Source organism: Pseudophryne corroboree, chromosome 11 (assembly GCF_028390025.1).
Source record: "Pseudophryne corroboree isolate aPseCor3 chromosome 11, aPseCor3.hap2, whole genome shotgun sequence".
NCBI classification, from domain to species: domain Eukaryota; kingdom Metazoa; phylum Chordata; class Amphibia; order Anura; family Myobatrachidae; genus Pseudophryne; species Pseudophryne corroboree.
In genome coordinates this window covers 14,785,067-14,851,774 of record NC_086454.1, presented here as the reverse complement: position 1 = coordinate 14,851,774, position 66,708 = coordinate 14,785,067, and the positions used below count along the sequence as shown (strand labels likewise).

Here is a 66,708-nt window from a genome sequence, read left to right as displayed (position 1 = left end):
TCCGCTCATGAGCCCTACTGTGACTTGTATGGATGACGGAAGTCGTGTCCTGCCTCGTACTTCCACATCTAATATATGTATATTATTCTGTATGTGCGGAGCCTCGGATCTGTTCATGCACTTCTACCTCCCTGCAACATCTCTGCTCTGTCCTGATCCCTTCCGCGCCCTGGCATGGTGACGCCTCCAGCTACGCTTTCATTGCACGGCCTTCGCGCAGTCCCCCTGGACGGGCGCTCTCCTATTATGTAAAACACACAAATGGAGACCTCTTTCAGATCACAGTCCGTTTTCTCAGCTCCCAACAGTCCACAGAGACCGCGCTGGCTCAGGCCGTCAATGATTGGACCATTGCTAAATCTAAACAATCACCTTTCATTCTCTGCGATGTATCTGATAAATTGATGACCACTACGTTCTCATAATTGTTTTATTCCCCAGGTCTTCAGAACAATGGGGGCCATTCCGAGTTGATCGCTAGCTGCATTTGTTCGCAGCGCAGCGATCAGGCTAAAAAAAAAATAAGAATTTACTTACCGATAATTCTATTTCTCATAGTCCGTAGTGGATGCTGGGGACTCCGTCAGGACCATGGGGAATAGCGGGCTCCGCAGGAGACAGGGCACATCTAAAAAAGCTTTTAGGTCACATGGTGCGTACTGGCTCCTCCCCCTATGACCCTCCTCCAAGCCTCAGTTAGGTACTGTGCCCGGACGAGCGTACACAATAAGGAAGGATCTTGAATCCCGGGTAAGACTCATACCAGCCACACCAATCACACCATACAACTTGTGATCTGAACCCAGTTAACAGCATGATAACAAAACGAAGTAGCCTCTAAAAAGATGGCTCACAACAATAATAACCCGATTTTTGTAACAATAACTATGTACAAGTATTGCAGACAATCCGCACTTGGGATGGGCGCCCAGCATCCACTACGGACTATGAGAAATAGAATTATCGGTAAGTAAATTCTTATTTTCTCTAACGTCCTAGTGGATGCTGGGGACTCCGTCAGGACCATGGGGATTATACCAAAGCTCCCAAACGGGCGGGAGAGTGCGGATGACTCTGCAGCACCGAATGAGAAAACTCCAGGTCCTCTGTAGCCAGAGTATCAAATTTGTAAAATTTTACAAACGTGTTCTCCCCTGACCACGTAGCTGCTCGGCAAAGTTGTAATGCCGAGACTCCTCGGGCAGCCGCCCAAGATGAGCCCACCTTCCTTGTGGAGTGGGCCTTTACAGATTTAGGCTGTGGCACGCCTGCCACAGAATGTGCAAGTTGGATTGTGCTACAGATCCAACGTGCAATCGTCTGTTTAGACGCAGGAGCACCCATCTTGTTGGGTGCATACAATGTAAACAACGAGTCAGTTTTTCTGACTCCAGCTGTCCTTGAAATATATATTTTTAATGCTCTGACAACGTCCAGCAACTTGGAGTCCTCCAAGTCGCTAGTAGCCGCAGGCACCACAATAGGCTGGTTTAAGTGAAATGCCGAAACCACCTTAGGGAGAAATTGAGGACGCGTCCTCAATTCTGCCCTGTCCGAATGGAATATCAGATATGGGCTCTTGTATGACAAAGCTGCCAACTCTGAAACTCTCCTGGCAGAAGCCAGGGCCAACAGCATGGTTACCTTCCCTGTAAGGTATTTTAATTCTACCGATTTTAACGGCTCAAACCAATGAGATTTGAGAAAATTTAGAACCACGTTCAAATCCCACGGTGCCACTGGAGGCACTATTGGGGGTTGTATATGTAGTACACCTTTGACAAAAGTTTGTACTTCAGGCACTGACGCCAATTCCTTCTGGAAGAAAATTGATAAGGCCGAAATTTGAACTTTAATAGACCCCAATTTTAGGCCCATAGACAATCCTGCTTGCAGGAAATGTAAGAATCGACCCAATTGAAATTCTTCCGTTGGAGCCTTCTTGGCCTCACACCACGCAACATATTTTCGCCAAATGCGGTGATAATGTTGTACAGTCACTTCCTTCCTAGCCTTAATCAAGGTAGGAATAACTTCCTCTGGAATGCCCTTTTCTTTTAGAATCCGGCGTTCAACCGCCATGCCGTCAAACGCAGACGCGGTAAGTCTTGGAACATACAAGGTCCCTGCTGAAGCAGATCCCTTCTCAGAGGTAGAGGCCACGGATCCTCCGTGAGCATCTCTTGAAGTTCCGGATACCAAGTTCTCCTTGGCCAGTCCGGAGCCACCAGTATCGTTCTTACTCCTCTTTTCCGTATAATTCTCAGCACCTTTGGTATGAGAGGCAGAGGAGGGAACACATACACTGATTGGTACACCCACGGTGTTACCAGAGCGTCCACAGCTATTGCCTGAGGGTCTCTTGACCTGGCGCAATACCTGTCCAATTTTTTGTTGAGGCGAGACGCCATCATGTCTACCTTTGGTTTTTCCCAACGGTTCACAATCATGTGGAAAACTTCTGGATGAAGTCCCCACTCTCCCGGGTGAAGGTCGTGTCTGCTGAGGAAATCTGCTTCCCAGTTGTCCACTCCCGGGATGAACACTGCTGACAGTGCTATGACATGATTCTCCGCCCAGCGCAGAATCCTTGCCGCTTCTGCCATTGCACTCCTGCTTCTCGTGCCGCCTTGTCGGTTTACGTGGGCGACTGCCGTGATGTTGTCGGACTGGATCAACACCGGCTGACCCTGAAGCAGCGGTTTTGCCAGACTTAGAGCATTGTAGATCGCTCTTAGCTCCAGTATATTTATGTGAAGAGACGTCTCCAGGCTTGACCACACGCCCTGGAAATTTCTTCCCTTTGTGACTGCTCCCCAACCTCGTAGGCTGGCATCCGTAGTCACCAGGACCCAGTCCTGTATGCCGAATCTGCGGCCCACTAACAGATGGGCAGTCTGCAGCCACCACAGGAGAGACAACCTTGTTCTTGGTGACAGTGCTATCCGCTGATGCATGTGCAGATGCGATCCGGACCATTTGTCCAGCAGATCCCACTGAAATGTCCGTGCATGGAATCTGCCGAATGGAATCGCTTCGTACGAAGCCACCATCTTTCCCAGGACTCTTGTGCATTGATGTACTGACACCGTTCCTGGTTTTAGGAGGTTCCTGACAAGTTCGGATAACTCCCTTGCTTTTTCCTCCGGGAGAAACACCTTTTTCTGAACCGTGTCCAGAATCATTCCCAGGAACAGCAGACGAGTTGTCGGGGTCAATTGAGATTTTGGAAGATTCAGAATCCACCCGTGTTGCTGGAGCACTACCTGGGTTAGTGCTACACCGACTTCCAGCTGTTCTCTGGACTTTGCCCTTATCAGGAGATCGTCCAAGTAAGGGATAATTAATACGCCTTTTCTTCGTAGAAGAACCATCATTTCGGTCATTACCTTGGTAAAGACCCGAGGGGCCGTAGACAAACCAAACGGCATCGTTTGAAACTGATAATGACAGTCTTGTATCACGAACCTGAGATACCCTTGGTGTGAGGGGTAAATTGGGACATGCAGATAAGCATCCTTTATGTCCAGGGACACCATGAAGTCCCCGTCTTCCAGATTCGCTATCACTGCTCTGAGTGACTCCATTTTGAACTTGAATTTCTGTATGTACAGGTTCAAGGATTTCAGATTTAGAATAGGTCTTACCGAACCGTCCGGCTTCGGTACCACAAATAGTGTGGAATAATACCCCTTTCCCTGTTGTAGGAGGGGTACCTTGACTATCACCTGCTGAGAATACAGCTTGTGAATGGCTTCCAAAACCGACGTCCTTTCTGAGGGAGACGTTGGTAAAGCAGACTTTAGGAACCGGCGAGGGGGAAACCTTTCGAACTCCAGCATGTAACCCTGAGATATTATCTGCAGGACCCACGGGTCCACTTGTGAGTGAGCCCATTGATTGCTGAAAATCTTGAGTCGACCCCCCACCGTTCCTGGGTCCGCTTGTAAAGCCCCAGCGTCATGCTGATGGCTTTGTAGAAGCCGGGGCGGGCTTCTGTTCCTGGGCAGGGGCTGCGTGCTGCCCTTTCTTACCCTTTCCTCTGCCTCTCGGCAGATAAGACTGTCCTTTTGGTCGCTTTTTATAGGAGCGAAAGGACTGCGGCTGAAAAGACGGTGTCTTTTTCTGTTGTGAAGGGGTCTGAGGTAAAAAGGTGGATTTGCCGGCAGTTGCCGTGGTCACCAGGTCCGAAAGACCGACCCCAAACAATTCCTCTCCTTTATATGGCAATACTTCCATATGCCTCTTGGAATCCGCATCACCTGACCACTGTCGCGTCCATAAACTTCTTCTAGCAGATATGGACATCGCGCTTACTCTTGATGCTAGAGTACAAACATCCCTCTGAGCATCTCGCATATAAAGAAAAGCATCCTTTAATTGCTCTAGAGTCAATAAAATACTGTCCCTATCCAGGGTCTCAATATTTTCAGTCAGAGAATCCAACCACACTACCCCAGCACTGCACATCCAGGCTGAGGCTATTGCCGGTCGCAGTATAACACCCGTATGTGTGTATATACTCTTCAGTGTAGTTTCCAGCCTCCTATCTGCTGGATCCTTGAGGGCGGCCGTATCAGGAGACGGCAACGCCACTTGCTTTGATAAACGTGTGAGCGCCTTATCCACCTTAGGGGGTGATTCCCAGCGCGCCCTAACCTCTGGTGGGAAAGGGTATAATGCCAACAACTTCTTTGAAATTAGCATTTTTCTATCGGGGGTAACCCACGCTTCATCACACACATCATTCAATTCCTCTGATTCTGGGAAAAATACAGGTAGTTTTTTCACCCCCCACATAATACCCCTTTTTGAGGTACCAGTAGTATCAGAGAGCTGCAAAGCCTCCTTCATTGCCGTGATCATATAACGTGTGGCCCTATTGGAAAATAAGAATTTACTTACCGATAATTCTATTTCTCGGAGTCCGTAGTGGATGCTGGGGTTCCTGAAAGGACCATGGGGAATAGCGGCTCCGCAGGAGACAGGGCACAAAAAAGTAAAGCTTTACTAGGTCAGGTGGTGTGCACTGGCTCCTCCCCCTATGACCCTCCTCCAGACTCCAGTTAGGTACTGTGCCCGGACGAGCATACACAATAAGGGAGGCATTTTGAATCCCGGGTAAGACTCATACCAGCCACACCAATCACACCGTACAACTTGTGATCTAAACCCAGTTAACAGTATGACAACAGAAAGGGCCTCTTAAAGATGGCTCCTTAACAATAACCCGAATTAGTTAACAATAACTATGTACAAGTATTGCAGATAATCCGCACTTGGGATGGGCGCCCAGCATCCACTACGGACTCCGAGAAATAGAATTATCGGTAAGTAAATTCTTATTTTCTCTATCGTCCTAAGTGGATGCTGGGGTTCCTGAAAGGACCATGGGGATTATACCAAAGCTCCCAAACGGGCGGGAGAGTGCGGATGACTCTGCAGCACCGAATGAGAGAACTCCAGGTCCTCCTTTGCCAGGGTATCAAATTTGTAAAATTTTACAAACGTGTTCTCCCCCGACCACGTAGCTGCTCGGCAGAGTTGTAATGCCGAGACCCCTCGGGCAGCCGCCCAAGATGAGCCCACCTTCCTTGTGGAGTGGGCTTTTACAGTTTTAGGCTGTGGCAGGCCTGCCACAGAATGTGCAAGTTGAATTGTGTTACAAATCCAACGAGCAATCGACTGCTTAGAAGCAGGTGCGCCCAACTTGTTGGGTGCATACAATATAAACAGCGAGTCAGATTTTCTGACTCCAGCCGTCCTTGCAATGTATTTTTAAGGCTCTGACAACGTCCAACAACTTGGAGTCCTCCAAGTCGCTAGTGGCCGCAGGCACCACAATAGGTTGGTTCAGATGAAATGCTGATACCACTTTAGGGAGAAAATGCGGACGAGTCCGCAGTTCTGCCCTATCCGAATGGAAGATTAGATAAGGACTTTTATAAGATAAAGCCGCCAATTCAGATACTCTCCTGGCAGAGGCCAGGGCTAGTAACATAGTCACTTTCAATGTGAGATATTTCAAATCCACCTTTTTCAATGGTTCAAACCAATGGGATTTGAGGAAATCTAAAACTACATTTAGATCCCACGGTGCCACCGGAGGCACCACAGGAGGCTGTATATGCAGTACTCCCTTGACAAAAGTCTGGACCTCAGGGACAGAGGCCAATTCTTTTTGGAAGAATATTGACAGGGCCGAAATTTGAACCTTAATGGATCCCAATTTGAGACCCATAGATAATCCTGATTGCAGGAAATGTAGGAAACGACCCAGTTGGAATTCCTCCGTCGGAACCCTCCGATCCTCGCACCACGCTACATATTTTCGCCAAATGCGGTGATAATGTTTCACGGTGACTTCCTTCCGTGCCTTAATCAAGGTAGGAATGACTTCTTCTGGAATGCCTTTCCCTTTTAGGATCTGGCGTTCAACCGCCATGCCGTCAAACGCAGCCGCGGTAAGTCTTGAAAAAGACAGGGACCCTGCTGTAGCAGGTCCCTTCTCAGAGGTAGAGGCCACGGTTCGTCCGTGAGCATCTCTTGGAGTTCCGGATACCAAGTCCTTCTCGGCCAATCCGGAACCACTAGTATTGTTCTTACTCTTCTTTGCCGTATGATCTTCAATACCTTTGGTATGAGCGGCAGAGGAGGAAACACATACACTGACTGGTACACCCAAGGAGTTACCAGTGCGTCCACAGCTATTGCCTGTGGATCTCTTGACCTGGCGCAATATTTGTCCAGTTTCTTGTTGAGGCGAGACGCCATCATGTCTACAATTGGTCTTTCCCAACGGTCTATTAACATGTTGAAGACTTCTGGATGTAGACCCCACTCTCCCGGATGAAGATCGTGTCTGCTGAGGAAGTCTGCTTCCCAGTTGTCCACGCCCGGGATGAACACTGCTGACAGTGCTATCACGTGATTCTCCGCCCAGCGAAGAATCTTGGCAGCTTCTGCCATTGCACTCCTGCTTCTTGTGCCGCCCTGCCTGTTTACATGGGCGACCGCCGTGATGTTGTCCGACTGAATCAACACCGGCTTTCCTTGCAGGAGAAGTTCCGCCTGGCTTAGAGCATTGTAGATTGCTCTTAGTTCCAGAATGTTTATGTGAAGAGACTTTTCCAGACTCGTCCATACTCCCTGGAAGTTTCTTCCTTGTGTGACTGCTCCCCAGCCTCTCAGGCTGGCGTCCGTGGTCACCAGGATCCAATCCTGAATGCCGAATCTGCGGCCTTCTAATAGGTGAGCCTTCTGCAACCACCACAGAAGTGACACCCTTGTCTTTGGTGACAGGGTTATTCGCAGGTGCATCTGCAGATGCGACCCTGACCATTTGTCCAACAGATCCCTTTGGAATATTCTTGCATGGAATCTGCCGAATGGAATTGCTTCGTAAGAAGCCACCATTTTTCCCAGGACTCTTGTGCATTGATGTACTGACACTTTTCCTGGTTTTAGGAGGTTCCTGACCAGATCGGATAACTCCTTGGCTTTTTCCTCTGGAAGGAAAACCTTTTTCTGAACCGTGTCCAGAATCATTCCTAGGAACAGCAGACGAGTTGTCGGGATTAAATGGGATTTTGGAATATTCAGAATCCACCCGTGTTGTCTTAGCACCTCTTGAGATAGTGCTAAAGCTGTCTCCAGCTGTTCTCTGGACCTTGCCCTTATTAGGAGATCGTCCAAGTATGGGATAACTAATACGCCTTTTCTTCGAAGAAGAATCATCATCTCGGCCATTACCTTGGTAAAGACCCGAGGCGCCGTGGACAATCCGAACGGCAGCGTCTGAAACTGATAGTGACAGTTTTGAACAATGAACCTGAGGTACCCCTGGTGTGCGGGGTAAATCGGAACGTGTAGATACGCATCCTTGATGTCCAAGGATACCATAAAGTCCCCTTCTTCCAGGTTCGCTATCACTGCTCTGAGTGACTCCATCTTGAACTTGAACTTTTTTATGTAGAGGTTCAAGGACTTCAGATTTAGAATAGGCCTTACCGAGCCATCCGGCTTCGGTACCACAAATAGAGTGGAATAATACCCCTTTCCTTGTTGTAATAGGGGTACTTTGACTATCACCTGCTGAGCGTACAGCTTGTGAATGGCTTCCAACACCCTCTCCCTTTCGGAAGAGACGGTTGGTAAGGCAGACTTCAGGAAACGATGAGGAGGATCCGTCTCTAATTCCAACCTGTACCCCTGAGATATTATCTGCAGGATCCAGGGGTCTACCTGCGAGTGAGCCCACTGCGCGCTGTAATTTTTGAGACGGCCCCCCACTGTCCCCGAGTCCGCTTGAGAGGCCCCAGCGTCATGCTGAGGTTTTTGCAGGAGCCGGGGAGGGCTTCTGTTCCTGGGAAGGAGCTGCCTGTTGGTGTCTCTTCCCTCTTCCTCTGCCTCGTGGCAGGTACGACAAACCCTTTGCTCTCTTATTTTTGTAGGAGCGAAAAGGCTGCGGTTGAAAGGTCGGTGCCTTTCTCTGTTGGGGAGTGACTTGAGGTAAAAAAGTGGATTTCCCGGCAGTAGCCGTGGCCACCAAGTCTGATAGACCAACTCCAAATAACTCCTCCCCTTTATACGGCAAAACCTCCATGTGACGTTTTGAATCCGCATCGCCTGTCCACTGTCGTGTCCATAAGGCTCTTCTGGCTGAAATGGACATAGCACTCACCCGAGATGCCAGTGTGCAAATATCCCTCTGTGCATCACGCATATAGATAAATGCATCCTTTATTTGTTCTAACGACAGTAAAACATTGTCCCTATCTAGGGTATCAATATTTTCAATCAGGGATTCTGACCAAACTACTCCAGCACTGCACATCCAGGCAGTTGCTATAGCTGGTCGTAGTATAACACCTGCATGTGTGTATATATTCTTTTGAATAACTTCCATCTTTCTATCTGATGGATCCTTAAGTGCGGCCGTCTCAGGAGAGGGTAACGCCACTTGTTTGGATAAGCGTGTGAGCGCCTTGTCCACCTTAGGGGGTGTTTCCCAGCGCGCCCTAACCTCTGGCGGGAAAGGGTATAATGCCAATAACTTTTTTGAAATTATCAACTTTTTATCAGGAGCAACCCACGCTTCATCACACACGTCATTTAATTCTTCTGATTCAGGAAAAACTGTTTGTAGTTTTTTCACACCATACATAATACCCTGTTTTACGGTATCTGTAGTATCAGCTAAATGTAACGTCTCCTTCATTGCCAAAATCATATAACGTGTGGCCCTACTGGAAAATACGTTTGAATTTCTACCGTCGTCACTGGAATCAGTGCCCGTGTCTGGGTCTGTGTCGACCGACTGAGGCAAAGGGCGTTTTACAGCCCCTGACGGTGTTTGAGGCGCCTGGACAGGCATTAATTGATTGTCCGGCCGCCTCATGTCCTCAACTGACTGTTTAAGGGAAGATAAACCATCACGTAATTCCACAAATAAAGGCATCCATTCTGGTGTCGACCCCCTGGGGGGTGACATCTGCATATTTGGCAATTGCTCCGCCTCCACACCAATATCGTCCTCATACATGTCGACACCACGTACCGACACACACCGCAAACTCACAGGGAATGCTCTAATGAAGACAGGACCCACTAGCCCTTTTGGGGAGACAGAGGGAGAGTCTGCCAGCACACACCACAAAGCGCTATATATACAAGGGATATCCTTATATTAAGTGCTCCCTTATAGCTGCTTTAATATATATATATATAGCCATTAATGTGCCCCCCCTCTCTGTTTTACCCTGTTTCTGTAGTGCAGTGCAGGGGAGAGACCTGGGAGCCGTTCTGACCAGCGGAGCTGTGACAGAAAATGGCGCCGTGTGCTGAGGAGATAGGCCCCGCCCCTTTTTCGGCGGGTTCTTCTCCCGCTATTTTTCCAGTCAGGCAGGGGTTAAATATCTCCATATAGCCCCTATGGGCTATATGTGAGGTATTTTTAGCCTTGTATAAGGTTTATATTTGCCTCTCAGAGCGCCCCCCCCCAGCGCTCTGCACCCTCAGTGACTGCCCAGTGAAGTGTGCTGAGAGGAAAATGGCGCACAGCTGCAGTGCTGTGCGCTACCTTATGAAGACTGAGGAGTCTTCAGCCGCCGGTTTCCGGACCTCTTCACGCTTCAGCATCTGCAAGGGGGTCGGCGGCGCGGCTCCGGGACCGGACTCCACGGCTGGGCCTGTGTTCGATCCCTCTGGAGCTAATGGTGTCCAGTAGCCAAGCAGCAAATCCACTCTGCATGCAGGTGAGTTTACTACTTTCCCCCTAAGTCCCACGTTGCAGTGATCCTGTTGCCAGCAGGACTCACTGTAAAGAAAAAAACCTAAACTAAACTTTCTCTAAGCAGCTCTTTAGGAGAGCCACCTAGATTGCACCCTTCTCGTTCGGGCACAAAATCTAACTGGAGTCTGGAGGAGGGTCATAGGGGGAGGAGCCAGTGCACACCACCTGACCTAGTAAAGCTTTACTTTTTTGTGCCCTGTCTCCTGCGGAGCCGCTATTCCCCATGGTCCTTTCAGGAACCCCAGCATCCACTTAGGACGATAGAGAAAATACGTTTACTTCCTCACCGTCGACACTAGATTCATCTGTGTCGGTACCCGTGTCGACTGACTGAGGTAAGGGACGTTTTACAGCCCCTGACGGTGTCTGAGATGCCTGAACCGGTACTAACTGGTTTGCCGGGCGTCTCATTTCGTCAACTGACTTTTGTAATGTGCTGACATTATCACGTAATTCCATAACCAAAGCCATCCATTCCGGTGTCGACTCCCTAGGGGGTGACATTACCATCATCGGCGATTGCTCTGCCTCCACACCAACTTCGTCCTCATACATGTCGACACACACGTACCGACACACACAGCAGCCACACAGTGAATGCTCTATTGAAGACAGGACCCTCCTAGCCCTTTGGGGAGACAGAGGGAGAGTTTGCCAGCACACACCAAAAGCGCTATACAGTATATAACAACCCTAGAAGGTGTTGTTTTTATATATGCGCTCTCAATATATATTTATATCGCCAATTTATGCCCCCCCTCTCTTTGTTACCCTGTTTCTGTAGTGCAGTGCAGGGGAGAGTCGTGGGAGCCTTCCTCACCAGCGGAGCCGTGCAGGAAAATGGCGCCGAGTGCTGAGGAGAATAAGCTCAGCCCCTTTTCCGGCGGGCTTTTCTCCCGGTTTTTCTAATAAACTGGCCTGGGTTAAATACATACATATAGCCTTAATGGCTATATGTGATGTATTTATTTGCCTCTAAGGTACTCTATATTGCTGCCCAGGGCGCCCCCAGCAGCGCCCTGCACCCTCCGTGACCGAGATCCGTGAGCCGTGTAGCAACAATGGCGCACAGCTGCAGTGCTGTGCGCTACCTCTATGAAGACTGAAGTCTTCTGCCGCCTGTTTCCGGACCTCCGTTCTGCCGTTCTTCAGCGTCTGTAAGGGGGATCGGCGGCGCGGCTCCGGGACGAACCCCAGGCTGACCTGTGTTCCGACTCCCTCTGGAGCTCAGTGTCCAGTAGCCTAAGACTTCAATCCTCCTGCAGGCAGGTGAGTTGCAAGTCTCTCCCCTAAGTCCCTCGTTGCAGTGCTCCTGTCGCCAGCAGGAGACACTGATTAGAAACCTAAAAAAAAACTTTTCTAACTAGCTCTTTAAGAGAGCCACCTAGATTGCACCCTCTCGGACGGGCACAAAAACCTAACTGAGGCTTGGAGGAGGGTCATAGGGGGAGGAGCCAGTACGCACCATGTGACCTAAAAGCTTTTTTAGATGTGCCCTGTCTCCTGCGGAGCCCGCTATTCCCCATGGTCCTGACGGAGTCCCCAGCATCCACTAGGACGTTAGAGAAAACCCAGCAGTTCTGCACATGCGTTTGCGGCGCGATGTACGGGCACAACGAATTATGTAGTTTTGCACAGGGTCTAGCGATGCATTTCAGTCGCACTGGTTGCCGCAGAGTGATTGACATGAAAAGGGCGTTTCTGGGTGGCAACTGACCGTTTTCAGGGAGTGTTTGGGAAAATGCAGGCGTGGCTGGGTGAACGCTGGGCGGGTGTGTGACGTCAAATCCGGAACTGAATAGTCTGAAGTGATCGCAAGCGCTGAGTAGGTTTTGAGCTACTCTGAAACTACACAAATGTTTTTTGCATGCGCTCTGCGATACAACCGTTCGCACTTCTGCAAGCTAAAATACACTCCCAGTGGGCGGCGGCATAGCGTTTGCACGGCTGCTAAAAACTGCTAGCGAGCGATCAACTCGGAATGACCCCCAATATCCTACAGATGTGTCCTCTTACATCCTTGCTGCAATCACGCTAAACAGCCCTTCAAGTTATGCCATGCTGTGGCGAGACTCGGTAGCACCGAGCTGCTTTTTTTGCCGGTTTTCCGCGAAAATGCATCTTAGTCACAAAGTAATGTAGTAGGAGGCACGGGCAGCTTCTGCTGATTAAAATGACACGTGCCAAGCCTATATTGTGTGTGTAATTGCGGCTCTATCTGTATCCGAAATGTCATGGTACAGTGATTTCCAGGAAAACACTGTAGCATAGCATTTTGTATGCAGATACAGTTGCAGTCACACAGAATATAGGCATGGTGCGTGTCATTTTAGATCAGCAGAAGCTGCTTGTGCGTCCTGTTACATTAATTTACGTCTAAAAAGCACAAAAAAGATGCTAGGCGCTACAGAGTCACACGGCGCTCGCGCGGTGTGTGTAATGCGACTTGTAGTGCAAGGAGCACAGATCTAAGAGAACACATCTGTATGCCGGATCTCATCCTACTTCGCAAACTGCTCCTTCAGTGTTTGCTTCCCTGGATCTACGTCCTCGTTTCCTCCATCTATACCATAATCTCCTTAGAACGCCGATAATGCCTTAGTGGCAGATTAAATTATCCACGGGGCATACTGCGCGGCTGCAGCTCTGCCCTGAGCTGTTCATTTATTGCCGCTACCCCATGCGGTAAGCCCCAGAGGGTGCACTTAATGCAGAAGGATCCACGTTAAAGTGCACCCATATGCAAACTGTCAAGTAATTGAATAGCTCCGGGCATTAAACTCTGGAGCTGCAGCCGAGCGGTAAGTCCTGCAACTAATTGAATCTGCCCCTTAGTGGATGACACCGAAATGGAACTAGCCACTCTGGATCTTTCACCCTATGTCCAGTCCTGGCCTCTCTTGACCTCAAACTGAACCTTTCAAATATGGAGCTAATAATATTACCCCTAGTCAGAAGCTACATCACCTCTGTCGTACTTTCCTCCGTTTACACAATACAGCTTTAACGCATACACGGCCATACCCAAGCGCCGTGTCAGATAGACATCACAGAACATCGCTCTGACACCTTAAGGTGAAGCACATCTACATACGCACAACACAGGTTAAAGCAATAATCCCTTGAAAAACTGAAGTGCTTGTTTTATTGGCATAACTCTCAGTGGCAGGATGTAAATATTCTTTATGCTATTATTAATATAGAGTTCTGTACAATGACATGAGTTATCATGGCAACCACAGTCACATGGCACATGATATAATGAACAGAGCAGCTTTAGCACGCCCCTTCTGAGCTCTGTCTGCACTGACACGTCCTCCCTCTCCTCCCCCCCCCCTCTGCCATCAAATGACATGCTGAGATATGTGACCATGTGGCAGCCACACTTGTTTGCCCTCCAGAATAAGTTTGAAAAGGAGATAATGACTTACACAACAACAGCTAAGAAAAATATCAAGCATACTTAAAAAGGTTGCTTAACTCTTAAAGAAATTAAAACCTACATGGGATGGCTGCTATAACGCCTTCCGACCTCTGCGTCTGTTATTACCCAGTTTTGTTCTATTACTGTTGTTCCAATTGTAAAGCGCAACAGAATATGCTGCGCTATATAAGAAACTGCTAATAAATATATAATGTTTAAGTTCTTTGTCAAAAACGAACAGCCACGTATTCTAAGGAATAATGAGCCCTGTATAGTGAACGGTAATGATATTCGAAAACCCCTCGGAGGTGGGTGTACTCGACCCATAGAATCAGTAGGGCGCTGTCAATAGAATAGCGGAAGCAGGACCAATGGTAGCCTATCAGATATTAGCTATAATGCAGTCAGATGAAGAAGCTGCTGAAAGCCGACGTTTGGTTGGATGTTTGCAACATGATATTGAATAAAGTTATAATAGGTCCGTTTTTTTGGGGGGGGGGGAGAAAGCCGATCACTCACTAGTACAGGTTGAGTCTCCCTTATCCAAAATGCTTGGGACCAGAGGTATTTTGGATATGGGAATTTTCCGTATTTCGGAATAACTGCATACCATAATGAGATATCAAGGTGATGGGACCCAAGTCTAAGCACAGAATGCATTTATGTCTCATATACACCTTATACACACAGCCTGAAGGTCATTTAATACAATATTTATAATAATTTTGTGTTTTAAACAAAGTTTGAGTACATTGAGCCACAGAAAACAAAGGTTTCACTATGTCACTCTCACTCAAAAAAGTCCGTATTTCGGAATATTTGGATATGGGATACTCAACCTGTGTGTCCCCTGGGGTAACAATATCTGAGTATTCCTTATTCCTTATAAAAAACCAAACACATGTTGTATAAAACGCAGTTCTCACTTGCAGCATGAAATTACCGGCGCCGTGATGTAGCTCATTAGTATTATGTGACAATAACAAGCATCAGTCCTCGTTATGTTGATTGCATTCAATGTCAGTATTTACTTACAATACTTTGCTTGTACTATTCATGCATTTATACACGGTGGAATCACATTATTATAACCACCAGCTGATAGCAGAGTAACCGCCGTGCGCAGCGCGGACAGCAGCGAGACGGGCGGATCTGTCATGTTAGATACACATCTGGTAGCCCCCAGGTTCATTATAACGGTGAGCTGCTCCGCTATACTGTGTCAGTCGCCCCTCACGCCACCTTCATAGCCAACATTTACGTTGGTTATCCGCAATGGTGCCATTTGTCCAGTCACGATAGACCTTCACCGCAGCAGCACGCGAACAGTTCACAAACTGCGCTGTGTCAGTAATACTGCCGCCATTGGCCCAAAAGCCGATAATCAGCTCTTTTTGCAACTCAGATAAATTGCCCCTTTTACCCATAACAGCAACGAGTGATATGGGTGCAGATGGCCTGTCGCACACCTTATACGCCCACCAAGTCAGCGCACGACACGTACTGCATGGGCTACGCGCTGCCGACATCACATGTAGGAGGAGGTCATAATAATGTGACTCAACCGGCGGATTTTACAAACTTAATCACACACAACACGAACTAACGTAAATGTCGGTATTTGGGGGGATTGCGAGGAGGGTCTGAAGTTCTGCATCATATTTCAGCACCTTGTTTTGTTTTATATTTGTACACTTTTATGAGCAGCCGTTCAGTCTGAGAGCACCGCCCGGCCTTTCCATAGTAAATACAGCCGACCACTGCTCATTGCCGGAGTGTCAGGGAAGGGTTACAGTCCTATCTTCCCAGCATTGTTCAGAAAATTCCTGTTCTAAAACCAAGATGCGGGCAGGTCTCAGACGCCAGCTGCGCCTCTGAAATACCCGCACGGAAAACACAGACAGGGATAAAGGGGAGAATATGTGAGCAGCTGACACCTCTCCAACCCCTCAGGACGGGAAACCCTATCCACCAACAAGCCTGGACGGATTCTGCAGCAGAAAGCCATTCTTCCACCCCCCCCCCCCTCCCCCACCCTCCTCCGGGCGCATTCCACGGTGTTTGCGACACCTTTATAAACCAGCAACCACTCGCAATAATCCGCTGCCACAGACTACAAAGCTCCTAATTTTTCCAGAGAGCAAGATTTGCATTTTTAACACTGAAATCCAAATCAGAGGAAGAGGGGGAAAAAAACAATAAGAAAACCAGACAACTATTAATAGAACGGCTTTGAAGTTTGGAGTTCTACTGCGGTAATTCCGATGGCATTGGAGGTTCCTGACAAACACAACAATTATAAGATCTCTTTTGATTATCATGCATCTCAAGCACAGACTTAAAGGGCCGTACACACCGGGAGATTTCTCCCAGAGATGTGCGCTGCGTGATGTAGCGCAGAACGCTCAGCACACAGCAAGATGTGTGCTGCGCGAGGGGTGGGGGGACGGGGGAGGCTTATTTTACCCAGCGGTGAAATGGGCGATCTAACTAGACTTGGCCTGCATGCACTGGCAATAGCGACGCATGGGGCTGCGCATCGCTATCGGTACGGGGCCTACACACGGAGAGATCCGTGCTTCATTTCTAAGCAATCTGGTCAGAACGCTTAGAAATTAAGCACTGATCTCTCCGTGTGTACACCGCTTAAAGGCCCATATAGACGGGCCGATGTGCGAACCGCTCAGCACACATCTCTCCCGCCGCTCAGCACAGCGTGATCTGTTCTGAGCGTGCGGGGGGAGACGGGGCGGCCGCTCATTTCACCCAGCGGGTGAAATGAGCGACCAGCTAGATTGGCTTGCACGGCAGGCCAATCTAGCACCAGCGATAGCGATGCGTGGGGCTGCGCATCGCTATCGCTGTAAGGTGTACACACGGAGCGATCCTGCTTAAATTCTAAGCAATCTAGTGAGATTGCTTAGAATATCGCTCCATGAGTACCCCCCTTAAGAGCACCACATTCAAATTTCTTAAAGGGATTAACCTTAAATGTATGTGGTTCTATTGCGCCCAGCAGATGGGGGCTTTTAAACTTTGATAACTACACAAAGGGTAAAGGGAGAGATTAAGCAGTCAGAGGAAAATGTGGGAAAAACAAAGTCCACTCCAACTGTGGCCCCACAGAGGGCTATGAAGAAAGAGAATTTTTGAGACGGGATGAAAGGCGTTGAAGGAAAAGTTCACAGCTGGGAGGATTTTTCTACAGCTACATAAAAGCAGCGGCCTGACCTCGCAGGCGCCCGCCACGACCAATGCATCCTCAGAGCTGGGGACCTGCGCTTCAGGAACTCGGCTTGCCAAAAAAGGTGAACAGCACCACCTGCAGGATAAGCAGAAGAATGACACGTTCTCTTGCACAATGCTTTGAATATATTTGCAAAAATGTTCCAAAAAACAACAATGCATTAATTACACAGGTCAGTGTTCGGACGTTACAGAAATGTTTTTGCCATATTGCAATTGAAACAAAATAGTACAAAACGAATGAAGCTGCAAAGTCCAAGACAAAGAGTAAAGGAACAAATGGTGTCGCTGAGGCACGAGGCACACCCTGGTGACAGTATCAATACTGCTTCAGCTGATACCATGGCTGCCCCCACTGTGTGCCAGCCACAGGTACAAGCGGGTTCCCAAATACTGCTGGTCAGACCTCCTTCATGTGACTCAGGACAGTGATCTATGGTCTCTCATCGCCCCGAGCGCACTTGGACTAACCGACGATTACTTGTTAGCAACTGCAGAGAGCTGGTCTCTGATCCGGCCCAGTCCGTCCAGCATAGTGTCCAAGGTTTCTTTGCCAAGTTCCATGTTCAGGGTGGACATCGTTGGGTTCAGTCTACACAGATCAGGATCCTCCTGGATCTGGGGAACAAGCAACACGTTGTCACGTCAGTGGATTTCCTCTTCTACCTTAGCAAATAAGCCCCTTTTATCCTAAAGCCCTGCCCTCCCTTACAGTTCCACACAGTGGGGGCAACCACGTTATGGACTGAATTAATATTCACGAGAATGCAGCCAATCAGAGAGCTATGTGATGGCGGTGATAGGCTGCATGCACGGGAGTGCCGGGTTACCCCACACAATGTACGCCGCCTCTTTACGCAGCCAAACTTATGAAAAGTTCTGTGACGTATCCACTACAATATTTATTTATTTATTTATTATCCTTTATTTATATGGCGCCACAAGGGTTCCGCAGCGCCCAATTACAGAATACATAAACAAATAATCAAACAGGAAAACAGCAACTTACAGTTGATGACAGTATAGGACAAGTACAGGGTAAATACACATAGTTACATCAGCAGATGACACTGGAATAAGTATCAGGTGGCAGAAGACTACAATAATACTGGGGTTGTCGGTCCGGCAAATTGTTGTCTAGGGGTCACCACTATGGGAGCGTGAGATCATCTGCATTTAGGAGCGTGACAATAGGAGAGTCAGCGGTAAAGGCTGTTCTGACATTACGTCTGCATTTCTGCAATGAGCGTCTCCATCTCCGTCACACAATTATGAAACTGCTTATTTAAGTACCCGGTACCAAGAGCAATAATGCGCCATTACCAAGAGTTTAGTGTGCTAAAAGCTGATAATGGTTACAGTACAGCATTGCTATATAATTCCTATTATTACACAAGTCCCATTGTGCGACTCACATCTAGGGAACAGGGCGACAAGCCCCTCAGTGCATTATTCATGTACGTCATTAGTTATTCTCAGAGAACCACTAAGCAACAAAACTGGAACTTGTACGCCTATATCATGGCGGTGTGCGTTACGGTGACACAGTACAGCTGCTCTTATATAAAGGCTTAAAGCTGATGCCCCGCCCACACCTTCAGGATGGCAACCTGACAGGCTAGTCCATGAAATCTGAGAGCGCTCACGCCCTACCAATAAGCCAATCCAGGCAGTGCATTGCCGCAGAGCAAAGCTGTCAGTCACTCTGCCGAGATAGATAAGCCTCAACCGCAGCGCAAGGGAACCGTACGATAAACATATATAACTAGGAGATTCATCGCGCCCTACGGGCGCTCTTCACACCGTCGAAAGGGGCTACGCCCCCTTAACTCCTGCACGCCTTGCTGGGGTTCAATATTTGTATTATATGGAGTATTACCTGCATTCCTAGGTTTGTTAGTGGTTAAATATTGCAAGACGGCGTGAACAGTGCCTGCAGAGCACGATGCACAGAATGTAGCGGGTGCGGGGGGGGGGGGGGCGGGGAGTATGTAGATGCTGCGGGTGGAGGGGGGGTGGATGCAGGTGGGGGGGGGGGGGGTGCGGGACCTATAACTATGTAATGTTATGTGTAACAATATATAGGACACGGATAAGGATGTATGTGATATAGACATACCCGCATGAAGAGGTATATGGTGTCATTAGACACAGAGGGGAGTGCTGGTACAATGCGGAGCAGGAGCAGCTGTGTCCTCTCTACACCGTACCATCCTTCAGGTGTAGCAACGCGGACATGTTGCGCACGCAATGTCTCCACGCGGCCGCAGGTGCACCAGTCCCCTCTGCATGCGCTATATGCGCGCCCCCCTCAGGTGCTGTGTGAGGGATAGGGAGGAGGCGGCACAGCGAAGCATCACCAATATACCGGTAGCTACGGGGGGCACCACAGGGGGTTATGGCTCCTGTCCTCCTGGTGAGGGTTTGTCAGGGAGTTATCCAGGAGCCGGTGGTATGGACCCTGTATGGGACACAGGGGGGTAGGGAGGGGACACAGACGCGGGGCGGTAGGGAGGGGATAGAGAGACGCGGGGCGGTAGGGAGGCGATGCAGAGACGCGGGGCGGTAGGGAGGGGATAGAGAGATGCGGGGCGGTAGGGAGGGGATAGAGACGCGGGGCGGTAGGGAGGGGATAGAGACGCGGGCGGTAGGGAGGGGCTAGAGAGGCGGGGCGGTAGGGAGGGGATACAGAGATGCAGGGCGGTAGGGAGGGGATAGAGAGACGCGGGTCGGTAGGGAGGGGATACAGAGATGCAGGGCGGTAGGGAGGGGATAGAGAGACGCGGGTCGGTAGGGAGGGGATACAGAGATGCAGGGCGGTAGGGAGGGGATAGAGAGACGCGGGTCAGTAGGGAGGGGATGCAGAGACGCAGGGCGGTAGGGAAGGGATAGAGAGACGCGGGTCGGTAGGGAGGGGATAGAGAGACGCGGGTCGGTAGGGAGGGGATGCAGAGACGCAGGGCGGTAGGGAGGGGATAGAGAGACGCGGGTCGGTAGGGAGGGGATAGAGAGACGCGGGTCGGTAGGGAGGGGATGCAGAGACGCAGGGCGGTAGGGAGGGGATAGAGAGACGCGGGTCGGTAGGGAGGGGATAGAGAGACGCGGGTCGGTAGGGAGGGGATAGAGAGAAGCGGGCGGTAGGGTGGGGATAGAGGCATAGGGAGGAGGGGATACAGAGACGTGGGGCAGTAGGGAGGGGACGCAGAGACGCGGGCGGTAGGGAGGGGATAGAGAGACGTAGGGTGGTAGGGAGGGGATACAGCGGCACAGGGCGGTAGAGAGGGGATACAGAGAGGCAGGGCGGTAGGGAGGGGATACAGAGACGCGGGTCGGTAGCGAGGGGATAGAGAGAAGCGGGGCGGTAGGGTGGGGATACAGAGGCGTAGGGAGGAGGGGATACAGAGACGTGGGGCGGTAGGGAGGGGACACAGAAAGACGCGGGGTGGTAGGGAGGGGATAGAGAGACGTGGGGCGGTAGGGAGGGGATAGAGAGACGTGGGGCGGTAGGGAGGGGATAGAGAGACGTGAAGCGGTAGGGAGGGGATAGAGAGAAGCAGGGCGGTAGGGTGGGGATACAGAGGCGTAGGGAGGAGGGGATACAGAGAGACTTGCTACACATGTGGTGGGCGGGCTCTGTGACTCCGCCCACCGCCGTGACTCCACCCAGCGTTTGAAATGCAGGCACAGAGTCACAGGGCTAATATATAGGAGATACATAGCAGAAAAAACAGCCGAATAGAACACAGAAAGATATGTGATGTCTGTATACAAGCTTACCCTGCTAACCCACCGGACATTGTATATACTCACTCTCATCTGCAGCAGGCACGTGGGCACCGCCATGCTAGTGACAGAGTCTGACGAGGTCTTGATGTCCACTCTCCAGTCCAGATCTACCAGGCGTGGTAAGGAGACTAAGGGGGGAGACAGAATTCAGTGCAAAGGCCTAACGCTCCATCCATATAATGATCATAACTCGCGCCAGTCTCATGACCGTTACATATGCGGATGAAATTTTACACAAAAAAAAAGTCTACATGTTGCCTGTTTAATGGCAGGACAAATGCTGCTACACTGCGGTACTACAAATGTTATCTCTGCCGTATTTCTCACTCCGCCTCCCCATTCCTCGCCGCTGTGATGCAACCCGATAGAGTAGCCGGATTATTCGTAACGCCATCTATAAAATGGGGGAGTTTTAAACTTTAAAAAAAAAAAAAAAAAAGTGCCTACCTGGCTAGTCATAGAAACCCCCGTGGGGGTCACCGCAGTGTTACCGGGGCAAGTAACAGGGTTTCCTTCACGGAGGAGTCTAGAGAAAGGTTGTAATGCTAGTTACACGCCTGAACAATTTTACTCATGCACCAGCTAGCTTCATCATTTCTCAGCAATGGGAGGAGCCTCAGATCTGTAGTGATTTACCGTTCCGATCAGGTTACTAAAGCTCGTCACACATATGATGTTTTTACGCGCATTATGGGCAGAAATGTCAGAGGATCGGCAATGCACACAAACTGCAAAATGCGCATTATATCGGCTCATCGGCTCCCACAGACGCCATACAGCAGGTCAGATCCAATCCTCCGATCCGACTGGTTTCGACACAATAATCCGCCCTGGGTGCTGCATACACGCCATGAGATTAGCTACAAATATCAGCTGGTCGCCCCAGTTACGGCATAAGGAGTACGTCGTTCTGGTGTAACCGAGCGAGAAAGGTGATACTGCTGATGGCGGCCACTAGAGGCAGCCAAGGACACAGATGAGAGCGCACTTACTGCTGGAGTTCTGGGCGTCACTTCTCCACGTGGATCTAATGGGACAGAAAAAAAACAAAAAACATTTCAGGAGACACGTAACCTCCTCATAACAGGTTCAGACCACCGCAGTGTACGATCCCCGGAGTACTAATCTCCAATACACTGTGGGGGCAGCCATTTTGTGGGTAGAACCAATATATGAGACACCAGAGGCCTACGTCCTATTTCCAGCATTTGGACATGAAATGGGGTGCAACATGGGTAGAGCCCGCGTGGCTTTGGTTGCCAAGGGTGGAGCCAAATGTCTTAACATTTTCCAGTCAGAAACATCATTGTCTACTGAATTAATCCGATTACTTCCCTAGGAGCTAGTGCTCTCATTGAGGCATGAGGCACGAAGGGTGTCAAACAGTTCCTGTTGACTAGACAGGCCGCATTGCTGTGAATATTTATGTAGCCCTCAAAGCGGCAGCCTCCACTACGTACAGGCCGCGGACGCTCTTCAAGGCTTATGTACTGGATGTGACTGTTAGTATGCTTAGAAATACATATAATAATGACTTACTAGACCATATTTATGATCACCGTAATATTCCAATGGGCTCTATTAAGCCACTGGCGACCGGAGAATCATGGGAGTAGTAGTATGATGGTAAGTGGAACCTGTAACGAAACTACAACTCCCATGATTCCTAAGCGGCGAGCAACTGAGCACATGACTGCCCCTCCCCCACCACCACTCACACATTCTCCAGGATTATTTTGGTCAGGAGATTTTTCAGGTTCTGATGGAAGCCCTCTGGGAAGACGGAGAGGATTTGCTCTGCGGTCATGAGGCCTCTGTACACCACATGGCGGGTCAGTGCGTGTAGACCGTGTACCACCTACGCGGGAGGAAAGTTTAGACAGCTGAAAACATTGGTCTATATTAGAGAATTTCATCCAATGTAACGCAAAGACTGACAGACAAGATTTTAATAGATTGTTACCATGATTTCTAGAGATCTGCAGACCATTGCTCTGTTACGGCGGATCCTCAGCAAAAACACTTAGCAGAGCATCTCACACTCACATACCGGGAACTGTCTAAAGCCAGATAATTTTTTCCCCCACTCCCTTACTTCTAATCACCAGATGGGAATGGCCATCTTCAGATGAATTAAGTTTAATGCTTGCACAAGACCCCTGCGAATTGCTTGATATTTTTTCCTCACCCGATTTACTCTCGGTGCCTTTCAGCCATGTTTTAGTATCATCAGGGTGCATTGGTTGTGATACAGTTGCACATGGACTGGAGGAGAAGTGCCAGATGTAGCAGGCTGACGTGTTGTAATTACCCCAGGGCAAGGAAAATATACATAGATATGCCTAATCATATAAATACATGGCTAGATGGCACAGAAAGAAATACCAGAGTGAAACAGGTAGGTAATACATGATGTACAAGCTTGTGCTAGCCCAATCTATATATCCGGGAACATGGATTGCCTCTCACCTGAGCGGCTTCCTCCGGAGTGACGGAAAGGTTGGACGACACACTGTCAATCAGCTGTACTGAGTCAATGGCTGATCTCGGAAAGGCGTCTTTACAAAGTTTTTGCACCACGTCCTTTGATGAAGCCTTGAATATAGGGGGATAGAGTTACACAGGGTGGATGTGATAGGCTAGACAACGTATGCAGATTCAATGTCCAACTGCTGTCTGTGCTTTTCAGTCATACAATTCTATCAGCAGGCAGTTATTTACTATTGTTGCTGTGGGATATGAAACCACACTATCTACACTGGATTTCAATCTGTGTGCTGTCTCCATGAGTAACACAAATACACACTACCTGCTCATATACAGACATGACTGAAAAGCACAGAAAGGATTCAGAAACATAAGTCTGAAACATGCATTTAGTAAAAGTTAGACAAAGGCATATGCAAACCAATATAGGTCAGTAGTGAGATGGCAGAAAGTCTCCTTTAAATGAGATTGCGGCGCAGACGGCGTAATGGGACAGCTACAAATATCAGCATGTATTGTGTGTCCTCCAGCATGTCGGTTATAATGATATTTTAATACTTAATGTCAAACCTATCGTTCCGCAGTGAACTCCAAACCCTATTGATTGCGTGTTAAATATTCATGGAACAATTTGTGTCGCCAGATTAACAGGCAAAAATGTATTCATAAGCAACTGCAGGCTATAACAAACACAAGGCGGCATTTACAGCGCAACTGCACAATCCACGGGGAACGGACACCGAGGCAAAGGAGGCCGCAGATTTCCACCTAGCCAGCTCACACAACCGACCTTCCCATCACCTGCGCGGAGAGAGTGACCGCTCCTGGGGCCTACTGATGATTTACTCTGCGCTGTGCTAGAAGTTATATAGTGGTGACCGGCAGAAGAGAATAGGAAGGAGAGACAATAAGTAACTCAGCCAAGCTAGCATTTGTCCCCTTCTCTCCTAATCCTTACCTAGGTGGACATGCCTGCCTGGGGGTTCTGCACTTCTGGATGGACCACGGGCACAATAAACATGGGAGAGAGGTAGTATGGCTCCAGAAGGGGGTCGTCTTCTTTAGGCATCACTGTACAAATCATGGGGAAGTGTTGGAAGTGAAAATAAGAATTTACTCACCGGTAATTCTATTTCTCGTAGTCCGTAGTGGATGCTGGGGACTCCGTAAGGACCATGGGGAATAGACGGCTCCGCAGGAGACTGGGCACATCTAAGAAAGATTTAGGACTATCTGGTGTGCACTGGCTCCTCCCCCTATGACCCTCCTCCAAGCCTCAGTTAGGAACTGTGCCCGGAAGATCGGACACAATAAGGAAGGATTTTTGAATCCCGGGTAAGACTCATACCAGCCACACCAATCACACCATATAACACGTGATAGGAACCCCGGTTAACAGTATGATAACAAATGGAGCCTCTGAAGAGATGGCTCACAACAAAACCCAATTTTTGTAACAATAACTATGTACAGGTATTGCAGACAATCCGCACTTGGGATGGGCGCCCAGCATCCACTACGGACTACGAGAAATAGAATTACCGGTGAGTAAATTCTTATTTTCTCTGACGTCCTAGTGGATGCTGGGGACTCCGTAAGGACCATGGGGATTATACCAAAGCTCCCAAACGGGCGGGAGAGTGCGGATGACTCTGCAGCACCGAATGAGAGAACTCCAGGTCCTCCTCAGCCAGGGTATCAAATTTGTAGAATTTTGCAAACGTGTTTGCCCCCGACCAAGTAGCTGCTCGGCAAAGTTGTAAAGCTGAGACCCCTCGGGCAGCCGCCCAAGATGAGCCCACCTTCCGTGTGGAATGGGCTTTTACAGATTTAGGCTGCGGTAAGCCTACCGCAGAATGCGCCAGCTGAATAGTGCTACAAATCCAGCGCGCAATAGACTGCTTAGAAGCAGGAGCACCCAGCTTAGCGGGTGCATACAGGATAAACAGCGAGTCAGTCTTTCTGACTCCAGCCGTCCTGGAAATATAAATTTTTAGGGCCCTGACTACGTCCAGCAACTTGGAATCCTCCAAGTCCCTAGTAGCCGCAGGCACCACAATAGGTTGGTTCAAGTAAAAAGCTGAGACCACCTTTGGGAGAAACTGAGGACGAGTCCTCAATTCTGCCCTATCCATATGGAAAATCAGATAAGGGCTTTTACAAGACAAAGCCGCCAATTCTGAAAACCCGCCTGGCCGACGCCAAGGCCAACAGCATGACCACTTTCCACGTGAGATATTTTAAATCCACAGTCTTAAGTGGTTCGAACCAATGTGATTTCAGGAATGCCAAAACCACATTGAGATCCCAAGGTGCCACTGGGGGCACAAAAGGAGGCTGAATATGCAGTACTCCTTTGACAAAAGTCTGAACTTCGGGTAGTGAAGCCAGTTCTTTTTGGAAGAAAATCGACAGAGCCGAAATCTGGACCTTTATGGACCCCAATTTGAGGCCCAACGTCACCCCTGCTTGCAGGAAGTGCAGGAATCGACCCAGTTGAAATTCCTCCGTCAGGGCCTTCATGGCCTCACACCAAGCAACATATTTTCGCCAAATGCGGTGATAATGTCTTGCGGTGACATCCTTCCTGGCTTTGATCAGGGTAGGGATGACTTCCTCCGGAATACCCTTTCCTTCAGGATCCGGTGTTCAACCGCCATGCCGTCAAACGCAGCCGCGGTAAGTCTTGGAACAGACAGGGTCCCTGCTGCAGCAGGTCTTGTCTGAGCGGCAGAGGCCAAGGGTCCTCTGTAAGCATCTCTTGAAGTTCCGGGTACCAAGCTCTTCTTGGCCAATCCGGAACCACGAGTATGGTTTTCACTCCTCGCCTTCTTATTATTCTCAGTACCTTGGGTATGAGAGGTAGAGGAGGAAACACATAAACCGACTGGTACACCCATGGTGTCACTAGAGCGTCCACCGCTATCGCCTGAGGGTCTCTTGACCAGGCGCAATATCTTTTCAACTTCTTGTTGAGGCGGGACGCCATCATGTCTACCTGTGGTTTTTCCCACCGGTTGACCAGCATTTGGAAGACTTCTGGATGAAGTCCCCATTCTCCCGGGTGGAGGTCGTGCCTGCTGAGGAAGTCTGCTTCCCAGTTGTCCACTCCCGGAATGAACACTGCCGTCAGTGCTAACACATGATTCTCTGCCCATCTGAGAATCCTTGTGGCTTCTGCCATCGCCATCCTGCTTCTCGTGCCGCCCTGTCTGTTTACATGGGCGACCGCCGTGATGTTGTCTGACTGGATCAGTACCGGCTGGTTTTGAAGCAGGGGTCTTGCCTGGCTTAGGGCATTGTAAATGGCCCTTAGCTCCAGGATATTTATGTGAAGAGAAATCTCCTGATTTGACCACAGTCCTTGGAAATTTCTTCCCTTTGTGACTGCCCCCCAGCCCCGAAGGCTGGCATCCGTGGTCACCAGGACCCAGTCCTGTATTCCGAATCTGCGGCCCTCTAGTAGATGAGCCCTCTGCAGCCACCACAGCAGCGACACCCTGGTTCTGGCCGATAGGGTTATCCGCTGTTGCATCTGGAGATGGGACCCGGACCATTTGTCCAACAGGTCCCACTGGAACGTCCTTGCATGGAACCTTCCGAATGGAATTGCTTCGTACGAAGCTACCATTTTTCCCAGGACTCGTGTGCATTGATGTACCGACACTTTTCCTGGTTTTAGGATGTCTCTGACCAGAGATGACAATTCCTCGGCTTTTTCCAGTGGAAGAAACACTCTTTTCTGGTCTGTGTCCAGAATCATTCCCAGGAACAGAAGACTTGTCAACGGGACCAGCTGTGACTTTGGAATGTTTAGAATCCAGCCGTGCTGTTGTAGCACTTCCTGAGAAAGTGCCACCCCCACTATCAACTGTTCTTTGGACCTCGCCTTTATCAGGAGATCGTCCAAGTACGGGATAATTAAAACTCCCTTCTTGCGAAGGAGTATCATCATTTCGGCCATTACCTTGGTAAAGACCCTCGGTGCCGTGGATAACCCGAACGGCAGCGTCTGGAACTGATAGTGACAGTCCTGTACCACAAATCTGAGGTACTCCTGGTGCGGAGGGTAAATGGGGACATGCAGGTACGCATCCTTGATGTCCAGGGATACCATGTAATCCCCCTCCTCCAGGCTCGCAATAACCGCCCTGAGCGATTCCATCTTGAACTTGAACCTTTTGATATAAGTGTTCAAGGTTTTTAAATTTAAGATGGGTCTCACCGAACCGTCCGGTTTCGGTACCACAAACATTGTGGAGTAGTAACCCTTTCCTTGCTGAAGGAGGGGTACCTTGACGATCACTTTCTGTGAATACAGTTTTTGAATAGCCACCAACACTGCCTCCCTGGCAGAGGGAGTTGCCGGCAAGGCAGATTTTAGGAAACGGCGGGGGGGAGACGTCTCGAATTCAAGCCTGTACCCCTGAGATACTACTTGAAGGACCCAGGGATCCACTTGTGAGAGAGCCCACTGTGCGCTGAAAAACCTGAGACGTGCCCCCACCGTTCCCGATTCCGCCTGAGCAGCCCCAGCGTCATGCTGTGGACTTACCGGACGCAGGGGAGGACTTCTGCTCCTGGGAACTAGCTGTGTGCTGCAGCTTTTTCCCCCTTCCTCTGCCCCGCGGCAGAAAGGATGAGCCTCTAGCCCGCTTATTTTTCTGGGGCCGAAAGGACTGTACCTGATAATACGGTGCTTTCTTTTGCTGTGGGGTAGCCTGTGGCAAAAAAGTCGATTTCCCAGCAGTAGCTGTGGAAACGAGGTCTGAAAGACCTACCCCAAAAAGTTCCACCCCTTTATAGGGTAAAACTTCCATGTGCCGCTTGGAGTCGGCATCACCTGACCATTGCCTAGTCCATAACCCCCGTCTGGCGGCAATGGACATAGCGCTTATTTTTGATGCCAGCCGGCAAATATCCCTCTGTGCATCACGCATGTATAAGACCGCGTCTTTTATATGGTCAATCGTAAGCAAAATATTGTCCCTATCCATGGTATCAATGTTTTCCGACAGGGAGTCTGACCACGCAGCAGCAGCACTGCACATCCAAGCTGATGCAATAGCGGGTCTCAATATAATGCCAGTGTGTGTGTATATAGCTTTTAGGGTACTTTCCAGCTTTCTATCAGCAGGTTCATTTAGGGCGGCCGTATCCGGAGACGGTAGTGCCACCTTCTTTGATAAGCGTGTCAATGCTTTATCTACCCTAGGGGGTGTTTCCCAGCGTGACCTATCCTCTGGCGGGAAAGGGTACGCAGCCATTAACCGTTTAGAAATGATCAATTTCTTATCTGGGGAAGTCCACGCTTCCTCACACACCTCATTTAGTTCGTCAGATGCAGGAAAAACTACTGGTAGTTTTTTCTCACCAAACATAATACCCTTTTTTGTGGTACCTGGGGTATCATCAGAAATGTGTAAAACATTTTTCATAGCCTCAATCATATAACGGGTGGATCTATTGGAGGGTACACTCGTCTCATCATCGTCGACACTGGAGTCGGTATCCGTGTCGACATCTGTATCTGTCATCTGAGGTAGCGGGCGTTTTATAGCCCCTGATGACATTTGAGACGCTTGGACAGGCACAAGCTGAATAGCCGGCTGTCCTATGTCGTCAAACCTTTTATGTAAGGAGCTGACACTGTCACGTAATTCCTTCCATAAGTCCATCCACACTGGTGTCGACCCCGCAGGGGGTGACATCACATTCACAGGCATTTGCTCCGCCTCCACATCATTATCCTCATCATACATGTCGACACAGCAGTACCGACACACAGCAGACACACAGGGAATGCTCTTACAGAGGACAGGACCCCACAAAGCCCTTTGGGGAGACAGAGGGAGAGTATGCCAGCACACGCCAGGGCGCTATACAGGGATATCACTATACAGAGTGTTTTCCCCTATAGCTGCCTATAATATATATATACTGCGCCTAAATTGTGCCCCCCCTCTCTTTTTTACCCTTTCTGTAGTGCAGGACTGCAGGGGAGAGCCAGGGAGCTTCCTTCCAGCGGAGCTGTGAGGGAATAATGGCGCCAGTGTGCTGAGGGAGTTGGCTCCGCCCCTTTTTCGGCGGGCTTTCTCCCGCTATTTTATCATTTCTGGCAGGGGTTAATATACACCTATATAGCCTCTGGGGCTATATATGGTGTTAGTTTTGCCAGCCAAGGTGTTATTATTGCTGCTCAGGGCGCCCCCCCCCAGCACCCATCAGTGACCGCAGTGTGTGGTGTGCATGAGGAGCAATGGCGCACAGCTGCAGTGCTGTGCGCTACCTTGGAGAAGACAGAAGTCTTCAGCCGCCGATTTTCCGGACCACCTTCTTGTTTCTGGCTCTGTAAGGGGGACGGCGGCGCGGCTCCGGGAACGGACGACGAGGTCGGGTCCTGTGTTCGATCCCTCTGGAGCTAATGGTGTCCAGTAGCCTAAGAAGCCCAAGCTACCACCACTTAGGTAGGTTCGCTTCTTCTCCCCTTAGTCCCTCGTTGCAGTGAGCCTGTTGCCAGCAGGTCTCACTGAAAATAAAAAACCTAAACTAAACTTTCTTCTAGGAGCTCAGGAGAGCCCCTAGTGTGCATCCAGCTCAGCCGGGCACAGAAATCTAACTGAGGCTTGGAGGAGGGTCATAGGGGGAGGACAGTGCACACCAGATAGTCCTAAATCTTTCTTTAGATGTGCCCAGTCTCCTGCGGAGCCGTCTATTCCCCATGGTCCTTACGGAGTCCCCAGCATCCACTAGGACGTCAGAGAAATGAGCGTATGCTGATCCAAGGAACGTGTATGAAATAAATGTGTAATGCACCTATATAGAGAGATGTGCGCAGCACGAGATGCGGTCTCCCCTATGTGTGCGCCTGGTTTACAGAGAGTCACCACAATCAGCGCACACTTGCTCCTGCCTTGTATTACGTGCAAATGATCCGCCTCCAAACACGCCCTGCTCTGCCCACATTACAGCGAGCACGCCTGCGCTGGACATTACTGACGTGAGAATGACCAGTTACCGCACAGTTCCGCCTCTTTGGTCGGAAGTGTAGATGCCAGCGAAATCTGTTCCGTGTCGCCCGGCTGCTGATTACGAGCCGACATTTCACTTGGTGTTAATCAGCCACAGAACCTGCACAATCCATGAGTGACCCGGATTAAAGCGATGGTATGGTAAACCTATAATTAATGTTAGTTGGTCCCTCTCACTGTTATGGACAGCAATGCGGGGGTTAAGGTGAGCAGTAAGGGGGCACAGCATCAAACGCAGTAGATTTAGGGCAGACTAAAAGGGCCGAGTGGTTCTTATCTGCTGACACATTCTATGCTGCTATCCTGCCAACCCATGACAACGTAAGGGAACCCCATCCGGCTAAGGCTCGGATAGGGGGTGATTTGTCTTTTTATTGTAAAGGTATTTAAATTAGGTGTTATTAAGCCCTGGATACTGAGATTACGGTGTGTAAAAGATTGTACATTGTTTAGAGTCAGAGCGGACTCGGCTACAGGAAATCTCAGATATATCAATGTTTACGTTAAGTCCTGACAGCTTCCCAACCTCTTCCTGCTGACAACAATGACCGGGAGAGGCGATAGGGGGCTCAGGAAATGAGAGGAGTCTGTCATCCATAAAGAGACAAACCTTATATTCCCATATATCCAGCCATAGGGGGTAATTCCAAGTTGATCGCAGCAGGAATTTTTTTAGCAGTTGGGCAAAGCCATGTGCACTGCAGGGGGAGCAGATGTAACATGTGCAGAGAGAGTTAGATTTTGGTGGGTTATTTTGTTTCTGTGCAGGGTAAATACTGGCTGCTTTATTTTTACACTACAATTTAGATTGCAGATTGAACACACCCCACCCAAATCTATCTCTCTCTGCACATGTTACATCTGCCTCCCCTGCAGTGCACATGGTTTTGCCCAACTGCTAAAAAATGTCCTGCTGCGATCAACTTGGAATTACCCCCCATAGTCTCCAGTCCTAAGGCACGAGGGACTCCCCGTCTTTTACCACAATCTGTCTGTCTTATAGGCCCTACACACTGGGCAATATCACTCAAAGATATGAACGATCTCGTTCATTAATGAACGAGATAACGTTCATATCTTTGAGTGTGGAGGCTCCAGCGATGAACGATGCGCAGCCCCGCGCTCGTTCATCGCTGGTGCCCCGTCGGCTGTACATGCAGGCCAATATGGACGATCTCGTCCATATTTGCCTGCACTTCTATGGAGCTGTGCGACGGGGGGAGTGAAAAATCTTCACTCCCCCCGCCACTGCCCCCCCCCCCGCCACCGGGTCGCCCGTCGGACGTATCCGCCGTCGGGCAGCTTGGCGGCGGATCGTTAAATGTGTAGGGCCCTTTAGTGTACAACAGAGTCCAAGCCTGGCAGCTGCAGACCAGTAGTAGGTGCTCACTGTATCAACAAATAATCCAGTGGTTCCCAAATGCAGACCTCAATGCACCCGAACCGTTCAGGTTTAAATATCCCTGCTTGTGCTCAGGTGGTACAGTAAAAGTGACTAATTAAGTCACCTGTGCATAGCTAACTTTAGCCAAAATCGCAAGGAAAGTTAGTGCAGATTGCGATCCCGATGCGCGGTCCCGCGAGGTCGGTATCGCAAGCCTAGATAGACAGTGCAGGCAAGTCAATTTTGACTATCTAGTATAAAAGTATAGTCAAAATTGACACTTAGCCAAAATCGCACATAATCAGTATCGCAAGCACATCGCATACGTAGAATCGGGCACAGCTGAAATCTCACCGTGTGTACACACCTTAAGACTAGGGGGTAAATTTACTAACATTAGTAATTTTCCGTTTGAGGTCAAAGTTCAATCACGAATGACATCGAAAGTGTAAATATGCAACTTTTTGAATTTATTACGACTAATTTACTAAGCTGCCGTATTCTGCATTTTCGGTTTTTCCGATGTCGATGTCATTCAGTTTTTTAGGCAGTGTTTTACGTGAGTGACTTGTAAAACACTGCCGACTTTAATACAATGAATCTCGGCCGGATCTGAGAGATCCGTGCTGGGCTTCATTGCGCACCTTGTAAAAAAAAAAATGTTTAAACTTAAAAAAAAAAATTGCGTGGGGTCCCCCCTCCTAAGCCAAACCAGCCTCGGGCTCTTTGAGCCGGTCCTGGTTGCAAAAATATGGGGGAAAAATTGACAGGGGTTCCCCCATATTTAAACAACCAGCACCGGGCTCTGCGCCTGGTCCTGGTTCCAAAAATACGGGGGACAAAAAGCGTAGGGGTCCCCCGTATTTTTGAAACCAGCATCGGGCTCCACTAGCTGGACAGATAATGCCACAGCCGGGGGTCACTTTTATACAGCGCCCTGCGGCCGTGGCATTAAATACCCAACTAGTCACCCCTGGCCGGGGTACCCTGGAGGAGTGGGAACCCCTTCAATCAAGGGGTCCCCCCCCTCCAGCCACCCAAGGGCCAGGGGTGAAGCCCGAGGCTGCCCCCCCCCATCCATGGGCTGCGGATGGGAGGCTGATAGCCATTGTGTAAAAAAATGAATATTGTTTTTAGTAGCAGTACTACAAGTCCCAGCAAGCCTCCCCGCAAGCTGGTACTTGGAGAACCACAAGTACCAGCATGCGGCGGAAAACCGGGCCCGCTGGTACCTGTAGTAGTACTACTACTAAAAAAAATACCCTAATAAAAACATAAGACACACACCTTGAAAGTATAACTTTAATACATACATACACACCTCCATATACACATACTTACCTATGTTCACACGAGGGTCGGTCCTCTTCTCCATGTAGAATCCATGGTGTACCTGTTGAAAAAATTATACTCACAAAATCCAGGGTAGAAGCCTCTTCTTCTTGTAATCCATTTGTAATCCACGTACTTGTCAAAATAAAAAAACGGACACCCGACCTCGAACTGAAAGGGGCCCCATGTTTTCACATGGGACCCCTTTCCCCGAATGCCAGAAACCCCCACTGACTTATGTCTAAGTGGGTTTCTTAAGCCAATCAGGGAGCGCCACGTTGTGGCACCCTCCTGATCGGCTGTGTGCTCCTGTACTGTATGACAGGCAGCACCCGGCAGTGTTACAATGTAGCGCCTATGCGCTCCATTGTAACCAATGGTGGGAACTTTGTGGTCAGCGGTGAGGTTACTTTCGGTCAATCTACTTTTGGCATTATCTGTCCAGCTAGTGGAGCCCGGTGCTGGTTTCAAAAATACGGGGGACCCCTACGCTTTTTGTCCCCCGTATTTTTGGAACCAGGACCAGGCGCAGAGCCCGGTGCTAGTTGTTTAAATATGGGGGAACCCCTGTCAATTTCCCCCCCCATATTTTTGCAACCAGGACCGGCTCAAAGAGCCCGAGGCTGGTTTGGCTTAGGAGGGGGGGCCCCACGCAATTTTTTTCCTAAAAATGAACACTTTCCCACCCCTTCCCACTGATAAACATGCACGGATCTCATGGATCCCTGCATGCCTATCCAAACACGGGATAAAAAAGCAGGTCTGTTTTTTTTTAGCACTTTTTTACGAATTGTATTTCTGCACGGCAGTGTTTGGCTATTGTCGGCAGTGTTTGTGATTTGCACTTTTTAGTAAATTCCCGATTTCTACCAAATTGCAGGCGTATTTGACCGATGGTGTATTGATTCGTGATTTTTTCCTAGGACTTCCAAAATATTACGAATGCCCTCATCACTGCCGTGATTTTTGCTTAGTAAATTACCGAGATGACACTTTGAAGCAAAAACGGCATCTCGGTCAAAATCGGGACCTTAGTAAATATACCCCTAGGACTGTTACGGAAGCCTGGATGGCAGCTTTCAGGAACCACTGAATTAGTCCCTTAAATTTCCCAACCTGAGGAACTTAGTGGAAGCCCGGGAGCACAGTGGGGACCCCTGTGTGACTATATTACTGAGTCTCTACAGGGCATCCTAATCCTGCATGTTTGGGATTAAGGAAAATAAAATTAAATGACCAGGATTATCTATAACCCTTCAGTCACGGTAATGGGAAACACACTGCTTCTGAGGCCTTCCCCATGTGACGGTCAGTCTGAATGCTTGGAAAACCCCCACAAGCCGTTATCCTTCTACCTCACTGACAACTATTTATGAAGCTTGTTTCTTATTTGGTGAGTGATAGACTAGCGCGACGAATGTCCGCTCTAGAGATGCGCAGACCTAACCACATATCACCGATAACATCACATGAAAAATACTAAGTAGATAACAGGATCTTTTTATCTTTTTCACAGCCCATCACAGCGGCGTTCTGCACGCTGCGGATTTCTCTCCCCCTGTACCACCAAATGTGCGGGCACCACTATGTCACACGTACACGTCAGCAGAGCACCCCCGAATTTCTGTAAGTGAATACCAAGTAATACCTTTGTGTCTGCAGATGTGTAGCCACCCCGTCCCCTCTGCATATTATACTTATGGCTAATAATGAATTATTAAGGTAATTATGTAGTATTATAGCTGAAAACAATCCAGTACCACAGTGTGACAGACCGATTAACACTGTTCCTGGTGCACACAGGAGCTGTAGTGCTGTAAAAATCAGAATCCGAGCTACTTAATAAATACAAATAATAACAACAACAACAACAACAACAACAACAACAACAACAATACTGAATTTTGGTACCTGTCCAACACCCAACTGGGCAGCAAATAGTGGTAACATTATATAATAAGATTTTACTTACCGATAAATCTATTTCTCATAGTCCGTAGTGGATGCTGGGACTCCGTCAGGACCATGGGGAATAGCGGCTCCGCAGGAGACAGGGCACAAAATTTAAAAGTTTGACCACTAGGTGGTGTGTACTGGCTCCTCCCCCTATGACCCTCCTCCAAGCCTCAGTTAGGATACTGTGCCCGGACGAGCGTACACAATAAGGAAGGATTTTGAATCCCGGGTAAGACTCATACCAGCCACACCAATCACACCGTACAACCTGTGATCTGAACCCAGTTAACAGTATGATAACAGAGGAGCCTCTAGAAAAGATGGCTCACAACAATAAACAACCCGATTTTTTTGTAACAATAACTATGTACAAGTATTGCAGACAATCCGCACTTGGGATGGGCGCCCAGCATCCACTACGGACTATGAGAAATAGATTTATCGGTAAGTAAAAATAAGAATTTACTTACCGATAATTCTATTTCTCGGAGTCCGTAGTGGATGCTGGGGTTCCTGAAAGGACCATGGGGAATAGCGGCTCCGCAGGAGACAGGGCACAAAAAGTAAAGCTTTTCCAGATCAGGTGGTGTGTACTGGCTCCTCCCCCTATGACCCTCCTCCAGACTCCAGTTAGGTACTGTGCCCGGACGAGCGTACACAATAAGGGAGGATTTTGAATCCCGGGTAAGACTCATACCAGCCACACCAATCACACCGTACAACTTGTGATCTAAACCCAGTTAACAGTATGATAACAGAAAAGCCTCTGAAAGATGGCTCCCTAAACAATAACCCGAATTAGTTAACAATAACTATGTACAAGTATTGCAGATAATCCGCACTTGGGATGGGCGCCCAGCATCCACTACGGACTCCGAGAAATAGAATTATCGGTAAGTAAATTCTTATTTTCTCTATCGTCCTAGTGGATGCTGGGGTTCCTGAAAGGACCATGGGGATTATACCAAAGCTCCCAAACGGGCGGGAGAGTGCGGATGACTCTGCAGCACCGAATGAGAGAACTCCAGGTCCTCCTTTGCCAGGGTATCAAATTTGTAGAATTTTACAAACGTGTTCTCCCCTGACCACGTAGCTGCTCGGCAGAGTTGTAATGCCGAGACCCCTCGGGCAGCCGCCCAAGATGAGCCCACCTTCCTTGTGGAATGGGCCTTAACAGATTTAGGCTGTGGCAGGCCTGCCACAGAATGTGCAAGTTGAATTGTGTTACAAATCCAACGAGCAATCGACTGCTTAGAAGCAGGCGCACCCAACTTGTTGGGTGCATACAGTATAAACAGCGAGTCAGATTTTCTGACTCCAGCCGTCCTTGAAATGTATATTTTTAAAGCTCTGACAACGTCCAACAACTTGGAGTCCTCCAAGTCGCTTGTAGCCGCAGGCACTACAATAGGCTGGTTCAGGTGAAACGCTGATACCACCATAGGGAGAAAATGCGGACGCGTCCGCAGCTCTGCCCTATCCGAATGGAAAATTAAATAAGGGCTTTTATAAGATAAAGCCGCCAGTTCAGATACTCTCCTGGCGGACGCCAGGGCCAGTAACATAGTCACTTTCCATGTGAGATATTTCAAATCCACATTTTTTAGTGGTTCAAACCAATGGGATTTGAGGAAATCTAAAACTACATTTAGATCCCACGGTGCCACCGGAGGCACCACAGGAGGCTGTATATGCAGTACTCCTTTGACAAAAGTCTGGACCTCAGGAACTGAGGCCAATTCTTTTTGGAAGAATATTGACAGGGCCGAAATTTGAACCTTAATAGATCCCAATTTTAGACCCATAGACAATCCTGATTGCAGGAAATGTAGGAAACGACCCAGTTGAAATTCCTCCGTCGGAGCACTCCGATCCTCGCACCACGCAACATATTTCCGCCAAATGCGGTGATAATGCTTCGCGGTGACTTCCTTTCTTGCCTTAATCAAGGTAGGAATGACTTCTTCTGGAATGCCTTTTCCTTTTAGGATCTGGCGTTCAACCGCCATGCCGTCAAACGCAGCCGCGGTAAGTCTTGGAATAGACACGGTCCCTGCTGAAGCAGGTCCTGTCTTAGAGGTAGAGGCCACGGATCGTCCGTGACCATCTCTTGAAGTTCCGGGTACCAAGACCTTCTTGGCCAATCCGGAGCCACTAGTATCGTTCTTACTCCGCTTTGCCGTATGATTCTCAATACCTTTGGTATGAGAGGCAGAGGAGGAAACACATACACCGACTGGTACACCCAAGGTGTTACCAGCGCGTCCACAGCTATTGCCTGCGGATCTCTTGACCTGGCGCAATACCTGTCCAGTTTTTTGTTGAGGCGAGACGCCATCATGTCCACCATTGGTCTTTCCCAACGGTTTATTAGCATGTGGAAAACTTCTGGATGAAGTCCCCACTCTCCCGGGTGAAGATCGTGTCTGCTGAGGAAGTCTGCTTCCCAGTTGTCCACTCCCGGGATGAACACTGCTGACAGTGCTATCACGTGATTCTCCGCCCAGCGAAGGATCCTGGCAGCTTCTGCCATTGCACTCCTGCTTCTTGTGCCGCCCTGTCTGTTTACATGGGCGACTGCCGTGATGTTGTCCGACTGGATCAACACCGGTCTTCCTTGAAGCAGAGGTTCCGCCTGGCTTAGAGCATTGTAGATTGCTCTTAGTTCCAGAATGTTTATGTGAAGAGACTTTTCCAGGCTCGACCACACTCCCTGGAAGTTTCTTCCTTGTGTGACTGCTCCCCAGCCTCTCAGGCTGGCGTCCGTGGTCACCAGGATCCAATCCTGTATGCCGAATCTGCGGCCCTCCAATAGATGAGCCCTCTGCAACCACCACAGAAGAGATACCCTTGTCCTTGGAGACAGGGTTATCCGCAGGTGCATCTGAAGATGCGTGCATTGATGTACAGACACCTTTCCTGGTTTTAGGAGATTCCTGACCAGGTCGGATAACTCCTTGGCTTTTTCCTCGGGAAGAAAAACCTTTTTCTGAACCGTGTCCAGAATCATCCCTAGGAACAGCAGACGAGTTGTCGGCATTAATTTGGATTTTGGAATATTCAGAATCCATCCGTGCTGCTTTAGCACCTCTTGAGATATTGCTAATCCCATCTTAATTAATACGCCTTTTCTTCGAAGAAGAATCATCATCTCGGCCATTACCTTTGTAAAGACCCGAGGTGCCGTGGACAAACCAAACGGCAGCGTCTGAAACTGATAGTGACAGTTTTGTACAACGAACCTGAGGTACCCCTGGTGTGAGGGGTAAATTGGAACGTGGAGATACGCATCCTTGATGTCCAAGGATACCATAAAGTCCCCTTCTTCCAGGTTCGCTATCACTGCTCTGAGTGACTCCATCTTGAACTTGAACTTCTTTATGTACAGGTTCAAGGACTTCAGATTTAGAATAGGCCTTACCGAGCCATCCGGCTTCGGAACCACAAATAGAGTGGAATAATACCCCTTCCCTTGTTGTAGAAGAGGTACCTTGACTATCACCTGCTGAGAGTACAGCTTGTGAATGGCTTCCAAAACCGTCTCCCTTTCGGAAGGGGACGTTGGTAAAGCAGACGTCAGGAAACGGCGAGGTGGATCTGTCTCTAATTCCAACCTGTACCCCTGAGATATTATCTGCAGGATCCAGGGATCTACCTGCGAGTGAGCCCACTGCGCGCTGTAATTTTTGAGACGACCTCCCACCGTCCCCGAGTCCGCTTGAGAAGCCCCAGCGTCATGCTGAGGCTTTTGTAGAAGCCGGGGAGGGCTTCTGTTCCTGGGAAGGAGCTGCCTGTTGCTGTCTCTTCCCTCGACCTCTGCCTCGTGGCAGATATGAATAGCCCTTTGCTCTCTTATTTTTAAAGGAACGAAAGGGCTGCGGTTGAAAAGTCGGTGCCTTTTTCTGTTGGGGAGTGACTTGAGGTAGAAAGGTGGATTTCCCGGCTGTAGCCGTGGCCACCAAATCTGATAGACCGACTCCAAATAACTCCTCCCCTTTATACGGCAAAACTTCCATATGCCGTTTTGAATCCGCATCGCCTGTCCACTGTCGCGTCCATAAAGCTCTTCTGGCCGAAATGGACATAGCACTTACCCGTGATGCCAGTGTGCAGATATCCCTCTGTGCATCACGCATATAAAGAAATGCATCCTTTATTTGTTCTAACGACAGTAAAATATTGTCCCTGTCCAGGGTATCAATATTTTCAATCAGGGACTCTGACCAAACTACCCCAGCACTGCACATCCAGGCAGTCGCTATAGCTGGTCGTAGTATAACACCTGCATGTGTGTATATACTTTTTTGGATATTTTCCATCCTCCTATCTGATGGATCTTTAAGTGCGGCCGTCTCAGGAGAAGGTAACGCCACTTGTTTTGATAAGCGTGTTAGCGCCTTGTCCACCCTAGGAGGTGTTTCCCAGCGCTCCCTAACCTCTGGCGGGAAAGGGTATAAAGCCAATAACTTCTTTGAAATTATCAGCTTTTTATCAGGGGCAACCCACGCTTCATTACACACGTCATTTAATTCTTCTGATTCAGGAAAAACTATAGGTAGTTTTTTCACACCCCACATAATACCCTGTTTAGTGGTACCTGTAGTATCAGCTAAATGTAACGCCTCCTTCATTGCCAAAATCATATAACGTGTGGCCCTACTGGAAAATACGGTTGATTCGTCACCGTCACCACTGGAGTCAGTGCCTGTGTCTGGGTCTGTGTCGACCGACTGAGGCAAAGGGCGTTTTACAGCCCCTGACGGTGTTTGAGGCGCCTGGACAGGCACTAATTGATTGTCCGGCCGCCTCATGTCGTCAAACGACTGCTTTAGCGTGTTGACACTATCCCGTAATTCCATAAATAAAGGCATCCATTCTGGTGTCGACCCCCTAGGAGGTGACATCCCCATATTTGGCAATTGCTCCGCCTCCACACCAATATCGTCCTCATACATGTCGACACACACGTACCGACACAGCAGACACACAGGGAATGCTCTAAACGAAGACAGGACCCACTAGCCCTTTGGGGAGACAGAGGGAGAGTCTGCCAGCACACACCAAAAAGCGCTATATATGACAGGGATAGCCTTATAATAAGTGCTCCCTTATAGCTGCTTTATATATATCAAGATATTGCCATTAAATTTGCCCCCCCTCTCTGTTTTACCCTGTTTCTGTAGTGCAGTGCAGGGGAGAGACCTGGGAGCCGTCCTGACCAGCGGAGCTGTGAGAGGAAATGGCGCCGTGTGCTGAGGAGATAGGCCCCGCCCCTTTTTCGGCGGGCTCGTCTCCCGCTATTTTGTGAATACAGGCAGGGGTTAAATATCTCCATATAGCCTCTGGGGGCTATATGTGAGGTATTTTTAGCCTTTATATAGGTTTACATTTGCCTCCCAGGGCGCCCCCCCCCAGCGCCCTGCACCCTCAGTGACTGCGTGTGAAGTGTGCTGAGAGGAAAATGGCGCACAGCTGCAGTGCTGTGCGCTACCTTTAGAAGACTGCAGGAGTCTTCAGCCGCCGATTCTGGACCTCTTCTTACTTCAGCATCTGCAAGGGGGCCGGCGGCGCGGCTCCGGTGACCATCCAGGCTGTACCTGTGATCGTCCCTCTGGAGCTGATGTCCAGTAGCCAAGAAGCCAATCCATCCTGCACGCAGGTGAGTTCACTTCTTCTCCCCTCTGTCCCTCGTTGCAGTGATCCTGTTGCCAGCAGGAATCACTGTAAAATAAAAAACCTAAGCTAAACTTTCTCTAAGCAGCTCTTTATGAGAGCCACCTAGAATTGCACCCTTCTCGGCCGGGCACAAAAATCTAACTGGAGTCTGGAGGAGGGTCATAGGGGGAGGAGCCAGTACACACCACCTGATCTGGAAAAGCTTTACTTTTTGTGCCCTGTCTCCTGCGGAGCCGCTATTCCCCATGGTCCTTTCAGGAACCCCAGCATCCACTAGGACGATAGAGAAATCTTATTTTCTCTGACGTCCTAGTGGATGCTGGGACTCCGTCAGGACCATGGGGATTATACCAAAGCTCCCAAACGGGCGGGAGAGTGCGGATGACTCTGCAGCACCGAATGAGAGAACTCCAGGTCCTCCTTAGCCAGGGTATCAAATTTGTAGAATTTTACAAACGTGTTCTCCCCTGACCACGTAGCTGCTCGGCAGAGTTGTAATGCCGAGACCCCTCGGGCAGCCGCCCAAGATGAGCCCACCTTCCTTGTGGAGTGGGCATTGACAGATTTAGGCTGTGGCAGGCCTGCCACAGAATGTGCCAGTTGAATTGTGCTACAAATCCAACGAGCAATCGTCTGCTTAGAAGCAGGAGCACCCATCTTGTTGGGTGCATATAGTATAAACAGCGAGTCAGATTTTCTGACTCCAGCCGTCCTTGAAATATATATTTTCAATGCTCTGACAACGTCCAGCAACTTGGAATCCTCCAAATCGCTAGTAGCCGCAGGCACCACAATAGGCTGGTTCAGGTGAAACGCTGATACCACCTTAGGCAGAAAATGAGGACGCGTCCTCAATTCTGCCCTGTCCGAATGGAAAATCAGATACGGGCTTTTATACGACAAAGCCGCCAATTCTGACACTCTCCTGGCTGAAGCCAGAGCCAGTAGCATGGTTACTTTCCATGTAAGATATTTCAAATCTACCGATTTGAGTGGCTCAAACCAATGGGATTTGAGAAAATCCAAAACTACATTGAGATTCCACGGTGCCACTGGGGGCACAACCGGGGGCTGTATATGTAGTACTCCTTTTACAAAAGTCTGGACTTCAGGAACTGAAGCCAATTCTTTCTGGAAGAAAATCGACAGGGCCGAAATTTGAACCTTAATGGACCCTAATTTGAGGCCCATAGACAATCCTGTTTGCAGGAAATGTAGGAATCGACCCAGTTGAAATTCCTCTGTCGGGGCCTTCCTGGCCTCACACCATGCAACATATTTTCTCCAAATGCGGTGATAATGTTGTGCAGTCACCTCCTTCCTGACTTTGACCAGGGTAGGGATGACCTCTTCCGGAATGCCTTTTTCCTTTAGGATCCGGCGTTCAACCGCCATGCCGTCAAACGCAGCCGCGGTAAGTCTTGGAATAGACACGGTCCCTGCTGAAGCAGATCCCTTCTTAGAGGTAGAGGCCACGGATCTTCCGTGAGCATCTCCTGAAGTTCCGGGTACCAAGTCCTCCTTGGCCAGTCCGGAGCCACTAGTATCGTTCTTACTCCCCTTTGCCGTATAATTCTCAGTACCTTGGGTATGAGAGGCAGAGGAGGGAACACATACACTGACTGGTACACCCATGGTGTTACCAGAGCGTCCACAGCTATTGCCTGAGGATCTCTTGACCTGGCGCAATACCTGTCCAGTTTTTTGTTGAGGCGGGACGCCATCATGTCCACCATTGGTCTTTCCCAATGGACCACAATCATGTGGAAGACTTCTGGATGAAGTTCCCACTCTCCCGGGTGAAGATCGTGTCTGCTGAGGAAGTCTGCTTCCCAGTTGTCCACTCCCGGAATGAACACTGCCGACAGTGCTATCACATGATTTTCCGCCCAGCGAAGAATCCTTGCAACTTCTGCCATTGCCCTCCTGCTTCTTGTGCCGCCCTGTCTGTTTACGTGGGCGACTGCCGTGATGTTGTCCGACTGGATCAACACCGGCTGACCCTGAAGCAGAGGTTTTGCCAGGCTTAGAGCATTGTAGATTGCTCTTAGTTCCAGTATATTTATGTGAAGAGACGTTTCCAGGCTTGACCACACGCCCTGGAAGTTTCTTCCTTGTGTGACCGCTCCCCAGCCTCTCAGGCTGGCATCCGTGGTCACTAGGACCCAGTTCTGTATGCCGAATCTGCGGCCCTCCAACAGATGAGCACTCTGCAACCACCATAGCAGAGAGACCCTTGTCCTTGTCGACAATTTTATCCGCTGATGCATCTGCAGATGCGATCCGGACCATTTGTCTAGCAGATCCCACTGAAAAATTTGTGCATGGAATCTGCCGAATGGAATCGCTTCGTAAGAAGCCACCATTTTTTCCAGGACTCTTGTGCATTGATGCACAGACACTGTCCCTGGTTTTAGGAGGTTCCTGACTAGTTCGGATAACTCCCTGGCTTTCTCCTCTGGAAGAAATACCTTTTTCTGAACAGTGTCCAGAATCATCCCTAGGAACAGCAGACGTGTCGTCGGGATCAGTTGGGATTTTGGAAAATTCAGAATCCACCCGTGCTGTTGGAGCACTACTTGAGTTAGTGCTACTCCGACCTCCAGCTGTTCTCTGGATCTTGCCCTTATCAGGAGATCGTCCAAGTAAGGGATAATTAATACGCCTTCTCTTCGAAGAAGGATTATCATTTCGGCCATCACCTTGGTAAAGACCCTGGGTGCCGTGGACAATCCAAACGGCAGCGTCTGAAACTGATAATGACAGTTTTGTACCACGAACCTGAGGAACCCTTGGTGTGAAGGGCAAATTGGGACATGAAGGTAAGCATCCTTGATGTCCAAGGACACCATAAAATCCCCTTCTTCCAGATTCGCTATCACTGCTCTTTAAAATAGGTCTTACCGAGCCGTCCGGCTTCGGTACCACAAATAGCGTGGAGTAATACCCCTTTCCCTGTTGTAGAAGGGGTACCTTGACTATCACCTGCTGAGAATACAGCTTGTGAATGGCTTCCAATACCGTCGCCCTGTCGGAGGGAGACGTTGGCAAAGCAGACTTTAGGAACCGGCGAGGGGGAGACTTCTCGAATTCCAACCTGTAACCCTGAGATACTACCTGCAGGATCCAGGGGTCCACCTGCGAGTGAGCCCACTGTGCGCTGAAATTCTTGAGGCGACCCCCCACCGCCCCTGAGTCCGCTTGTAATGTCCCAGCGTCATGCTGAGGCCTTTACAGAAGCCGGGGAGGACTTCTGCTCCTGGGAAGGGGCTGCTTGGTGCAGTCTCTTACCCTTTCCTTTGCCTCGGGGCAAATATGAATGTCCTTTTGCTCGCTTGTTCTTATAGGAACGAAAGGACTGCGGCTGAAAAGACTGCGTCTTTTTCTGTTGGGAGGGGACTTGAGGTAAAAAGGTGGACTTCCCGGCTGTTGCCGTGGCTACCAAATCCGATAGACCGACCCCAAATAATTCCTCCCCTTTATACGGTAATACTTCCATATGCCGTTTGGAATCCGCATCGCCTGACCACTGTCGTGTCCATAGACTTCTTCTGGCAGATATGGACATCGCACTTACTCTTGATGCCAGAGTGCAGATATCTCTCTGTGCATCTCGCATATAAAGGAATGCATCCTTTAATTGCTCTATAGTCAATAAAATACTGTCCCTATCCAGGGTATCAATATTTTCAGTCAGGGACTCCGACCAAGCCACCCCAGCACTGCACATCCAGGCTGAGGCGATTGCTGGTCGCAGTATAACACCAGTATGTGTGTATATACTTTTTAGAGTATTTTCCAGCCTCCTATCAGCTGGATCCTTGAGGGCGGCCGTATCAGGAGACGGTAACGCCACTTGTTTGGATAAACGTGTGAGCGCCTTGTCCACCCTAGGGGGTGTTTCCCAGCGCGCCCTAACCTCTGGCGGGAAAGGGTATAATGCCAATAACTTCTTTGAAATTAGCAGTTTTTTATCAGGGGTAACCCACGCTTCATCACACACGTCATTCAATTCCTCTGATTCAGGAAAAACTACAGGTAGTTTTTTCAGACCCCACATAATACCCCTTTTTGTGGTACTTGCAGTATCAGAGATATGCAAAGCCTCCTTCATTGCCGTGATCATATAACGTGTGGCCCTACTGGAAAATACGTTTGTTTCTTCACCGTCGACACTAGATTCGGTGTCCGTGTCTGGGTCTGTGTCGACCGACTGAGGCAAAGGGCGTTTTACAGCCCCTGACGGTGTTTGAGACGCCTGTACAGGTGCTAATTGGTTTGTCGGCCGTCTCATGTCGTCAACCGACTTTTGCAGCGTGCTGACATTATCACGTAATTCCATAAACAAAGCCATCCATTCCGGTGTCGACTCCCTAGGGGGTGACATCACCATTACCGGCAATTGCTCCGCCTCCACACCAACATCGTCCTCATACATGTCGACACACACGTACCGACACACAGCAGACACACAGGGAATGCTCTGATAGAAGACAGGACCCCACTAGCCCTTTGGGGAGACAGAGGGAGAGTTTGCCAGCACACACCAAAGCGCTATAATTATATAGGAACAACCTTATATAAGTGTTGTTTCCTTATAGCTGCTTAAATATATATAATATCGCCAAAAAATGCCCCCCCTCTCTGTTTTTTACCCTGTTTCTGTAGTGCAGTGCAGGGGAGAGCCTGGGAGCCTTCCTAGCAGCGGAGCTGTGTAGGAAAATGGCGCTGTGTGCTGAGGAGATAGGCCCCGCCCCCTATTCCGGCGGGCTCTTCTCCCGGTTTTTCTGAGACCTGGCAGGGGTGAAATACATCCATATAGCCTCAGGGACTATATGTGATGTATTCTTTTTAGCCAGAAAGGTAATCTCATTGCTGCCCAGGGCGCCCCCCCCAGCGCCCTGCACCCTCAGTGACCGCTGGTGTGAAGTGTGCCTGAGCGCAATGGCGCACAGCTGCAGTGCTGTGCGCTACCTCATGAAGACTGAAAAGCCTTCAGCCGCCGGTTTCTGGACCTCTTCTTACTTCGGCATCTGCAAGGGGTCGGCGGCGCGGCTCCGGTGACCCATCCAGGCTGTACCTGTGATCGTCCCTCTGGAGCTAGTGTCCAGTAGCCTAAGAAGCCAATCCATCCTGCACGCAGGTGAGTTCACTTCTTCTCCCCTAAGTCCCTCGTTGCAGTGAGCCTGTTGCCAGCAGGACTCACTGAAAATAAGAAACCTATCAAAACTTTTACTCTAAGCAGCTCTTTATGAGAGCCACCTAGATTGCACCCTTCTCGGCCGGGCACAAAAACCTAACTGAGGCTTGGAGGAGGGTCATGGGGGGAGGAGCCAGTACACACCACCTAGTGGTCAAACTTTTAAATTTTGTGCCCTGTCTCCTGCGGAGCCGCTATTCCCCATGGTCCTGACGGAGTCCCAGCATCCACTAGGACGTCAGAGAAATATATATATATATATATATATATACACATACATACATACGTATATATATATATATACACACACATACATACGTATATATATATATATATATATATAAACAAACAAACAAACAAACAGTGTATACATAGCTTCCACAGAGCATGAAGCCAATAAAACTGGCAATAATTCATACAAGTGCTGTACACTGTAACCCTGGCACTGATGCTAAATGCTGGCTTGCAACTATTCTAGAACTACAAGCCCCAGCACGCCTAGCCCTCTGGCAGTTGGGGGGAGACACACAGAAAGGGTGCAACTCCCAGCCTGGGTCTCCCTAACGCACCCACCTTCAGCAGGAGCTGCAGACTGGCAAAGTCCCTCTCCTGCAGCGCAGCCATCTTTCCCTGCTGTCATGTGACCCGAGCAGTGCAGTCACATGCTCCGGCCGCAGTGCGTGCTGGGAGGTGTAGTCTTTGGGCTGAAACACACTACACGGTTTTTCCCGTGCCGGCATTGTAGTTAACAGTGTGAGGGGTAGGGTCCCTTCACACTGCACGGCCCCGACCCGGCTGCCGGGTTGCAGCCGGGTCTCACCACTGGAAGGTCCGGCGGCCGGGCGGCCGCCGGGCCGTCTTTGGAGCGGCCGCCGGGCCGTCTTTGGAGCCAGTAAACCATGTGTGTGAAGGGGAGCTTTCACACACAACGGTTTCTTCTGCAGCCGTGTCTGATGCTGCGCATGCGCACAGCATCACACACGGCTCAAAGCCGTCCTGTGTGATAGACACTGCCGGTTTCTCCCGGATGGCAGAAAGCCGGACAAAGTTTGTCCGGCTTTTTGCCATCCGGCAAAAACCGTGTAGTGTGTTTCAGCCCTTTTTCTTTCCAGCAGCAGCCTGAGTCAGTGAGGAGGCAGCAGTCAGTGTTGTGTGTCTCCTAACAACTCTGTGCTGCCACCTCATGTTGTGTTATTGTGCTGTCATCAGCCATACAAATACCCTCTGCAAAGTGCCTTCAGCCCTGTTGGAGAATATGTCTAAATAAATAATAATAATAATAATAATAATAATAATAATAATAATGTTATTATTATTATATTATTATTATTATTATTATATTATTATTATTATTATTATAATAATAATAACAATTATTATAATTATCATCATCATTAGTATTATATTATTATTATTATTATTATTATTATTATTATATTATTAGTATTATTATTATTATATTATTTATATTATTGTTATTACTATTAATATTATTATATTATTATTATTATTATTATTATTATTATTGTTGTTATTATTATTATTATATTATTATATTATTATTATAATAATAACAACAATTATTATTATTATAATTATCATCATCATTAGTATTATATTATTATTATTATTATTATTATATTATTGTTATTATTATGAATATTATTATATTATTATTATTATTATTGTTGTTGTTGTTGTTGTTGTTGTTGTTGTTGTTGTTAATAATAATAATAAATATGTAGACATATGGAATCACTTGTGCTACTTTGTTGCAGTTATTACCATACAGTGTGTGCAGCCCGTGCCGTGTACTATTAGGGGTCTGCACGCTATGATGAATGTTGATGATTAGTTACCAGCATTGTACACCAGCCGTCTGACGGGCAACTTCCAGAATCCATACCGGGTATCACCATTATGCCGTTACTATGCAGAACACATTTCCATGGAGACGCATATACAAAATAAAAGAACTATTAAGTACAATTAAGTACAAACGGGAAGCAGCTGTCGATCGTCGCCATCATTAGTGCGCATTTGTCACCAGGGTTTGGGCGCACACGAGTTATCCTTATACCAAGATCCCTTTTCAGTATACTGACAGCAAAAAAATAATATCCATTGGCTCTTGGCATCTACAAACAGCCGTCACGGGGTTGAGGACTGGAAAAGCGTGTTTTTACAGAGCGTGATAAATTACAGTCCCGGGGACTGCGGTACATAGCTGAATGTAGGAGAGAGCTCTGATATCTCCTGCGTCCACCTTTGTGAATTAGCCCCGTCACTAAAAGGGGCCTATTTACTAAGCCTCGGATGGTGATAAAGTACCAGCCAATCAGCTCCTAACTGTCATGCCACAGGCTGTGTTTGAAAAATGACATTTGGGAGCCGATTGGCTGGTACTTTATCTCCAGGGACTTTATCTCCATCCAAGGCTTAGTAAATAGACCCCTAATAAAACCTAATAAAAGGGTTTCCCGTGCTCTTGTTTAATAAATAAGCGCCTGTGTCTGGGCCGCTCTCTTGGGCTCTTTGAATGGCCCAGCGTTCTCTGTCAGATTATTGCAGAAATCATTGGAGCTTTGTTCTTCCCCAGGAGACCGCGCACAATAGGCCGTTAATCCTGCCTAATGCTCATGTCCCTCTCATTACAGCCTTCATCTTGTTACTGATGTTACAACGTTATTAATCAGCTTGCTGGCGCTGCCCACCTGATGCCAAGGTGAGGGAGCATGCACTGTTTAAGCAGTACAGTTACAAACAGCAGATAAACAGACCTCCAGGATGGCAGCCTGAGTATTCAGCATTTGATGGTTCCTTTTTTAAATCATCATTTGTCTTCTATTAGCATAACTGCTATCTTGCAGTTTGGGATTTTTTGTAAATGCTGAATAATGGGTCCTGGGGGTATGGGTGTGTGAGAGAAGTGAGGGCTCCACTCATAAAACCCATTTCAGTTTTTTTGGTCTTCAGTCTGAGAGCAATTATTTGTGCCTGCACCTATAAGAGGTTGATATCACATGTGTCAGGGCTCGGCTCAGGATCTCACTACCTGGGGAAACAGGCAGCAGGCCTGTGATGAGACACTGTGATTTGCTGATTGCAAGTACTGTGCATATGTCTGTGTTTGTGTAAGGGGCATTAGGTCCTACCACTCTGAGAGAGGGAATCTATTATGTTTAGTTAGTGCCCAGACGGGCTAGGATTTAATTTTATGTTTTGTTTCTCTACAATATAAGTAGCCACGGCTAGATTGCACAAAAACCCTGGACTGCTGTGCTGTTTTCCCGGCTGCTGTGTGTCAGGAGGTGCCCAATCACACCAGGAGAGGACACCCCTATCCCGATCTTCTCACTATATATATATATATATATATATATATATATATTTCTGTCCCAGTTAAAGGGATAGTATGATAAGCGTATATATATATATATATCAAAAAATGAGGCGGCACTCAGAGATTTGTTGAAAAGCAAACAGGTGTGTATTCAAATCATCACATCACATCAACGTTTCGGGGAACAAATCCCCTTCATCAGGACCCTGATGAAGGGGATTTGTTCCCCGAAACGTTGATGTGATGTGATGATTTGAATACACACCTGTTTGCTTTTCAACAAATCTCTGAGTGCCGCCTCATTTTTTGCTCTACATATGGGGGTTGCCAAACCCAGATGGAGGGCACCAGAGTAAGCAAGCCCTAGGGGGCATCCAGAGTGCCGGCGTTACGCTGTATGGATATATATATATATATATATATATAGTATAACCACTGGGTGGCAGCAGAGCACACCAAATAAGTGTATATTTTTCAGGGCGATCAAAATGTGGACGTGCCATTGTCTTTCATTTGCTGGTTCAGTACACTTTTGACATGACTTTGAAAAACCACTGTAGCTTTGCTATTCACACCTGCTAGCCTGACTTCTCACTTTCCAATTATAATTACCTGTGCTGTATTAGTTAATTGATTTTAAACAAGTCAGATGTATGAACTTTGTTTTGTATAACGGTGCATTTGACAGCACAAAAGTTCTACACCACCTTTATAGGAACCCTTTACTACTATGTACTGCTGGGGAGCCTTTGTCTTCCACTCTACATCAGTCTGTGGCTTCCTGCTGCCTCCATTCCCCTCCTCACATCATGTCACTGCCCCTGTCACATGCAACCCTGTCCTCACTGACACATCACTCATCTCCTGATATACTCTGTGCTGCTGGGGATCCTGCTCCTTCCATTATATAACTCTCAGTCTGTGGCTTCCTGCTGCCTCCATTCCCCTCCTCACATCATGTCACTGCCCCTTTCACATACAGCCCTGTCCTCACTGACACATCACTCATCTCCTGATATACTCTGTGCTGCTGGGGACCCTGCTCCTCCCACTATATAACTCTCAGTCTGTGGCTTCCTGCTGCCTCCATTCCCCTCCTCACATCATGTCACTGCCCCTGTCACATGCAGCCCTGTCCTCACTGACACATCACTCATCTCCTGATATACTCTGTGCTGCTGGGAACCCTGCTCCTCCCACTATATAACTCTCAGTCTGTGGCTTCCTGCTGCCTCCATTCTCCTCCTCACATCATGTCACTGCCCCTGTCACATGCAGCCCTGTCCTCACTGACACATCCCTCATCTCCTGATATACTCTGTGCTGCTGGTGACCCTGCTCCTCCCACTATATAACTCTCAGTCTGTGGCTTCCTGCTGCCTCCATTCCCCTTCTCACATCATGTCACTGCCCCTGTCACATGCAGCCCTGTCCTCGCTGACACATCACTCATCTCCTGATATACTCTGTGCTGCTGGGGTCCCTGCTCCTCCCACTATATAACTCTCAGTCTGTAACTTCCTGCTGCCTCCATTCCCCTCCTCACATCATGTCACTGCCCCTGTCACATGCAGCTCTGTCCTCACTGACACATCACTCATCTCCTGATATACTCTGTGCTGCTGGGAACCCTGCTCCTCCCACTATATAACTCTCAGTCTGTGGCTTCCTGCTGCCTCCATTCCCCTCCTCACATCATGTCACTGCCCCTGTCACATGCAGCTCTGTCCTCACTGACACATCACTCATCTCCTGATATACTCTGTGCTGCTGGGAACCCTGCTCCTTCCACTATATTACTCTCAGTCTGTGGCTTCCTGCTGCCTCCATTCCCCTCCTCACATCATGTCACTGCCCCTGTCACATGCAGCCCTGTTCTCACTGACACATCACTCATCTCCTGATATACTTTGTACTGCTGGGGTCCCTGTTCCTCCCACTATATAACTCTCAGTCTGTGGCTTCCTGCTGCCTCCATTCCCCTCCTCACATCATGTCACTGCCCCTGTCACATGCAGCCCTGTCCTCACTGACACATCACTCATCTCCTGATATACTCTGTGCTGCTGGGGATCCTGCTCCTTCCATTATATAACTCTCAGTCTGTGGCTTCCTGCTGCCTTCATTCCCCTCCTCACATCATGTCACTGCCCCTGTCACATGCAGCCCTGTCCTCACTGACACATCACTCATCTCCTGATATACTCTGTGCTGCTGGGGACCCTGCTCCTCCCACTATATAACTCTCAATCTGTGGCTTCCTGCTGCCTCCATTCCCCTTCTCACATCATGTCCCTGCCCCTGTCACATGCAGCCCTGTCCTCACTGACACATCACTCATCTCCTGATATACTCTGTGCTGCTGGGGACCTTGCAATTTTCATTAGCAGCATTGTGACTGTTTTGCTGGGTCTCCTGATAGTTGCCCCTGCCTGGCACGGCTCCTCTGGCTCCTGCAGGCAGGGTGTTGCTGCCTCTATGAAGAGAATAGACTGCATCAGCCGGGAGTAGGGGAGCATTCCCACAGTTTGCAGTAAATGAGGGTTATTTTCTCGCCCCAGCTTTTTCTGTTACTTTCCAAATCAGCCTGAATGCCGGCATCTCCCCCAAAACTTCCTCCCAAATCTGAATCCCACCTCACCGTCACTAATTCGGCCTTGCAGGAATAACCTATTTGTCACCCGCATCTTGTATAGTAATGCGGGTGGCGGGGACACACAGGAAGCTGAGATGACTGGAGACAGGCCCGATGCTGCAGACTTGCTGTATACAGCGGAAATGAAAGTAACGCTCAGCCGCTTTGCTAGTGGTTGATTGAAATACATGAACGGATGAAATGATCCCCGCCTTGTGCAACTCTGGAAAAACATGTCGCAGTGAAGGGGTGACTGCGACAGGGGTCAAGGAAACATCTGCTCCCCCCCCCCCCTTCATTGAGAAATCACCGATTCAGCCTTCTCCACTCCATTACTTCCCCTCCATTCCCCCAGCACGTAGCCGGTAACAGCCCGTGTGTCAGGGATTCAGGAGGGAAGGACAGGTTTCCTTCCTGTGGGGAAATAAAAGGAGAGAGCTCGAAATTCTCATTTCCCCAATAAATCAAATGGGATTAACCCTTCCTCTGCTGCGGGGGATAATAGTGTGCAGGTCTACACAACTCCTGCAGTCCAAAAAAATACATTGCGCAGTTGTAAATCAAAGTTTATTGTAGTTCTAAGAACACCTTGCTTACACCCACAGAGGTAAGTGGTGGCCAGAGTCTTCCCACGCCCATTAACCCTTTAGGTGCTGAGCTGACCGGTCTATGGAAATATTGGGCGGCATTTCTAAAAAAATTGTTCCAGGTAATTTCTCACATGAGCAACCTGTGGCTTCTGGCAGGCTGCGCATGCTGAAACTTGTAGTACCGCAAAAGCTAGATTGATACAGTTTGGCCTAAGTGGATGCAGTGGCGATCGGCACGCAAATGGGCAATATTTTTTTTACTGCACATGCGTCTGAGTTGCAGCGTACAAGCACACAGACGCAGTACAGACTCCGGCGCGCACACATGATGTAATTCGCATCAACAAGCTCCGCCCACCTCTGTGAACTCTGTCAGAAGCAGCATCAATACGCCCCACCCACGTATTATTTTTCTACTATCTCCTGTAGTAGAGATGAGAAAATCAGTTTGATCTAGCGTTGGAAACTCACAATGATTCCAGCTAAGTAAAACCGGTCCTTAGGCAAATGCAGGGGGGGTTCTGGTTGCCCAGAAACCCACCTTCTCTGGGCAAATGGCTCAAATTATGACAATAGCGATAATATATAATGTGATTACTAGAACTGCTGCCACATCACGCAGTGTAAGGGACAGAGCAGAGCTGCCGCACATGCCCAGTGGTAGCAACTTCTTCTACCAAGTTTGCTGTGTGTGGATCTGAGTCCTCAATCAGTGCACTGGACCAGAGAGTAGCTACCAGGAAGAAGAGACAGGAGCCTTACCATGAGGTGGGAGAATGTGTGTTTAGAAAGTGCAGGGCTGGTTCTATCGTGTTTGTTTATTTATTATGGGATGTTTAACCTTTTCCTGACCACTTATCTTATTTAAATATGTTTGATACAGTCTATAGTATAGACCATCTATAGTACAGGTTGAGTATCCCTTATCCAAAATGCTTGGGACCAGAGGTATTTTGGATATCGGATTATTCCGTATTTTGGAATAATTGCATACCATAATGGGATATCATGGTGATGGGACCCAAGTCTAAGCACATAATACATTTATGGTTCATATACACCTTATACACACAGCCTGAAGGTAATTTTAGCCAATATTTTTAACAACTTTGTGCATTAAACAAAGTGTGTGTACATTCACACAATTCATTTATGTTTCATATACACCTTATACACACAGCCTGAAGGTCATTTAATACAAAGGCCCTCATTCCGAGTTGTTCGCTCGGTATTTTTCATCGCATCGCAGTGAGAATTCTCTTAGTGCGCATGCGTAATGTTCGCACTGCGCATGCGCCAAGTAACTTTACTATGAAGAAAGTAATTTTACTCACGGCTTTTTCATCGCTCCGGCGATCGCATTGTGATTGACAGGAAATGGGTGTTACTGGGCGGATGTATGGCGTTTTATGGGCGTGTGGCTGAAAACGCTACCGTTTCCGGAAAAAACGCAGGCGTGTCTGGAGAAACGGTGGGAGTGCTTGGCCGAACGCTGGGTGTGTTTCTGACGTCAGCCGGGACCGAAAAGCACTGAACTGATCGCACAGGCAGAGTAAGTCTGGAGTTACTCAGAAACTGCTAACTCGTTTTTGATCGCAAAAATGCGCATACATCGGTCGCACATTTAAGAAGTTTAGATTCACTCCCAGTAGGCGGCGGCTTAGCGTGTGTAACTCTGCTGAAATCGCCTTGCGAGCGAACAACTCGGAATGAGGGCCAATATTTTTAATTATTTTGTGTATTAAACAAGGTTTGAGTACATTGAGTCATCAGAAAACAAAGGTTTCACTATCTCAGTCTCACTCAAAAAATTCCGTATTTCGGAATATTCCGTATTTCGGAATATTTGGATATGGGATACTCAACCTGTACTAAATATTAATAATGTATTCCATACAGTGTCCAGTGTGTAAAAAGACCAATGTTTATAGGGACGTGCAGTCATGGGAGGTAGGAGGCAGTGCCTCCCTTGTCATTAGTGGTTAAAATAATACAAAGAAGATACTTATGATTATGACACATATTCTGTGTAATAAGTATCTGCTTTGTATTATATTAGCCATTTTCACATTAAAAATGGGTTTGGGAGGCACCGATAGTGGTGCCTCCCGGTGGCAATAGGAAAGGCGCTGGGGGGGCGGGGCCAAGCCATGGGCAGTAAAAGCCCATTGAAAATAACATGTAAAGTGGCACTTGTAAAAGTGCCTCGGTGTGACGGGCGTGCTTTCACTGCACATGACAGCACGCCCCTGTCTCATACTTGCCTACCCTCCCGGAATGGGCGGGAGGCTCCCGAAAATCGGGAGACCCTCCCGGCCCCCCGCGGAAGAGCAGGCGAGTCTCCCGGAATCAGGGGTCCCCCTGCCCGTCCGCCCACTTAGTGTGTAAAGTGGGCGGTCTGGGCAGTTGATGACGCGATTCTTGCTGAATCGCGTCATCATAGCCACGCCCCCTGCAGTGTAATGCCGGTGATCGCGGCATTACAGAGCGGGGGGCATGGCTTAAAGGACGTGACACGGTAACTCCGCCCCTGTCCTGCCCCTGCCCCACCCCCACCCCACCTCCGGTCCACCTCCTCCCCACGTCACAGCCCTCCCCTGCCCACCTGCTGAGCCGACCTGGCTGCTCTCTCCCGCAGAGAGCAGCCAGAATGTTGGCAAGTATGCTCTGTCTGTCATCCAGAAGTGATTGGACAGCGGATCTGTCACTGGATACAGCTGTCCAGTGATGGATGCGCTGTCATCCCTCTTTGGACAGCGGGATGTGCGGCGGCGGTGCGGGCGTGAGCGGTGGCGGGACTCGGCGGGGATGGCTGGCATGACGGCAGGACTGGATCCTCTTGGAATCAGTCCCTGCCTGTCATTTTGCAGAGTTGCGGAGCGGAGCAGTTCCAATTTAAAAAAATGGCACCGTTAGCGTCATTTTTTAAATCTAAGATGGCCACCGCGAGCCAAGTGCCGGCATGCTGGGGCGGGCTTGCTGGGACCTGTAGGCCGCCTGTAAAGAACAATATTAGCATGGCATGAACCCCGCACCCACCGCCACCAGGGGTGCTGGGCATAGCACTAGGCTTTCAGCCCAGTGCTGGTTGTTACTCGGGAGGGGGGACCCCATTCAATTTTTCTGGGGTCCCCACTTCCCGAGGAATGCCAGCCCTGGGCTGACTGGTTTGGGGGCAGTTTAATGCTATGGCAGGGGGACCTCACACCAAGTGTCTACCCTGCTATGGCGTTACCCGTCCTGGCTAGTTCAGCCTGGTGCTGGTTTTTGTTTATTTAATAATATTAGGAGGGAAGGGGGGGGGGGGAGTGAATCATCCAGTGCCTCCCCAGCCACAGACCTCACCGCACGTCACCGGTGTTTACAATAACATTCAGGGTCATTACTACATACTTCTACAGCTCCCCCAGACTCCCGCACTTGCTCCAATGCCCCGCAGAGTGGGAGACTGTGGATTGCATTTGGAAACCCCCCCTCTAGAAATCCTGCGTTTGCCCCTGTGATCCGTGGCAAATGGGTAAAATGACAGCCTGTCAGAGGAATAATCTGCAGATTACAGCTATGACACCAAACTCTGATTTCCAGATTAGCCAATCAGCAGCCTTCACATACACAATAGGGTGGGGTCCCAGCCATACCTGTCAAACATCAGCAAATTTACTGACAGCTGCTAGCAGGCTATACATGTCTAGAAGGAAATGTAAGACCCCTTGGGACACTAGTAAATGATGCAGCACCACAATGGCTTCTGCTAGAGAAGCCTGAGACTGAGGCCTCCGCTTCCGTGGTCCTGTAGACAGTGACACTTTCACTCTTTTAATGTTTTAAGGAAGGAAACAATGTCTCAGTAAACAATTTTATGCGTCAGTAAATGTTTTATAAAATGAACAGTATACGTATAAGGCTTGGCAACCACTCGGCGCTAATCACAGTCCTACTGCGCCAATACCAGTAATGCAGATCACATGACCAGGCTAGACTCAGGCATATACATTAGAGATGAGCGCCTGAAATTTTTCGGGTTTTGTGTTTTGGTTTTGGGTTCGGTTCCGCGGCCGTGTTTTGGGTTCGAACGCGTTTTGGCAAAACCTCACCGAATTTTTTTTGTCGGATTCGGGTGTGTTTTGGATTCGGGTGTTTTTTTCAAAAAACACTAAAAAACAGCTTAAATCATAGAATTTGGGGGCCATTTTGATCCCAAAGTATTATTAACCTCAAAAACCATAATTTACACTCATTTTCAGTCTATTCTGAATACCTCACACCTCACAATATTATTTTTAGTCCTAAAATTTGCACCGAGGTCGCTGTGTGAGTAAGATAAGCGACCCTAGTGGCCGACACAAACACCGGGCCCATCTAGGAGTGGCACTGCAGTGTCACGCAGGATGTCCCTTCCAAAAAACCCTCCCCAAACAGCACATGACGCAAAGAAAAAAAGAGGCGCAATGAGGTAGCTGTGTGAGTAAGATTAGCGACCCTAGTGGCCGACACAAACACCGGGCCCATCTAGGAGTGGCACTGCAGTGTCACGCAGGATGGCCCTTCCAAAAAACCCTCCCCAAACAGCACATGACGCAAAGAAAAAAAGAGGCGCAATGAGGTAGCTGTGTGAGTAAGATTAGCGACCCTAGTGGCCGACACAAACACCGGGCCCATCTAGGAGTGGCACTGCAGTGTCACGCAGGATGTCCCTTCCAAAAAACCCTCCCCAAACAGCACATGACGCAAAGAAAAAAAGAGGCGCAATGAGGTAGCTGACTGTGTGAGTAAGATTAGCGACCCTAGTGGCCGACACAAACACCGGGCCCATCTAGGAGTGGCACTGCAGTGTCACGCAGGATGTCCCTTCCAAAAAACCCTCCCCAATCAGCACATGATGCAAAGAAAAAGAAAAGAAAAAAGAGGTGCAAGATGGAATTGTCCTTGGGCCCTCCCACCCACCCTTATGTTGTATAAACAAAACAGGACATGCACACTTTAACCAACCCATCATTTCAGTGACAGGGTCTGCCACACGACTGTGACTGATATGACGGGTTGGTTTGGACCCCCCCCAAAAAAGAAGCAATTAATCTCTCCTTGCACAAACTGGCTCTACAGAGGCAAGATGTCCACCTCATCTTCACCCTCCGATATATCACCGTGTACATCCCCCTCCTCACAGATTATCAATTCGTCCCCACTGGAATCCACCATCTCAGCTCCCTGTGTACTTTGTGGAGGCAATTGCTGCTGGTCAATGTCTCCGCGGAGGAATTGATTATAATTCATTTTAATGAACATCATCTTCTCCACATTTTCTGGATGTAACCTCGTACGCCGATTGCTGACAAGGTGAGCGGCGGCACTAAACACTCTTTCGGAGTACACACTTGTGGGAGGGCAACTTAGGTAGAATAAAGCCAGTTTGTGCAAGGGCCTCCAAATTGCCTCTTTTTCCTGCCAGTATAAGTACGGACTATGTGACGTGCCTACTTGGATGCGGTCACTCATATAATCCTCCACCATTCTATCAATGTTGAGAGAATCATATGCAGTGACAGTAGACGACATGTCCGTAATCGTTGTCAGGTCCTTCAGTCCGGACCAGATGTCAGCATCAGCAGTCGCTCCAGACTGCCCTGCATCACCGCCAGCGGGTGGGCTCGGAATTCTGAGCCTTTTCCTCGCACCCCCAGTTGCGGGAGAATGTGAAGGAGGAGATGTTGACAGGTCGCGTTCCGCTTGACTTGACAATTTTGTCACCAGCAGGTCTTTCAACCCCAGCAGACTTGTGTCTGCCGGAAAGAGAGATCCAAGGTAGGCTTTAAATCTAGGATCGAGCACGGTGGCCAAAATGTAGTGCTCTGATTTCAACAGATTGACCACCCGTGAATCCTTGTTAAGCGAATTAAGGGCTGCATCCACAAGTCCCACATGCCTAGCGGAATCGCTCCGTGTTAGCTCCTCCTTCAATGTCTCCAGCTTCTTCTGCAAAAGCCTGATGAGGGGAATGACCTGACTCAGGCTGGCAGTGTCTGAACTGACTTCACGTGTGGCAAGTTCAAAGGGCATCAGAACCTTGCACAACGTTGAAATCATTCTCCACTGCACTTGAGACAGGTGCATTCCACCTCCTATATCGTGCTCAATTGTATAGGCTTGAATGGCCTTTTGCTGCTCCTCCAACCTCTGAAGCATATAGAGGGTTGAATTCCACCTCGTTACCACTTCTTGCTTCAGATGATGGCAGGGCAGGTTCAGTAGTTTTTGGTGGTGCTCCAGTCTTCTGTACGTGGTGCCTGTACGCCGAAAGTGTCCCGCAATTTTTCTGGCCACCGACAGCATCTCTTGCACGCCCCTGTCGTTTTTTAAAAAATTCTGCACCACCAAATTCAAGGTATGTGCAAAACATGGGACGTGCTGGAATTTGCCCATATTTAATGCACACACAATATTGCTGGCGTTGTCCGATGCCACAAATCCACAGGAGAGTCCAATTGGGGTAAGCCATTCCGCGATGATCTTCCTCAGTTGCCGTAAGAGGTTTTCAGCTGTGTGCGTATTCTGGAAACCGGTGATACAAAGCGTAGCCTGCCTAGGAAAGAGTTGGCGTTTGCGAGATGCTGCTACTGGTGCCGCCGCTGCTGTTCTTGCGGCGGGAGTCCATACATCTACCCAGTGGGCTGTCACAGTCATATAGTCCTGACCCTGCCCTGCTCCACTTGTCCACATGTCCGTGGTTAAGTGGACATTGGGTACAGCTGCATTTTTTAGGACACTGGTGACTCTTTTTCTGAGGTCTGTGTACATTTTCGGTATCGCCTGCCTAGAGAAATGGAACCTAGATGGTATTTGGTACCGGGGACACAGTACCTCCAACAAGTCTCTAGTTGGCTCTGCAGTAATGATGGATACCGGAACCACGTTTCTCACCACCCAGGATGCCAAGGCCTCAGTTATCCGCTTTGCAGTAGGATGACTGCTGTGATATTTCATCTTCCTCGCAAAGGACTGTTGAACAGTCAATTGCTTACTGGAAGTAGTACAAGTGGGCTTACGACTTCCCCTCTGGGATGACCATCGACTCCCAGCGGCAACAACAGCAGCGCCAGCAGCAGTAGGCGTTACACGCAAGGATGCATCGGAGGAATCCCAGGCAGGAGAGGACTCGTCAGAATTGCCAGTGACATGGCCTGCAGGACTATTGGCATTCCTGGGGAAGGAGGAAATTGACACTGAGGGAGTTGGTGGGGTGGTTTGCGTGAGCTTGGTTACAAGAGGAAGGGATTTACTGGTCAGTGGACTGCTTCCGCTGTCACCCAAAGTTTTTGAACTTGTCACTGACTTATTATGAATGCGCTGCAGGTGACGTATAAGGGAGGATGTTCCGAGGTGGTTAACGTCCTTACCCCTACTTATTACAGCTTGACAAAGGGAACACACGGCTTGACACCTGTTGTCCGCATTTCTGGTGAAATACCTCCACACCGAAGAGCTGATTTTTTTGGTATTTTCACCTGGCATGTCAACGGCCATATTCCTCCCACAGACAACAGGTGTCTCCCCGGGTGCCTGACTTAAACAAACCACCTCACCATCAGAATCCTCCTGGTCAATTTCCTCCCCAGCGCCAGCAACACCCATATCCTCCTCATCCTGGTGTACTTCAACACTGACATCTTCAATCTGACTATCAGGAACTGGACTGCGGGTGCTCCTTCCAGCACTTGCAGGGGGCGTGCAAATGGTGGAAGGCGCATGCTCTTCACGTCCAGTGTTGGGAAGGTCAGGCATCGCAACCGACACAATTGGACTCTCCTTGTGGATTTGGGATTTCGAAGAATGCACAGTTCTTTGCTGTGCTGCTTTTGCCAGCTTGAGTCTTTTCATTTTTCTAGCGAGAGGCTGAGTGCTTCCATCCTCATGTGAAGCTGAACCACTAGCCATGAACATAGGCCAGGGCCTCAGCCGTTCCTTGCCACTCCGTGTGGTAAATGGCATATTGGCAAGTTTACGCTTCTCCTCCGACAATTTTATTTTAGGTTTTGGAGTCCTTTTTTTTCTGATATTTGGTGTTTTGGATTTGACATGCTCTGTACTATGACATTGGGCATCGGCCTTGGCAGACGACGTTGCTGGCATTTCATCGTCTCGGCCATGACTAGTGGCAGCAGCTTCAGCACGAGGTGGAAGTGGATCTTGATCTTTCCCTAATTTTGGAACCTCAACATTTTTGTTCTCCATATTTTAATAGGCACAACTAAAAGGCACCTCAGGTAAACAATGGAGATGGATACTAGTATACAATTATGGACTGCCTGCCGACTGCAGACACAGAGGTAGCCACAGCCGTGAACTACCGTACTGTACTGTGTCTGCAGCTAATATAGACTGGTTGATAAAGAGAAGATGTCTATGTAACTATGTATGTATAAAGAAGACTGAAAAAAATCCACGGTTAGGTGGTATACAATTATGGACGGACTGCCTGCCGAGTGCAGACACAGAGGTAGCCACAGCCGTGAACTACCGTACTGTACTGTGTCTGCAGCTAATATAGACTGGTTGATAAAGAGAAGATGTCTATGTAACTATGTATGTATAAAGAAGAATGAAAAAAAACCACGGTTAGGTGGTATACAATTATGGACGGACTGCCTGCCGAGTGCAGACACAGAGGTAGCCACAGCCGTGAACTACCGTACTGTACTGTGTCTGCAGCTAATATAGACTGGTTGATAAAGAGAAGATGTCTATGTAACTATGTATGTATAAAGAAGACTGAAAAAAATCCACGGTTAGGTGGTATACAATTATGGACGGACTGCCTGCCGAGTGCAGACACAGAGGTAGCCACAGCCGTGAACTACCGTACTGTACTGTGTCTGCAGCTAATATAGACTGGTTGATAAAGAGAAGATGTCTATGTAACTATGTATGTATAAAGAAGAATGAAAAAAAACCACGGTTAGGTGGTATACAATTATGGACGGACTGCCTGCCGAGTGCAGACACAGAGGTAGCCACAGCCGTGAACTACCGTACTGTACTGTGTCTGCAGCTAATATAGACTGGTTGATAAAGAGAAGATGTCTATGTAACTATGTATGTATAAAGAAGAATGAAAAAAATCCACGGTTAGGTGGTATTACAATTATGGACGGACTGCCTGCCGAGTGCAGACACAGAGGTAGCCACAGCCGTGAACTACCGTACTGTACTGTGTCTGCAGCTAATATAGACTGGTTGATAAAGAGAAGATGTCTATGTAACTATGTATGTATAAAGAAGAATGAAAAAAAACCACGGTTAGGTGGTATACAATTATGGACGGACTGCCTGCCGAGTGCAGACACAGAGGTAGCCACAGCCGTGAACTACCGTACTGTACTGTGTCTGCAGCTAATATAGACTGGTTGATAAAGAGAAGATGTCTATGTAACTATGTATGTATAAAGAAGAATGAAAAAAATCCACGGTTAGGTGGTATTACAATTATGGACGGACTGCCTGCCGAGTGCAGAGACACAGAGGTAGCCACAGCCGTGAACTACCGTACTGTGTCTGCTGCGACTGGATGATAAATGATATAAAAAATATATATATATCACTACTGCAGCCGGACAGGTATATATTATATATTATATAATGACGGACCTGCTGGACACTGTCTGTCAGCAGAATGAGTTTTATTTTTATAGAATAAAAAAAAAAAAAACACACAAGTGAAGTCACACGACGAGTGTTTAACTTTTTCAGGCAATCACAATATAAGTATACTACTAACTATACTGGTGGTCAGTGTGGTCAGGTCACTGGTCAGTCACACTGGCAGTGGCACTCCTGCAGCAAAAGTGTGCACTGTTTAATTTTAATATAATATGTACTCCTGGCTCCTGCTATAACCTATAACTGGCACTGCAGTAGTGCTCCCCAGTCTCCCCCACAATTATAAGCTGTGTGAGCTGAGCAGTCAGACAGATATATAATATATATAGATGATGCAGCACACTGGCCTGAGCCTGAGCAGTGCACACAGATATGGTATGTGACTGACTGAGTCACTGTGTGTATCGCTTTTTTCAGGCAGAGAACGGATATATTAAATAAACTGCACTGTGTGTCTGGTGGTCACTCACTATATAATATATTATGTACTCCTGGCTCCTGCTATAACCTATAACTGGCACTGCAGTAGTGCTCCCCAGTCTCCCCCACAATTATAAGCTGTGTGAGCTGAGCAGTCAGACAGATATATATAATATTATATATAGATAATAGATGATGCAGCACACTGGCCTGAGCCTGAGCAGTGCACACAGATATGGTATGTGACTGACTGAGTCACTGTGTGTATCGCTTTTTTCAGGCAGAGAACGGATATATTAAATAAACTGCACTGTGTGTCTGGTGGTCACTCACTATATAATATATTATGTACTCCTGGCTCCTGCTATAACCTATAACTGGCACTGCAGTAGTGCTCCCCAGTCTCCCCCACAATTATAAGCTGTGTGAGCTGAGCAGTCAGACAGATATATATAATATTATATATAATAGATGATGCAGCACACTGGCCTGAGCCTGAGCAGTGCACACAGATATGGTATGTGACTGAGTCACTGTGTGCTGTGTATCGCTTTTTTCAGGCAGAGAACGGATTATAAATAAAACTGGTGGTCACTATCAGCAAAACTCTGCACTGTACTGAGTACTCCTAATGCTCCCCAAAATTAGTAAATCAAGTGTCTCTCTAATCTATTCTAAACGGAGAGGACGCCAGCCACGTCCTCTCCCTATCAATCTCAATGCACGTGTGAAAATGGCGGCGACGCGCGGCTCCTTATATAGAATCCGAGTCTCGCGATAGAATCCGAGCCTCGCGAGAATCCGACAGCGTCATGATGACGTTCGGGCGCGCTCGGGTTAACCGAGCAAGGCGGGAAGATCCGAGTCGCTCGGACCCGTGAAAAAAAACATGAAGTTCTGGCGGGTTCGGATTCAGAGAAACCGAACCCGCTCATCTCTAATATACATCCCCAAATATAGGGGGCTATTCAAAGCAGAACGCACTAGCGCGTCTTTACACAGTGGCTGCATTCAGAGGGTCTGCGCACGCGTACCGCCCGCAGTGCGTGAAACTACATCTTGCGGCCGCACACAATGTGACTGACAGCGGTGGGCATTCGAGTGGCGGAGTCAGCTGCTCTGTATAATTTTAGACTATGCAAATTATAGATGTTGCCTCAATGCTGATTGGTTGCCATAGGCAACTTATCCACTGGCTCACTTCTCCACTCTTCTCACTGCTTAGTACATCTCCCCAGGCTGCAATTATATATACAATTAGGCTGCGGATAGGGTTAGGGTTAGGCTGCAGTTAGGGTTAGGCTGCAATGTCAACATCATATTTGTGTCGACAATGTGAATTTTGATGTCAGCATTCTTGTTAGTTCACAAGCTCTTTAAACCAGTTTCTCTTTTTTTATATGTGATCCTATTTATTATAATCTATTTATTTTATTGGTGTTTATATACAGCACTTTATATAACAGTGTATTGCTGCACCCTCATGTAAGGTGCTACCTTTGTGGGGCAGATGGAAGCGGTTTGTGCCCCTCTGGGGTAAATCTGTATAATTGGCATTACATAGGCACCTGAGTAATGAGATGTGACGGGGTGCCCGCTGCTGCAGACATTGTCTCGGGGACCAGCCCTGCAGCTCTCGGCATGTCAGGAGACATCCTTACACATAATAAGATCGGAGGCTGGGACACTGATGTACGTCTCAGGTTTGCTATATTTAACCACGGCTGGTTTATCAGGCTGCACCATTAATCCTACAAGCAGCTTTCCCAGACACCTGAGGCTGGGATTATTCCCTGATTGCAGAATCCCACCACTCAGGATGATTGTGTGACAGTGACGGCGGCACAAGATGTGCAGGTACTTCCCACACTTCAGCGCTGAGTGCCTCTCATTTTAAATAAAAAAAAAAGAACTAAAACATATTCTACACAAATTCTGCCAAGCTGCATTCCTGCGACCCGAGTGCTGGAGCGATGGAATCCGATGATGTCACCTGTCTCCCCATTTGTGGTTCCAGCATATGTTCCTGTGACTCACATTACTAGGGAGAAATCCACAGCGGACGCACAGCCCCCTCCAAATACCCCAGAACACTGTGTGCTTTTCCCACGTACACATCACCGTTTACTTCTGTATCTCAGCTTTTATTTTAATGCACTGTTACATTTGGGTTAGGCACCCTGGGCCTACACCTAAGGGCATCTGGAAAAGGGGGGCTCCTCCGACTTAGTAGCCACGGCATGTAATAACTAGTTTGTCATACGTTTGCTACAGAAGAAGCAGATGGTATCGCAGTGGACGGCTCGTTATGATTCAGAGTCCTCCATTGTGAGCCGCCAACGCCAGCCAGATAATAAGCATCATGCACCCTTGCATGCGTCCCGATGGTTCGACGTAGATTGATAATGGGGGAGAAATCTGTACCCTCGCTTCCCTCGACATACTTTGGACATAATTCACGTGGAGAGTAAATAAAGTAGATCCTAAATTTGTTGCAAAATAACACATAAAAAGTGTCAAATTTTTGAACCTGTCAACTTTAAGCACTGTCGACTTTCATCTGTCGACATTTTATACATGTCGACATAGCACATGTCGACCTATACATTGTCGATCTATCATCTGGACCTACCATGTTATAAGACAATGGTGCAATCACATTTCTTATTTTTATTTTTATGCATGCAGGGTAAATACTGGCTGCTTTTGCATGTAGCCTACAGATTATTTTTACTCTACAATTTAGATTTGTATTTGGACACACTGCAGTGAAATAAAAATCTCTCTGCACATTTTAAATCCCCCCCCCCCCCCCCCCTCCCCTGCAGTGGCACACGGATTTGCCAAGGTGCACGGGGCTGTAACTAGTGGTGTGCGTGTGGTGCAACCGTCGCCGTGCAGCTGCCCTATGGTCCCTGCATCTGGCTATCAGGCTGCCTGTAACGGCGCCCTGCTGCCAGAATCTCTGCTGCAGCGCCATCCGGAGCTTCCTTAGGTGTGCAAGCCGCGTTCCTTACACCGCAGCCCTTACACCACATCCCTTACAGCAACCCTCCCCCCCCACCCCACAGAGCATTCGGGACATTGCTGTAATTCCCATTGATGCTGGCCCCACTAATTCAGTCATAAAATGTCATTGGTACCTAGTGCACCAAAGTCTGCTTCATATGTGTCCATTTGTGAAATACCCTATTCCACATAATACGTGAGGCATATCTCCAAAGTGCCCCGATTTCAGAGGGACAGTCCCACTTTTCACACACTGTCCTGCTGTCCCACCCGCAGGCTCCAGTGTCCTGTGGGTGGGGGGAAGGTGGGAGAGCATTACATCACCGCAGAGCAGCAGGTGAATCCTAAATAGATGGCATGCACATGCGCATGGTATCTAACCAGGGGCGGATCCAGAAGAAAATGATAGGGGGGGCACGATGGAAGGGGCAAGTACATTTGCGTGCGGCTTCGGTGCATGTGAGGTGGCGCTTCTTATACAATGCCCACAGTTGTAGCGCTCATTATGCAATGTCCACTCTACTGGTAGTGCCCCTTATATAGACCCCATAGTAGTGGTGCCCCTTATGCAATACCCGTATTGCCCCCAGTAGTAATTTTGCCTGTAGTAATGCCCGCAGTCATTTAGTGAGTGTGGCCAGTGGCGGATCCAGGGGGGGGGGGGCACTCGGGCCCGTGCCCCCCCTGACATTTGTGGCCCCATCCGTCCCCCCCTCCCCCCCGGTTGTGTCACTGAGACACGCTGCCGCTCAGTCCAGCGGCAGCGTGTCTCAGCTGTCAGGAGGAGAGCGCGGCTATCTGGCGGCGTGTTGCGGACTTCAAACCAGCCGCCGGTTCGTGAGCCAATCAGAGCTCGCGGACCGGCAGCCAATCAGGAGCCGCCAGTCCGCTCACGAACTGGCGGCTAGTTTGAAGTCCTGCACGCCGCCAGACATAGCCGCGCTCTCCTCCTGACACCCTCAGAGCCGGGCAGAGAAGCAGCAGCAGCAGCGGTAAGCAGCTGCAGAACTGCTGTGGGGGCATTTGTATACCTGTTGTGGGGGCATTTGTATACCTGGCACTGTGAGGGCAATTGTATACCTGGCACTGTGGGGGCAATTGTTTACCTGGCACTGTGGGGGCAATTGTTTACCTGGCACTGTGGGGGCATTTGTATACCTGACACTGTGGGGGCATTTTTGGATCTGGCACTGTAGGGGCATTTTTGGATCTGGCACTGTGGGGGCATTTGTGGATCTGGC

General features: G+C 48.7%; 1 protein-coding gene across 1 annotated transcript; it reads right to left on the bottom strand.

The window, feature by feature from the left end:
* Positions 1-17,067: 17,067 nt before the first annotated feature.
* Positions 17,068-46,753, bottom strand: COMMD9 (COMM domain containing 9). The gene is made up of 6 exons (XM_063946289.1): positions 46,390-46,753; positions 23,220-23,345; positions 22,469-22,608; positions 21,743-21,777; positions 20,775-20,878; positions 17,068-17,582 (listed from the first exon to the last, which is right to left on the bottom strand). Exons 1-6 carry the CDS (start codon positions 46,438-46,440, stop codon positions 17,442-17,444), a joined length of 597 nt encoding a protein of 198 aa, XP_063802359.1. The 5' UTR covers positions 46,441-46,753; the 3' UTR covers positions 17,068-17,441.
* Positions 46,754-66,708: the final 19,955 nt, after the last annotated feature.

Excerpts from the sequence above, each read along its gene's own strand:
- COMMD9 (XM_063946289.1), bottom strand. The coding sequence starts at position 46,440 with ATGGCTGCGCTGCAGGAGAGGGACTTTGCCAGTCTGCAGCTCCTGCTG. Across the intron at positions 21,778-22,468 it reads AAAATAATCCTGGAGAATGT|ATCCACGTGGAGAAGTGACG; the intron begins GTGAGTGGTGGT and ends CTGTCCCATTAG. Across the intron at positions 17,583-20,774 it reads CGTGCCTGCTGCAGATGAGA|ATCCAGGAGGATCCTGATCT; the intron begins GTGAGTATATAC and ends CTTGTTCCCCAG.